The 70,535-nt window shown below is 41.2% G+C and overlaps 5 protein-coding genes across 19 annotated transcripts in view; 2 read left to right on the top strand and 3 right to left on the bottom strand.

Moving 5' to 3' along the window:
• The window catches only part of rc3h2 (ring finger and CCCH-type domains 2), a 38,591-nt gene extending 17,649 nt beyond the window's left edge, over window positions 1-20,942 (bottom strand). For 5 of the 9 annotated variants that reach the window (XM_061698100.1, XM_061698103.1, XM_061698104.1 and 2 more), the window contains exons 1-10: window positions 20,526-20,942; window positions 10,975-11,285; window positions 9,655-9,772; window positions 8,301-8,534; window positions 5,760-5,935; window positions 2,823-3,023; window positions 1,722-1,854; window positions 1,300-1,418; window positions 1,091-1,203; window positions 112-387 (exon numbers count right to left, since the gene is read on the bottom strand). In XM_061698100.1, the coding sequence (XP_061554084.1) occupies window positions 112-387; window positions 1,091-1,203; window positions 1,300-1,418; window positions 1,722-1,854; window positions 2,823-3,023; window positions 5,760-5,935; window positions 8,301-8,534; window positions 9,655-9,772; window positions 10,975-11,205 (1,601 nt within the window). In that variant the 5' untranslated portion in view covers window positions 11,206-11,285; window positions 20,526-20,942. Of the gene's footprint in view, window positions 1-111; window positions 388-1,090; window positions 1,204-1,299; window positions 1,419-1,721; window positions 1,855-2,822; window positions 3,024-5,759; window positions 5,936-8,300; window positions 8,551-8,647; window positions 8,708-9,654; window positions 9,773-10,974; window positions 11,286-13,137; window positions 17,639-20,525 lie in introns of those variants that run through there. The other 4 variants (XM_061698101.1, XM_061698105.1, XM_061698107.1 and 1 more) reach the window with 4 other exon arrangements.
• Window positions 20,943-24,653: 3,711 nt separating this feature from the next.
• jak2a (Janus kinase 2a) lies at window positions 24,654-51,342 on the top strand. 4 transcript variants are annotated; one of them, XM_061697528.1, is made up of 24 exons: window positions 24,654-24,923; window positions 32,989-33,249; window positions 36,605-36,728; window positions 36,812-36,932; window positions 38,701-38,846; window positions 38,970-39,261; window positions 39,446-39,565; window positions 40,392-40,549; window positions 40,627-40,738; window positions 41,132-41,318; window positions 41,449-41,642; window positions 41,820-41,954; window positions 42,050-42,137; window positions 43,133-43,260; window positions 43,442-43,580; window positions 43,674-43,825; window positions 44,107-44,257; window positions 45,117-45,250; window positions 45,324-45,513; window positions 45,711-45,835; window positions 47,866-48,038; window positions 48,113-48,230; window positions 48,365-48,478; window positions 49,641-51,342. In XM_061697528.1, exons 2-24 carry the CDS (start codon window positions 33,009-33,011, stop codon window positions 49,785-49,787), a joined length of 3,489 nt encoding a protein of 1,162 aa, XP_061553512.1. In that variant the 5' UTR covers window positions 24,654-24,923; window positions 32,989-33,008; the 3' UTR covers window positions 49,788-51,342. The 4 variants fall into 4 exon arrangements, with proteins under 4 accessions (XP_061553512.1, XP_061553513.1, XP_061553514.1 ...); XM_061697529.1 differs by having other exon boundaries at window positions 24,655-24,923; window positions 41,449-41,570; window positions 49,641-51,340; XM_061697530.1 differs by lacking the exon at window positions 32,989-33,249 and having other exon boundaries at window positions 24,655-24,923.
• A 146-nt stretch (window positions 51,343-51,488) lies between these two features.
• Window positions 51,489-53,773, bottom strand: rln1 (relaxin 1). The gene is made up of 2 exons (XM_061697532.1): window positions 53,051-53,773; window positions 51,489-52,178 (listed from the first exon to the last, which is right to left on the bottom strand). Exons 1-2 carry the CDS (start codon window positions 53,241-53,243, stop codon window positions 51,859-51,861), a joined length of 513 nt encoding a protein of 170 aa, XP_061553516.1. The 5' UTR covers window positions 53,244-53,773; the 3' UTR covers window positions 51,489-51,858.
• Window positions 53,774-53,916: 143 nt separating this feature from the next.
• On the bottom strand, window positions 53,917-62,398 carry plgrkt (plasminogen receptor, C-terminal lysine transmembrane protein). Of its 2 annotated transcripts, XM_061697534.1 has the most exons (6): window positions 62,292-62,398; window positions 62,035-62,106; window positions 61,810-61,910; window positions 57,169-57,299; window positions 56,782-56,891; window positions 53,917-55,576 (listed from the first exon to the last, which is right to left on the bottom strand). In XM_061697534.1, the coding sequence occupies exons 3-6, from the start codon at window positions 61,888-61,890 to the stop codon at window positions 55,449-55,451; spliced, it is 450 nt and encodes a 149-aa protein (XP_061553518.1). In that variant the 5' UTR covers window positions 61,891-61,910; window positions 62,035-62,106; window positions 62,292-62,398; the 3' UTR covers window positions 53,917-55,448. The 2 variants fall into 2 exon arrangements, with proteins under 2 accessions (XP_061553518.1, XP_061553517.1); XM_061697533.1 differs by lacking the exon at window positions 62,292-62,398 and having other exon boundaries at window positions 62,035-62,270.
• Window positions 62,399-62,519: 121 nt separating this feature from the next.
• On the top strand, window positions 62,520-70,051 carry LOC133414224 (programmed cell death 1 ligand 1-like). 3 transcript variants are annotated; one of them, XM_061699463.1, is made up of 8 exons: window positions 62,520-62,668; window positions 63,626-63,686; window positions 63,869-64,039; window positions 64,143-64,239; window positions 64,999-65,265; window positions 66,251-66,376; window positions 67,227-67,298; window positions 67,382-70,051. In XM_061699463.1, the coding sequence occupies exons 2-8, from the start codon at window positions 63,645-63,647 to the stop codon at window positions 67,390-67,392; spliced, it is 786 nt and encodes a 261-aa protein (XP_061555447.1). In that variant the 5' UTR covers window positions 62,520-62,668; window positions 63,626-63,644; the 3' UTR covers window positions 67,393-70,051. The 3 variants fall into 3 exon arrangements, with proteins under 3 accessions (XP_061555447.1, XP_061555446.1, XP_061555448.1); XM_061699462.1 differs by having other exon boundaries at window positions 63,777-64,039; XM_061699464.1 differs by lacking the exon at window positions 66,251-66,376 and having other exon boundaries at window positions 63,777-64,039.
• Window positions 70,052-70,535: the final 484 nt, after the last annotated feature.

Below are 70,535 nucleotides of genomic sequence, written 5' to 3'. Positions count from 1 at the left end.
CCCCCCCCCTTGTTTTTCCCAATGCAATTCTAATGGCCGTCAATTATCCGCAGATTTATACTATTCAAGTATGAGCAAAAGCTTGCCATATGCAATAGGAAATATGCTTACTGCTCAGCTGAGTCCAGTAAGGTCATACTGGTGTCACTCAGCCCGTTGTTCCCACTTGCGCAAATAGATTCACTGGACACAACCCTCTTTATGCCCTCCATGGTGTCAGCTCCTCTGGAAATGAGTTGTGGGTGAGGGCTGCCCTCTGTCAGGGTGTCCTCTCCAACTCCTGCAGACCCATCAGTCTGGATACTGTCCTCCACCGTGAAGGTTTTTCCCCCGGGTGAAGGGAATGCACGGCTAACACTGCCGCTCTTCTTGTTCCTCAGACGAAATCTGGAAAAACAAGGTAGGAAACGGTGGAAAAATGTCCAGGTTTATGTACCGCACACTGGGGAAGTTCTATACTGTGCTTCCCTTACGTGTCATTCGTCATTTGGCCTGCACTCTTTGTCATCGCTTCATGACACGATGCTGCATTACTGCAACGTCCGATTGCACTGACAATACAAGGAACCCCCGCCTATTCATATAGTTCATTATTTCCGAATTCATCGCTTTGTATTTTTTTAAATTAACGCCCTAAAATGCCACAAGATGGCACGAAAGTCCTGGGAAATAGGTAATTTGTTCAAATAGGTAATTTGAACAGAACAAACAGTCAAACACAAAATGAGAACATGAGCAAAGAGCGCACACTAAAACTCATGGCCCCTAACCCTAACGCTCAAAACGCAGACTAACTGCCATGTACTTGAGTTCACTCACTTGGCCACGCCCCTTAAAGGCACAGTACAACACTACAGTTTACAGCTAATCCTAACAAGCTTCCTCAGCAGAATGTCCGGGCTCTCCCTTAGAGATAAGGTGAGAAGCTCGGTCATCCAGGTGGGGCTCAGACTCGAGCCGCTGCTCCTCCGGCTCGGGCATCTTTTTAAGCATATTATTTTATATATATATATATATATATATATATATATATATATATATATATATATATATATGTGTGTGTGTGTGTGTGTGTGTGTCATTCACTCACTTCTCAAGTTCGTCCTGTGTGTGCGCAAATGTGCAGTTGCTTCCTCTTGGACATCCTCCTTGATGACGCAGATCTCTGCACATGCTGGTCTTATACTTGCTGTTCACCTGAGGCTGCAGACACCACAAACAAATATGTATTTCATCACTGTTTAAATGGGAACTCTGTTCAAAGACTAAAATCTGCATGTCGCATACTGAAATGACTACCTGTGGAGAGTCGTGGTTCTTCTTGCTGAAGCTTTGGATGAATTCTACAAGGCCATGAACCACCAACTTTATGGCCAACATGACATTTTCCAGCTCCTCCCATGGTGGTGATGCATCATCTACACATACAGTTCAAATCAATCCTCATGTTGCATTACCATAAAGTTTTTCTTCTTGAGATATTACTACCATAACCGGCTATGGCCGAGCATTTGTCTCTTTTAATGCTACACAGTGATGAGTCATAGCTGTTGACAGAGTTTCCTTTGTGTGCAATCTTTTTGTGTAGCTGTGTGAGGCATCTTCAGATATTTCAGCTAAAACTCAGATACAGAAAATCTGGCCTATGAGTTATCATCACTCTAGCCCATCACACAAATCTATCTTCTATTCCACATTTTAACCAAGTGACTGTACTCTACCGGTATTGTGGTCTATGTTGGCCAGCAGTTCGAGGTGAGCTCTGAGGCTCGTGAGGTTGGCAGGGTCTCCTGTCCTCTGCAGGACGATGGTCAGCTCCTGGATGCTCTTTGCAAATGACTCTGGAGACTGCAACTACACGATAATAAATGCTCATTGCAGTCTTTTTTTTTTTTAAATCAACATAAAAATGTACTTTCTCTCACAGCAGGGTTTCCCAAACTTTTTCTAAATGCATTAGCTATTGCCATAACATCGACATGCACTGTATTCATTCATGGTAGGAACTGTAAACCATTGTTTTTAAACTTTTTACACCAAGTACAAATAAAAATACTGAGCTCTCCAAGTTGCGGCATCATGGCCAACATTAATATAGAGTAGCATCGTAGAGCTAAGTATTCATCAAAAACTAGCAGAGGTTTTATTCCCAAAAAGTATGTTTAATATCATTATAAGCCACTGTAGTATTATGTACTGTTTTAACACGAATACTGCATTTAAATATAGGAAAATAGACAACTTTACAGAGCTTTACAGAGCTCACGGAATCAGTTACCGCGGTAACTGAGTCAGAATTCGTCTTCCCCAGCTCTTTGAAACACGTAATGACCAGGCTTTCCCTCATCTCAGGGTCAAGTTCCTCCGAGTTTACACATAACCTGCTTGCTGGAATACCCCCTTGCATTGTATGAGTGTTGCTTGGGCTCCATCTTACGGATTCTCCGTGCCAAGAAACTATGTTGAAATGAGTTAAGAAGTTCATGTTGTTCTTTGCTGCGATCTTGCTGTCATCTTGTGGTATCTATAGGCAATTATAAACCTTTTTAGGGAGCATCAATTACACGTTACAATTCCCATTATTTCTGTGGAAGTTGATACAAGTTAACACTAAAAAAAACAAAACAAAGCTCGTTTGGTATCAGGAGAACTAAAGGAAACCAAAACGAAGAGCAACATTTGTTTTGAATGTCATTTGTCATGGGGGGAAAATCGATTAAAAATCAGATTCTTGTGAGCAAAAACAAAAATCTGAAACTTTATTTTCACGCCATATTGCCCAGCCTTGCCCTGTTTTATAAGATGAGTCCTATGAATGAGACCTTGTCAATGATGGACTGCATGTGCGACTTGTGGACCAGGTCCCCGTACAGTAGAGAGGACCACTGCTCGGGGGAGATGCGGAGGCCGGCTTCCATGGCGATGTGCACAATCTGGGCGTCGTGTTCTCTCCTGAGAGCCTCGTACGTGCGGAACTCCTCCTTCAGCTGCATCAGCGAAGAATCTTCATCCCGCTTGGTCACCTGGATTATGAATCCAGGGGACCAAAATCACCCTCAAATTTGAACAATAATTGAAAAATAGTCCTAAAATATTAGCCGAGGAGGCCTCCTCCTTCGCCGGTAAAGTAGTTGTAAAGGGTGTCTTGATGTATCAACATGGAGTTAACTTATTTTTTAACTTGTATGAAAATTAACCATGTACACATTTTTTTTCCACCCTCCTATTATGTTTGTTTCGATACACCCAAAATGTTCACAGGTCATTGTGACCCACATCCATTTTCTGAGCCGCTTATCCTCACAAGGGTTGCGGGAGCGCCTCTCCCAGCTATCTTCGAGGAGGAGACGGGATACACCCTGAACTGGTTGCCAGCCAATCGCTGGGCACACATAAACAAACAACCATTCGCACTCACATTCACACCGACGGGGAATTTAGAGTCTTCAATTAACCTATCATGCATGTTTTTGGGATGTGGGAGGAAACCGGAGTGCCCGGAGAAAACCCACGCAGGCACGGGGAGAACATGCAAACTCCACACAGGCGGGGCCGGGATTTGAACCCCGGTCATCAGAACGGTGAGGCAGACGCTCTAACCAGTCGACCACCATGCCGCCCACTGCATATTAAAAAATATCATTAGAAGGAGAAAAGAACAGAAGCTCGAAGAATACAAAGTTTTATCCCTTGTTTTAACTTATTAAATTTTTATTTTTATTTTTAAACTATGCAGTGTCAATTAGACCTGTCATATAAAAGGACAGTTAAGTGATATAACTTGCTAGTCGCTGACTGGCTCGCTGCTATACACGTCAACATTTTATCTGTATTTAACAGTTTATAGAGTTTACAATATAAAGTGAAATTCACACCCTTATTTGACAATCAACAGTATTTATAGTGTTTATTTTTTTAATGTATTAATATTACAGTGGTTAACTTGGTTATAATGTTAAGACATTCCTTGACAGTTAATAAATGTTTTATGACGACGATTGTTTGATTCTGGAAAGGAGTCATTCAATTTTAATTGTATTTGTTGTGTGAAAAACTGTTTAAAAATCTAAACACACTGGTTCCTGTAATGGATTGTATTCCGTATTCCATTTTGAGAATTCCACAGTATACGACTCAGATAATACATTTATTAAATTGTGTATTATTAGGCGGTGTGATGAATCTTCAGACATGTCAACTCAAATTCAGATCAAGAAAAGGGAGTGTCCCTTTTTCAGAATCTGCCCTATGAGTAATCATCATTAGACCTCATCACACAAATCTGCTGAGTTCAGCATGAAAGAACGTCGTCATCATCTCACGTCTTTGCTGTGCAACCTTATTTTGACCTACTTGTGCATCCCTCGTCTGTCCTGCAAGCCAGGCCGTGACATGGTGCAAATATAGAATGCTGTTACATCACCGGGAAATATTTGACATTTGTGCCCTGCCAGCAATGTGCTTCATCGGCTAACAGGCACGGAGATACATGCGCATGTCCACAGAGGTCCGCATATTAGTTACTCGTACAAACCCTAAAGCCTGCAACTACAGGGCGTCATCGGTTTATGACGTTTCGAGGTGACGAAGGGCGTGTTATCAAACACGCATTTGTGTACCCTGTTGCTTTGAATTATTAACTTCAGATGCTGCAGTTTTATGCTTCCCACTTTGCCACAGTGGTCCGTTTTCTGGCTGCCCTGAGGCTCCACAATAGCTCAAAATTTGAAAATATAGAATTTTAGGATTGTGATAATTAGTTCCGTATATGTCCTGAAAGAGCTGAACAGTTTGCGAGGCAAGTGTATAAAATGTCTCCAATGATTGGGAAAATTTGGGATAACGAAAAATGTGGGAATTTGGAGATTGTGAAAACAAGTTCCCAATACGTCCGAAATTGAACAGTTTTAAGTTGGAATGGTTTGGAAAGGTTGAGTTGTGAAATATGAAAGGTAAATTTCTCCATTCATTTCAATGTGAAATTATTTACATGGAAAATGTGGAATTGTCAGAAAGTAAACTGTTTCACAGGATGTCCTGAGTGAAATGAGTATGTTAACACTGGGATGGTTTTAATTGGTGGAGAAATGTGTAAGGAGTTGATCAGGGTCATAATAATATAAATAAAGAATTTTGTTGCAAAATAACAAATGTGTGAAAGTTCTTCAAGCATATTTATGACTTTTATGACTGACTTTTTAGATTAGTCTACGGCACAGGTGTCAAACTCAAGGCCCAGAGGCCAGATCTGGCCAGTCACATCATTTTTTGTGGCCGGCGAAAGCAAATCATGTGCATCAACTGATTCTTGCTAAAATCTGTACAAACATTTCAAATTGATATATGTAATAATGTTAAAATATTGCAAGCATTTTTTTTTACCAATCGCCCTTGTTTGCATTAAATGAATAACCTATTAATCTTGACTTCTGATTTCAAAATTGGCTATCCATAAATTTAGTGTGTAATAGAAGGCGATTAACCATTCATACGGTTTCACAGTCATAATGGCCCTCTGACGGAAACGTGAACTACAATGTGGGCGGTGACATAAATGAGTTTGATACCCCTGGTCTACGGCACCTTCTAACATAACCATCAACAAAAAACGCAGAGAAACTGTTGAATAAAGCCTGATAATATTTAACCCACAAATGATCACCATATACAATAATAAACCTTTGTTCAGTTGTTACATAATATTAAAAAAATATATATATTTATGCCACTTGGAAGGCTTTCAAAAAGTTAAATTGTACCTTGAAGCAGGAGGCCCTATAGAGGAGCTGCACCACATGCCCTATGCTGGTTTTGGAGGCCTGAGGGAAGCGCCCTTCCAACTTCTGGACAACAAACAACACCAGCACCTTCCTGGACAGAGCAGATCCGTCCTCCAGAGCCAATAGCACCAGCTTTAGGGCATCCTCCTGCATGGCTGAAGGAGACAATTATTTACATTAATATTATTTAATAATTAATTAATTTTATTATTTATCATATGTAGCACACACAGCAGATTCTAGCCAGCGGGTAGATGTTTCCACTCATTTTGCTATCATGATGAGAAACCGGTTTCTCAGTCAGAATCTTCCCTGAGTAATCATCACAAGCCACCACCAGGTAGCATCAGTGATGTCTACTGGATGCAGCGTAATAAACAGAACCAGAGGAGAAAGAAAAAGAAGAACAGACAGAGAAGGTCCGACACTTTTTTTCCTTTTGTCTTGTCCCATCTACATCCATCAACCTTCTCTTTGGTCTTCCTCTAGCTCTCTTGCCTGGCAGCTACATCCTCATCATCCTTTTATCAATATACACACTCAATCTCCTCTGCACGTGTCCAAACCATCGAAGTCTGCTCTTTCTAACTTTGTCTCCAAAACATCTAACCTTGGCCGTCCCTCTGATGAGCTCATTTCTAATCCTATCCAACCAGGTCACTCCTAGAGACAACCCCAACATCTTCATTTCCGCCAGCTCTGCTTCCTTTTGTCTCTTCAGTGCCACAATCTCTAATCCGTACATCAAGGCTGGCCTCACCACTGTTTTATAAACTTTGCCCTTCATCCTAGCAGAGACTCTTCTGTCACATAACACACCTGACACCTTCCTCCACCCGTTCCAACCTGCTTGGACCCGTTTCTTCACTTCCTTACCACTCTCACCATTGCTCTGGACGGTTGACGTCAATTATTTGAAGTCCTCCACCCTTGCTGTCTCTTCTTCCTGTAGCCTCGCTCTTCCCCCTACACCCCCCTCATTCATGCACATATATTCTGTTTTACTTTGGCTAATCTTCATTCCTCTCCTTTCCAGTGCATGCCTCCATCTTTCTAACTGTTCTTCCAACTGCTCCCTGCTTTCACTGCAGATCACAATGTCAACTGCGAACATCATGGTCCACAGGGATTCCGTCTAACCTCATCTGTCAGCCTATCCATCACCACTGCAAACAGGAAGGGGCTCAGGGCTGACCCCTGATGCAGTCCCACCTCTACCATAAACTGCTCTGCCACACCTACAACACACCTCACTGATGTTCTGCTGCACTCATACATGTCCTAATATACTTCTCTGCCACTCCAGACTGCTGAATGCTGTACCACAGTTCCTCTCTTTGTACTCTGTCATACGATCCACAAAGACACGATGTAACTCCTTCTGACCTTCTCTATACTTTTCCATCAACATCCTCAAGGCAATTAATGCATCTGTGGGACTCTTTCTAGGCATGAAACCATAATGTTGCTCGGAAATACTCACTTCTGTCCTGAGTCTAGCCTCCACTACTCTTTCCCATAACTTAATTGTGTGGCTCATCAACTTTATTCCTCTACAGTTCCCACACCTCTGGACATCACCCTTGTTCTTAAAAATGGGCACCAGCACACTTTTCCTCCATTCCTCAGGCATCTTCTCACCTGCTAGAATTCTGTTGAATAAGCTGGTCAAAAACTCCACAGCCACCTCTCGTAGATGCTTCAATACCTCCACGGGAATGTCACCAGGACCAACTCCTTTTCCATTTTTCATCCTCTTTCGTGCTTTTCTAACTTTCCCCTGACTAATCATTGAGACTTCCTGGTCCACCACATTTGCCTCTTCTATTCTTCCTTCTCTTTCATTTTCCTCATGAATCAACTCCTCAAAGTATTCTTTCCATCTATCCAGCACACTGCTGGCACCAGTCAACACATTTCCATCTCTATCCTTAATCACCCAAACCTGCTGCACATCCTTCCCATCTCTATTCCTCGGTCTGGCCAAACTGTATTGATCTTGCTCTCCTTCTTTAGTGTCCAACCTGGCATACATGTCGTCATATGCCTCGTTTGGCCTTTGCCACCTCTACCTTCGCCCTATGTCGCATCTCAATGTATTCCTTTCTCCTCTCCTCAGTCCTCTGAATGTCCCACTTGTTCTTAGCCAACCACTTTCCTTGTATGGTTTCCTGTACTTTGAGGTTCCACCACCAAGTCTCTTTCTCTCCTGTCCTGCCAGAAGATACACCAAGTACTCTCCTGCCTGTCTCTCTGATCACCTTGGGTGGTGTGGTCCAGTCTTCTGGAAGTTCCTCCTGTCCACCAAGAGCCTGTCTGCCCTCATGGTTTTGATATGGCTCATTTTCACCTTTTACAGGTTTGTCAAGAACATATCCCCACAATAAACAGGGGATCACAACTTATTGTAAACACCGATAAAAAAATAAATAAAAAAAAGACTGATACAGTCGGGGCGTGAACGATGAACCGTGATATAGTGTGGGACACTGTATAGTTTAAATGCTGATGTACGCTCACCAGGCCCCAGGAATTGGCATCCCCGCGCCCTCACTGCAGCCCAGAGGTTGGCGGACAGCTGTTGGGGGTTCTGGTGCTGCAAGATGAGCTCGGTGACCGTCCGCTCGCCCAGCGACCGGCCCGCCCGCACAGCCCGCACTCTGCCTTCTTCTTCCACCAGCTGGCAGTTGACCAGCGTCACCAGCTTCCTCTGCATGGGTCGGCTGAGCGCGCCCGGACTCGGTGGCGCCACACCTGGAGGGGGCGTCAGCTTCGTGTTGACAAAGTGTGACGGCATCGTCAAGACCAGAACATGTGTGGTAGATATGAATTGCAAAAATAGGGACGTAAGATGAACCCATAAATACCTGATAACTGCTGTAGAATGCCATCCATTTTCTATACTGCACAACACCCCTGAGGTTTACAGCGGAGATTAAAGAGGAAGTGATGCCCTAAACATATTCAATTACATATTATACTATGGGAGATAGGGACCGAGCCCTGCCACGAATAGCAAAAAAAAAAAAACTTGAGCAATTGATGCCCCCCTTAAAGATTTTCATTATAGATAATACTAGAAGTTTAAACCACACATATACCACAAACTGTACTCACAAAACACTTTATCATTTCAAATTAATCTTATATTGTGTTTAAAAAATACGATGGTTTGCGTCAAACAAATAAATGCAGACGTGTGTGTGTGTAAATGCACGTGACTAAAACGCTGTGTAACTTCCACCAACAACCCAGACCAAATTGAACAAAACAATGCCATCCACACCCGTATTGGATGCCTGGTACTCTCTAAAGTTGAGTAACATAGACCAAATCCACTATATGAGGAAATAACTATCCATTTTCTATAGCGCTTGTCGTCATTAGGACTCCGGGTGAGCAGGAGCCTATCCTTGACTTTTCTATTGGTACTACAGCTTCCACCCTAAAAAAAAGTGCATATTAGGTTAATTAGAAAGTAAATTGTCTGTACTGTGGGTTTGAATGAGAATGAATAGTTGTGTGTCTGTATGTGTCCCGCATGGCGACCAGTCCAGGCTGTACACCAGTTCTTGCCCAAAGTCAGCTGGGATAGCCTCCAACCCACCTGTGACCCAGTTACTTAAAAAATGCTGGTACAGCTAAAAATGGGTATTATGATGACACTGAAAAACATTAGGTCAATTTCCATTATTTCCTACGGGAAAAATACACTCTCAATTTGATAATTGCATCCCGTAACAGATTGTGTACAATTTATGAGGTTCCGCTGTAATATGGATTCATGATGAAAGTGTTCTTCTATCTGCTAAACCTTTAAAAGATAATTTGGATTGAACATGAGAAACTGTTACTTTTGAAGCAATAGTCATACCTTTAGTGCAGCTAATTGGTTTCAGGTATAGAGCCAGCTCTTCCACACACACCCTGCAGGCCTCATAGTGTCCAACATCTGTCGCACTGCTCAGGCTGACTGGCTGCACGTCTGGAACCTAAACGACACAAAGACACAGTTGTTGTTGTACATCCAGCCCCTTTCTAGAGCGCTTGTCATCATTAGTCGCGGGTGAGCTAGAGTGGCCCATGGCAGAGCACACATTGACAAACAACTATTCAAACTCACACCTTTGGACAATTTAGAGGAGTGGTGGGCAAATATTTGGGCTACTGCATTTTTTGTTTTGTTTTTTAAATTCAAACTGACAGATGGACCAGTCCATTTGAAGATTAGATGTAATTTGTTTGTTTTTTGTTTTTTTTTTAACTAATAATTAATGTTTTATTTTATTTATCAATGATTTTTAACCCTGGTTGTTTTTTTCTTTGGTTCAACAAAAATTGTCATGGTTCAGTATGATCCACTGTATGTTTAATCATAAAAGAGCTTGCTTGGGGGGAAATCACATAAATTTTAAGTTGTATCATATTTGCAACAACAACAAAAAAAGTGTATACATTTGACATTTCTGCCCTACTTTTAGTCCATAGCGTCAGTCCTAGGTAAATACGTTAAATATACCATGTGAATTCAAAAATTCAAAAATAATTGGAATAAATATTTTAAGTATATATTTTTTTTCAGTTTGCAAATATTTGTTTTCTTTTTTTTTAAACTGGAATTTTAAAATTAAACAATTTCACCCACAGTGTGGATTGATTAATCAACAAAATTAATATAGGGGGAAAAAAATAAATGAATGCAACAAATATGTTATAGGACTCAGCGGTACGTTGGTTGGGTGGTTAGTGCATCTGCCTCACTGGTTGGGGGTTACAATCTGGCTTTCCTGTGTGGAGTTTGCATGTTCTCCGGGTACTCTTCCACATCCTGAAAACATGCATGTTAGGTTCAATGAAACTTAATTGTCTATAGGTCAGAATGTGAGAGTGAATTGTTGTTTGTCTCGACTGTACAGTATATGCCTTGTGATTGAGTAGCGGCCAGTCCAGAGTTTACCCAAAGTCAGCTGGGAGAGGATAAGCAGAATAGAAAGTGGATGATGGGAGTACAGGACTCTCGATCATGTAAATGCTCCAGATTAATGAATAAAACGGGCATACTTTGACCATCTGCAATTGAGAGTCTTCAATGAAGCTAACATGCATATTTTTGTGGGAGAAATAAACAAAGTTGTTGCCTGCCTATGATAATGTTACTATCCATTACATTTCAAAACAGGTAGTTTCTTTTTACCTGAGCTCCGACCAGCTGCAGCAGGGCACAGTTGACGGGCAGCAGGTCAATATCGGTGCTGATGGGCGTCTGGTCGAAGGGGCAGGCTTTGCGGTGCAGCTTGTGCAGGCAGGTGCGGCACACCGTGTGCGAGCAGCCCAAGCTGACGGGCTGGTGGCCGCTGCTGTTGAACTCGTTGTAGCAGATGGGACAGGACAGGAAGTCCGTCCATTGGGCGGCCTGCACCGGCATCCCGGCTCCAAGGCGGAGGCACCGGCGGGCTCAGGGGGAATACATCTCAACGAGCTGCGGCAGGCCAGTGCTGGAAAAGACTTGAGGAACAAGACATGCTGGTTTTAGTGCATACCAGGGTTTAAGAAGTCCACACACCACTGATCTTAAAGCAGACATGTAAAGAAAACAGTCACAAAGAGCATGAAAGGCTTTAAAACCAAAGAGTGTTTTCATCAACTTTGTCAATGCACATAAAGAAAGAAACATTTTACAAATTTCATAAATGTTGTTGATAGTTGTGGCACACACAGACCACAGGCCATTTTCTAGCAAGACGAGCTGGAATTGTGTGTGAAATTTCAAGCTCATCACCCTTAATTGAATAACAATATTTAAACCCTGTACCTACTGCTCTCTGTTTATCTTTGGCTTAAAAAAAATCACATGCCACTTTATCATTAAAGAATTTAATACGAGTTATTTTTAATCAATTTATTTATTTATTGTTATTCTTATCTTTTAAACACTGCTGTGTCTTGTGTGCTGTCGTAATGCCTGATTTTCCCGTATGAGAATCATTGAAGGATTATCTTATTTTATTTTAAACCCGTTTGAGTCAGATTCCCCCTTTCCAAGCGAAGTCAGCAAAGGCCCAATTATCGGATTTCTCCGAATTATTAATGATCCTGTTTTGTGGGGTGCCATAATAGTGATTTTACCTTCCCGATCTGCTCAGAAAAAGGTCAGGGCTGAGAATCGTAAATGTGAAACGGTTTAATGTCTAAGATTTTCCGGCTATCTGGATGCCCTGTGACACATTGCTCCCTCTCACAGGTCAGTCTTAGTACTCCAACAGACATGCGGTTAATCCATTGCATAATATTGCACTTTTTAAAATCATAAAGTAATGACATAATTATAAAGAATGCAAATAATTTAAAAAAAACTCTTTTTCTGCTACAATTTAATGTACATTGCACTGCTCCTGGTGTGCATGCCTATGCCACCAGAAGGCAGTATAATAAAGCTAGAGGAATGAGTAGCGCAAAACTTCTCAGGAAGTAATATTAAGTAATAAGTAATATTAGTCATTCTTCACAGAGAATAAAGAACACTTGTCAGTACTGGTTTTTATCCATCCATCAATTTTCTGTACCACTTATCCTCACAAGGGTCACTATCTTCGGGCGAGAGGCGTGGTACACGCTGAACTGGTTGCCAACCAATCGCAGGGCACATAAAACATGGAGATGCAAGATATTCCCCATCCAGTTAGTTAAGAGAACTGTTTCATGTTGCAGGCTCCAAGAGCCTGCAACAACTCGTGGCAAAGACGTTGTGTCTTGTGCCAGCCTAAAAACCACCGGTATCTTATGTTAAAAAAAATGTCTGATCTGAAACACACACACATATTATTGTATGTGTAATTTTTTTCAGTCGCTACCATTAGCTAATGTAGCAGAAACAAAGCTTTTAAAACCAAATTCTTATCAGTTCAGCTTGAATTAACCTATCACAATTTTCCTTGCAGCAAATCTGTGTCCAGAGATTTATTTTTCTTCTTAGTACAGGACAATGCAAGTTAGTAAAAGATAAACTACTTTGTGAGAAGTATGTACGACTGTTTTGTTGTTTTTCTTCATTTTGAAAAGGTATCAAAATGGGTATTGGTAATACATTTCAGAGTCTGTACTTATTTACTTTTACTTAAATAAAGGAGTTGAATCAGTACTTTTACCAGTGTTTTTTTTTTTACCAGTGTGAGTACTTTTGCCACCTCTGGTAATACATCATTTTAAACTGTGAGCACTAGGGTCGAGTAAGGCCGTAGACATGCTATGTTGCACATTACACATAGTAACTCTCTGAAAGCACTTAAAAGCTCTGGGGAAAAAAAAAAAAAAAAAAAAACATTTGTTGAATATCACATGATGCTTGATATTTACGCACCTTGCAAGGTCTCCGTGGCACGCCACTACGCCTGGCCAGTCTCAAGCCTTGTTCCCGCCTCATGTTTCGTTCCGTGTGGCACCCAAATTTAACCACCATCCCCTCGAAAACAGCACCGTCCAAGGAGGAGTTCGGTCATGCTCTTGTGGTGAAAGGAGTCCCGGGTGAGAGTTTAAGGAGGACAACAGTTGATGGGGGAGTGGTGGAACAAAGCCACTGGCGGGAAACATGACACTGCAGCCACCTGTTCCTGCTTTGAACAACTGTTATATCCTGTTTGTGTGTCTCGGCTTACACACTTCCCTCCAAGCGCAATCACTAACATCACCATGTACAGTCAATGGTGGGAAGCAACAAAGTACGAATACTTTCAGGTATCTCTACTTGAGTACTTATTTTTCTGGCAACGTTTTACTTTTACTCTCGACTTTTCTAAGCTTTTCTCTGTCCTTTTCACTCCTTACTTTGTGGAATAGGCTCATTACTTGTTTTCAACCTCTGCGGATGATAACATGAAATCATTTCAGTTTTCCTGATTTTTGGGACATGGCTAAAAAAGTGCCCAGTGACGTACTTTGGCGTCTGGCACGAGTCCTCCCTCACCCACTATATAAGAACTTCAGTGCCTTTGTTCGCATCGGTGGGTAACCTTTTTTCAGCGGTGCATGGTTTCACGCATTCGGTGTTTCAGATGAGAGACGACGGCTTGATTTTTCACCATTTTGAAGCCTCATTTTGGCGGATTTTTAATCATTCAAATTTGGCAGGGTCGCTAGCGCAATTCTCTCTGGAGTGTCAAATTTAATAGTATTTATTTTCACTTTTCAATTGTTTGATATCGGCTCCAAGATTGATTTGTGGCGACCGTGTTTGATATCGGCTCCATGATTGATTTGTGGCGACCGTGTTGTGGCTTGTGCCAGCCTTTTTTTTTTTTTCTACTTAGGTGTCGGCACGGTGGAGCATTTAGCTAACACTTCTACGTCATAGTCAAAGGTTCTGGATTAGAATCTCGGCTCGGTCGGTGGTGACTGCATGTACTGCCCTTGCTTTTGTGCGTTTTCTCTGGGTACTGCAGCTTCCTCGCACATTCCAAAAACATGTTAGGTTAATTGAAGACTCTAAATTGTCCTTAGACGTGAATGTGAGTGTGAATAGTTGTTTGTCTCTTTGTCCATCGTGATTAGCAGCTTGTCCAAAGTCAGTTTTTGTAGGCTTCAGGTCATCTGTGACCCTTATCTGGATAAGCAGTATAAAAATGGATGGATGGATTATTGTAAAAACTCACCTCCTGTCAGCTCCCATCGGCACCTTTCCCTACCTGTAGTCAAGTACAGCCCAGTCACATTATGAGGAAACACAGTACGTCTATCACAAGATTTATTAATTACTATGCTTCCTTTGTATGTGTGCCCTGAGTGATCCCTGAGTATTACTACTCAGTTCATCCATCCATCCATTTTCTGAGCCGCTTCCACTCACTAGGGTCGCGGGCGTTCTGGAGCCTATCCCAGCTATCATCGGGCAGGAGGCGGGGTACGCCCTGAACTGGCTGGCAACCAGTTCAGGGTGGCTGGCAACCTGTCTAGTGTGTACTCCACCTCTTGCCCAAAGTCAGTTGTGATAGACTCCAGCTCACCCACAACCGTAATATATCTATTCTATAGAAAATGGATGGATGGAATTTGGAGAAATACAATCTGGGCAGAACTATGGAGGCAAAGAACTCCCTGGAGGACAAATGTTCTATAGGCCTGCTGAACCCCCCACCAATGCCCAGCAAACACGATAAGTGCATGGTGTTTTTGCAGCCAACAGCTGCCAAAGCTGTCATCTGGCTAGGGACGACATGTCACATGTCCTCATCTATGTATGTGGGGGGCTGGGTTTTTGGAGTTTCCTCAGCGAGAGAAGAATAGAGAGCAACTGTTTTTGAGTGGACTGTTACATCACTCGAGGATCATTTTCACCACATCACACATTGGCTCACGTTATTTGCAGCATCTCTCATAAAACTTTGGTGGACATGTTTGGTGGTGCCATCAGAAGAAAACAAGTCGGTTTAAAATCGAGTTACTGTCCAGACACACCCGCGATCAATGAAAATGTGCAATATAGACTGTATTAAAAAAAATAAAAAATAAAAATAAAAAAAAATATATATATATATATATATATATATATATTGTTTTTCTCCTCCCACACGCTTTCAATCATTTTAAATGATTAAAAAACTTATTAAAACACACTTCAAGTAATCCTTAGTGCCTGTTCTCACTTTCTCACTCGCACATAAGAGGCAAACATTTGTCATTCCCAGTTACAGTTTACTGTAAAACTGATACATAAAACAAAAGAGGATTCAACATTGAATATTTTAACATCAAAATGTTTAATCAAACTATATAATTTCTTCTAACAAAATTCTTCTGGGTCAATGCTAACATATGATGTGAAATGCCAATTGACCAACAAATGGAAATCATCATCAATATTACGGAAATTATAAACCTTCACACAACGGCTAATTTAACATAGTGATTCTCAACGCGTGCGAGTCTCGAGTGGTACATGAAAGAATCAATGACTTCAAACTGTACAAATTGTTACAGTGGCTTACAGTCCAATAAAGTGCATTTAGTTAGTACAGTTCAGTTGTATTTAACTTTAAAGTATAATACATTTGCATTAAATCTTTAAGAGTTGTTTGTTTTGAAATGTTTATTGAGGAAAACATTTTATTTCACTTTATGTCTGATACATTTTAATTGAATAACTGTTTAAATATGTTTTTGTTTTCCTGTATTCAAGCGCAGTGTTAATGTTCAAACTGTGACTAATGTTACAGTGGCTTAGAAATAATTAAATTAAAACAGCCTGACATGTTTTTGATGAACCCCTGGGCCTACTATGACACTGTATTTTAATGTTGGTCATGATGGTACTTAGAAAGGCAAGTATTTTTGAGGTTGTACTTGGTGTAAAGTTTGAGAACTGCTTTTAAATACATCGGGCAACAACACATACAAACAGCATACAACATTACTGACAAGCATATATTCTCTCTGCTCGGTAATAGTTGGGGACCTTTTCAGCCTTTTCTTCTTGCAGTTTATTACGCTGCATCTTTTCCAGTTGACCCTACTGCTGCCCAGCAGGTTGCGGCACAACATGCTACTGCACTGAAGGCGTGTAGCTTTAAATTGGGACTAGCCTCTATACTGTAAAAATCCTTTAAAAACAATCACTTAAAAATCCACACTATAGCAGGGTGGTGTGGCAATATAGCTGGAGTTCACTGTACTTGGCTTACAGTATTAACTCAGTTAAACTCATAAACAGCTCCAAATGAAAGCATAAAAGAAGGAACAAGCAGGCGGCCTTTGAAATCACATCCAAGCAGAACACGCCTACATAAGTATACTGCATTAGATTAAGGTATTATTACAATCGCAGTGCATGTAGCCTGGTGCACAAACAACAGACCTTCAACATAGCCCTTTATGAGACAAGGGAATGTATTTAGAAACATGTTGAAATTGATGTCGCACTCCTCACTAAATAGCAGTATGTGATTGAAGGGTAGTGATAATGATGAAAAAGTGAATAATCTAATGCAATTAGAGGAAGTATATTATAGTTCTTTCCCAGCCATCTTCGGGCGAGAGGCGGGGTACACCCTGAACGAGTCGCCAGCCAATCCCAGGGCAAACAACCATTCACACTCAGATTCACACCTATAGGCAATTTAGTCTTCAATTAACCTACCATGCATGTTTTTGGGATGTGGGAGGAAACCGGAGCACCCGGAGAAAACCCACGCAGGCACGGGGAGAGCATGCAAACTCCACACTAGCTAGGCCAGATTTGAACCCCAGTCCTCAGAACTGTGAGGCAGATGTGCTTAACCAGTCGGCTCAAAATTTAATAATAGAAAAATTTAAAAACAAACATTTTTTTAAATGATTCCATTTTCTTTCAAAAAAAGATTATGACATTTTTTAAAATTGAAATGACTCAAAAAAAAGACTCAAATATGCTTTGAAAAACTACATAAAAAAAATAATAAAATATAAAAGACTCACATGAAAACTTAATGTTTAATCCTCCAGGGTCAATCCAATTGAGGAACAAGAAAAAGTCAAGTAATTTGAAGACTCCCTTCTACTTCTCACTGCCACAGTGAGCCCAGCACTAGAACATTGTGCGTGTATGTAGAACAATGTACAGCCAGTAAACGGTGAAGCACAAGTTAACATTTAACAGGAAGACATGATGTTGCTTGTCAAACACTCCAACAGGATACAAAATATAAACACATCCGTGGTCAGTAACATTTAAACCTACAGACATATTTTTCCTTAAGATGATTATCGTTGGACCATGTTTTGCATGAGTGCACAGCTGCGGAAGAGTGGCTGTGCGTGTGCGTGTTATTATATTGCTGTCGTTACAGTGTGCGGGGGTAGTGGCTCAGTGGGAGGCAGGGCAACCGTACCGCTCACATGCTGCTACACTACACAGAAAAGCAGAAGCTTGCAGAATATTTTTAATAAAGTTACATCTGTGGTAAAGGGATCAAACAGGAGTTGTGTAATCTTAATAAATGCTAAATATATATATATATATACATACACATATATATATACACACACATATATATATATATATATATATATATATATATACATATATATATATATATATATATATATATATATATATATATATATATATATATATATATATATACATATATATATATATACATCAGTCTTTATGAGAACTTTAATTTGTTTTAAAACTACAGTACAGTACTTCTTATTGTCGAACATGCTTTCTTTAAATAGCATTTTCTCCTCCAGCAGCAATGTTATAAATCGCAAAGAAAACAAAAGAAAACAAAAATAAAAAATATATTTTTTTTTGTTATGTGGTGACGTAGTCCTTAGTTGTCTGCCTCTCAGTTGTAAGATTCTGGGTTTGAATCTAATCTCACTTGGTTTCTCTCACATTCCAGAAACATGAATGTCGGGTTAATTGAAGACTCTAAATTGCCCATATGTGAACGCGTTAGTGTGAACGGTTTATGGGAGCGTTCGCTGTGTCGCCACCAAATGATCACGTGGTGTTTCGTTTGGCAGAAAGCCTGTGGACGTCAATAGCTGACCACGAGTTATCGGGTTATTCAGAATCAGAATCAGAATCATCTTTATTTGCCAAGTATGTCCAAAAAACACACAAGGAATTTGTCACGTTTATTTCCATTAATTAATCAATGGTAGTGTCGTGTAGCGTTATGGGCTGTACATACAGATTGTCAACGAAGGATTTTTGGAGCTTTTAGAACATCCTAAAGACACATGAAGCTCATTGAAAGCGTACGTGCAGGCACATTACGTGACACAACTGGAATCATACTGACCGACCATGTTTGCTGTCGGCACTTTATATAGTAACGGTAAGACACTTAACTTTGTAATACCTTTTTTTGCAATATAATATTATGATCATAGATATATTGTTCATATTTTATGAAACGTTTCGCTGTCTGAACATTTTCCAATCAACAATTGAATAACTGACATTAACTTCTATGCGTCAAGTGACTTTCATTAAATCATTTGTGTAGGCCGAAATTAAAAGTTGTCGATCAAATATATCCCCTCAATCAGGCCAGGTGAACAGATTTGGGACACATTTGTGTGTAACTTCGTATTTAAGGCAAATTCTGGTTGCTGCTGTTGTACAGAAGCTTTGCTACATAACTTTGCTTGCCATCAGCTGGCCCAAACTTGCATACTGCGATAAAATGCCACGAGAACAAGGTTTCTTAGGCAAAATCATATGGAGGTGAATGGGACTTCTACTAACCAATGTTAATGCGCATGCACCAGAATTACGTCACGTTGACGTTTTGCGAACGTTCCCATAGTTGCCTTGTAATTGGCTGGCGACCAATCAAGGGTGGACCCCGCCTCTCGCCAAAATCAGCGGGGAGAGGTTCCTGCTCACCCACAAGGACAAATGTTATCGAAATTGGATGGATGGTTACATCACACATTTGCACAACCACAATTCAAAGTGATTGATCACAATTGCCATTAAGGTCAATGGAAAAAATAGTATTGTCGTAGGCAATCAATGCCGTGTCCCTGGGCAGAGCATCAGTAGGTACAGGATTCAATGAGATTAGTTTCTTTATACACATTCATTTTGTATGTAAATCACCACTCTGTATTAAATATAAAATACATTTTTGGAAAGATGTCTTCCGCTGGATCTGGTGCAGCAGTGTCCTATAAACTCATGATAATTATGTCTATCGTGAAACATGGTAGTATTTATTCGTCAAAATATAGATTTACAGCCACCTTAAGTTTTTGCTACTTCAGGGAGGAAAAGGAGTCCTCTATTTGAGCTGAGGTGTCAGTAGGAACACTTGCTTTCAGTAGCAATCCATGGCATTGGTAGAGCTACAGTATGTTGCTTTCTTTTTATCTTTTCTTTTTCTTTTCTTTTTATCCAACTTGCATTTCCTTGTTGTCCTTAAGCTCCACTGTAAACTTCAGCTATGGAAATGCCATAGCTGCTGTGCAGGCCTGGTACTTTAGACACCGTAAGGCTTCTCACACCCACCTCTTTTATTGTTTCCTTCAGGGGGAAAAGGAGTCGTCGATTTGAGGTGAGGTATTTATTAATTGAAGTGCAGGTTTTTGTTTTCAGTGTCAATATTTATTTTCGATGCTAAAACTTACAACCAGTGTCCTGGCTTAATAATAATAATAAAAAAAAAAGGTCTATTTGTGGTTTGGCATTAATTTAATGAAGTGCATGTAGGAACTCTGACTTGAGAGCAATGTCATTGGACTTTTCCGAAATTTGCCACTTCCCAGTTTTGTCGGGTAAATGGTAAGTATTACACAACTTGACCAAGATGACTGAGGGTCCTCTGTAATACAGTATATATTCAGTTTTTGGGAAATATGTTATGTTTTACTAAGTTTGTTTACTGTAGTGACCTGCAGTGGACTGGTGACCGGGCCAGGGTATACCCCGCCTCTCACCCCAGAGTCATCCACTAATGATGACAAGAGCCACAGAGAATGGAAGTTTCTTATTTCTAATTTCTTGAGGTGGAAAAAGTTGGGACATCTTGCTGAGAATTCTGTTTCGTGTTTTGAGGAGCTTATGGAGCCAAACAACATCCACGCACCACCTGCCTCCTCCTGCTCCTCCTCCTCCTCTTCTTCTCTATTGCTTCCGCGCCAGTTGCCGACGTTTAGTGCTGAGCTGGCAGCAAACTCATTTCACACCGAACAAACAGCGCAATCAAAACAAGTTGAGGGCAAGCAAAGTTGAAGGAGAAGGAGGGGGTCACATCTTACCTCACGCACACCTCCACAGCCCAAACGTGCTCACATTCCTCCATCAAGATGGCAAAAATAAAAAGACTCAGAAGGAGGACTGGAGGTCGGTCTCGATGCAGGGAACACCACTTTGGTTCAGGTGGTACACTGGCTCCCCTCCCACGGCCAAGGCAGCGTTCGGAGGAGCGGATGGTGGCGTATCACTGCGCCGCTGATGGAACCTCTTCAGCCGGCCACGGTGCCTCGCAGGCGGCCTCGCTTGGCCCAAGACGCGGTCCTATCGCCGATAGTCGAACGTCAAAGGAAAACGACTGCGTGAGCCACAGAGGAGCGGCTGGCCACTATTTTAATGTGGCGAGCGAGCATAAAAAAGATGCAAGCCGGAACAAGCCGCTTTGTAGAGGCGTGGGCTGGCTGCTTTTAAAGGAACAGGACGTGAATATTTCTTGATATGTACTACACTACTGAATGTGCGCGCGTGTGCGTGTGGCGCAACAGTGAAACGCCCCCATACAAGTGCGTCTGTCACCATAGCACTGTATATACACTACGACCTTTTAACCCATTACAGGGCACTCGATCAAATACTGGGGAAATACAGTTTGGGATTCCCATGAGAGTATTCTTATTTTATTATTGTAATGGTATTCATAAAAACATGATAGTGACACAATGCACAGTCACCATTATTGGCAGCCCTTCAGTTTTTTTTTTTTTTTTGCATAACCTGTATAATAACTGGAAATGCACCAAACTTACATAATCGGGATCTTTTTATGGATATATTTTTATTTTTTTTCTTTCAACTTAGTTATTGCAATTTCAAAGAAAAAAAAATTAAAACAGAAATCAGCATGTGCAGCAATATTGGCACCCCTCCTGAATATTTGGTTGCACACCCTTTGGCAGCGATGACAGCCTCCATACGTTTCTTGTATCCATCTATATTGTATCCATCACGTTGTAACATGAAACTTCTCATGTTATAACGTGATACTGAAACGTTTGTATTTTCGGGTGGGGCAGCTATATGCTTCCGTAGTAGTGTAAGACCTCTTTACCATTTGATTCCAGTTTTCATATTTTATTTAGCGGTACCCCTCCTTGGGCCGTCACCTTATCGTGGTGGAGGGGTTTGTGTGTCCCAATGATCCTAGGAGCTAAGTTGTCTGGGGCTTTATGCCCCTGGCAGGGTCACCCATGGCAAACAGGTCCTAGGTGAGGGACCAGATAAAACACGGCTCAAAGACCCCTTATGATGACAACAAACAATGGACTCAGGTTTCCTTTGCCCAGACGCGGGTCACCGGGGCCCCCCTCTGGTGCCAGGGCTGGAGGTGGGGCTCGAAGGCGAGCGCCTGCACCCATGGCACAGCCCGAAAGGGTAACGTGGGTCTCCCTTCCCGTGGGTTCACCATCTGTGGGAGGGGCCGTAGGGGTCGGGTTCAGTGCGAGCTGGGCGGTGGGCGAAGGCGGGGACCTTGGCGATCCAATCCCCGGCTACAGAAGCTGGCTCTAGGGACGTGGAATGTCACCTCTCTGGCAGGGAAGGAGCCCGAGCTGGTGTGTGAGGTCGAGAAGTTCCGACTAGATATAGGCGGGCTCGCCTTCACACACAGCTTGGGCTCTGGTACCAGTCCTCTCGAGAGGGTTTGGACTCTCTTCCACTCTGGAGTTGCCCACGGTGAGAGGTGACGTGCAGGTGTGGCTATACTTACTGTCCCCTGGCTCGGCGCCTGTACGCTGGGGTTCACCCCGGTGGACGAGAGGGTAGCCTCCCTCCGCCTTCGGTTGGGGGGGACGGGTCCTGACTGTTGTTTGTGCCTATAGACCAAACAGCAGTTCAGAGTACCCACCTTTTTTGGAGTCCTTGGAAGGGGGGCTGGAGAGCGCTCCCGCTGGGGGCTCCATCATTCTGCTGGGGGACTTCAATGCTCACGTGGGCAATGACAGTGAGACCTGGAAGGGCGTGATTGGGAGGAACGGCCCCCTCGATCAGAACCCGAGCGGTGTTCTGTTATTGGACTTCTGTGCTCATCATCGATTGTCCAGAACAAACACCATGTTCAAGCATAGGGGTGTCCACACGTGCACTTGGCACCAGGACCCGACCTCGGATAAGCGGTAGAAAATGAATGGATGGATGGATCTTTAGCAGTATCATGTGCATTATGTGTAATACTTCCAAATTTAAATTCTCAGAAAATTATTATGTTAGCATAGTATCATATTTAATACTGATAATAGCACATTGATTAAAATCAATGCATTGTTGTTATTTCTGGGAGTATTGCACATACCGTACTGCACACTGGGTTGATATTCCAACAGTGATGAGACAGGTGGGGCTTAGGGTATCCTGTGGCCGAACAAAAGAGCTAGAGGCTTGGTGGAGCCAGGAGTTTCCTGTTCTATCCTGTCTTATCCTATAATGTCCTGTTCTTTCCTCACAAAGTGTAGCACTACTGTCCCGTACAAAACTTGAATCCAATGTGACATTGTAGTCTGCATATCATGCTTCTTTTTGTTTATTTTTCTTACAGCGTCCTATATCTTTCATTGTTTATTTTTTTTCTCCATGTCGTCTCGTTTTTTCTTTTCTTTCACTCCGACAAGGAGATTCATGGATGGATGGATGGATGCATACAAATACTATTGCTGACTGGCATAAGAGAGGGAGAAGAGATGGCGGGTTGGGGGGGTGGGGGGGGGGGGGGTGGGGGTTCATTATTTGGGAATAATGGGAGATGTCATTTATCATAAACATGGAGAGGAAAAGGTCAAAACAATCAGATGAGCAATTTTGACAGAAAAGGAAAGAAGAGGTGGGAAAATGAGCAGCTATATTTGAACTGTAATAACTATAATATGTTATTTTATGGGGGAGAGGTTCCAATTTGAAATGATCGACATTCATTACAACTGTGCCTCGACTGAGAATGTGGGTTTTTTAACACCCGCACTATTCCAAGCATATAAAATAAATAAATCCACACCCACACTTTTCATTGCACATGTGGGGGAGGCCGATCTTTCAACACCTACACTTTTCCTATTGAAAGGTTTCAGCACCCACAGTTTTCGCCCTGTTACTGCACAAGGAGCAACAAACTATTCAAAGGTGGGAGGCAACCAGAATACCCAGAGAAAACCCACGCAAGCACAGACAATATGCAAACTCCCAACAGGAATGCCGCAGCCAAGATTCAAAAACCAAACCTCAGTTGGCAACTGTGAGGCAGACACGCTATACCCCGGCTATTCTTTTTTTCCTTCTTTTCTTTTCTTTTCATAATTTTAAATGTATTTATATTGGTGTTGACTTAAAAGACACATGACAGTGGTTTGGGGCGCTGAATATAGAGTAGAATGTGAAATGTTTACTGCTGAATAGTTAATAGCATCAAAAGTGGATGAGAAGAAGTGGTCCCTTACACAAGGCGATTGCGTGCTGGTGTATGGGATGCCTACTGTTCATGACCAAGAACACAAACATCTCATTGTGGTAACGACAACAGCGAGGGACTAGGCCTTAGTAATTGACAAAGCAGTCTGATGTTGGCTCATGATGTTTTATTTCATTATTTGTATATTTGTACACAAGACACCCTCATTAAAAACTAAGTAACTTTTACTCTGAGTATATTTCAATATACTGTACACACTATATTTAGATCTATGAACCGGGCAACATATTAGAAAGCCCTTTCAGCTACAAACACAAATAAAGCTATTGAAACTGAGCATTATTATCCATCCATTCATCCCTCCATCCTTCCAGCCATCACTAAATTTATCAAACACATTTTCCCACGCGCTTTAAATGGTTGAGTTTGAATGTGACTGGCTAATTCTGAACACAGTCACAACGCAGTTATAAGATGGTGTGCATACTTGTGCCTCCACATCATCCCAGTTGTTGTTTATTACTTGCACTCTCAAAAATTATTAATATTATTATTTTTAATCCATTGAGTTGCACTGGTGCTGCCTCTGCGGTTTTTATATTTCAGAATAGAAACCGTATTCGAACTGCATTTCTGTTATGTTGTTGGATTGTTCCTTTTCCGGCCGGGCTGGTCAGCCTGCTATGAGACAAAAGTCCACCAGGGGTCGTCCTTGGCCGCACTCACAAACGTCTCCCGAGCTGTCGTCCACTCCGACGGAGTTGCTCGTAAGGGGGCAAGTCGAGGGGTGTTCCCGTGTTTCACTCGGAGCGAGAGGGTCCTGGGTCACTTATTGGCTCGCTTGACAGTTGACAGTTGGCCCGGACGAGAGCGCTGAAGGTGAACATTGAAATATGCGGCGCGGCTGTTTGGTGGTCGTGTGACAATATTAGCATATTAGCATCATCGACTTAACAGCGTTGCTCCGGTCCACCGAGCTGTTGTGTGGACAACTCGACAACAACAGACGGTAAGTGTTGTTTTAGTGTCTGTCTCTCCGTAGGAGCTCGGTATTTTTGATACAAAGTATTACTATGTTGACGAGATATGAAATAAGTATTGTGTTCGGTTGGCAGGTGTCCATGTACAAAAAAAAAAAAAATAATAATAATAATGTAGGGCGATAATGATGATGTAAAAGTCGTAAAAACAGCATTTGTTGGATGAAGTCCAACATGTTGAATGATGTGTCAGGCATAAAACATAATGACTTTGTTAGGACTTACTCACTCATTCCTTATGCTCCCTAATTACTACATAGGGACACATTTTTACTTCGTAGACAGTAGCTGCTGCATAATGTGTGCACACAGTAGACAGTTTTCCTATGACGTCTCGCACCTCTGGACACGGCTGCAGCCGCCATGGGGGAGGGCGAATTATTGTTTTGGTCTGGTGCTTATTGAGTGTTTGAATAAATACATTAGATGGCCAGCATCAGAAAATGGTGAATAACTCATTACCGCCACCGATTTAGAATCAGGGTGAGAAAAGAACATTTGTCAAGAAAGAGACTCAGGCCAACAAGTTACCAAGTCCATACAAGTCCATTTTTTCCGGAACACTTGAAAGTAAGCTTTAATACGTAGTAAAGTTAGAAAATGCATGTTAACTACGGTACATACAGTACCTCCAGTTTTAATTTTTACAACCCCAATTCAAGTTGGGACGTTGTGTTAAACATAAATAAAAACAGAATACAATGATTTGCAAATCCTGTTCAACCTATATTTAATTGAATACACTACAAAGACAGGATGTTTAATGTTCAAACTGATAAACTTGATTGTTTTTAGCTAATAATAATCATCCATCCATCCATTTTCTGAGCCGCTTCTCCTCAATAGGGTCGCGGGCGTGCTGGAGCCTATTCCAGCTATCATCGGGCAGGAGGCGGGGTACACCCTGAACTGGTTGCCAGCCAATCGCAGGGCACATACAAACAAACAACCATTCGCACTCACATTCACACCTACGGGCAATTTATAGTTGTCAATTAATCTACCATGCATGTTTTTGGGATGTGGGAGGAAACCGGAGTGCCCGGAGAAAACCCACGCTGGCACGGGGAGAACATGCAAACCCCACACAGACGGGGCCACAATCCCCGGTCCTCAGAACTGTGAGGCAGACGCTCTAACCAGTCGTTCACCGTGCCGCCAGCTAATAATCATTAACTTTGAATTTTATGGCTGCAACACGTTCCAAAAAAGCTGGGACAGGGTCATGTTTACCACTGTGTTACATCACCTTTTCCTTTAACAACATTCAATAAAAGTTTGGGAACTGAGGACACTGAATGAAGTTGGGACGTTGTGTTAAACATCTTCCATGTTCAAACTGTCTTTGTAGTGTATTCAATTAAATATAGGTTGAACATGATTTGCGAATCATTGAATTCAGTTTTTATTTATGTTTAACACAATATCCCAACTTCATTGGAATTGGGGTTGTACAAACAGCATTCCATCTTCGTTTCAAATAGTTTACCTCACGTAACATCTTTTCAACTGGCGCTTCACGCATTCAAGCTACTGCTGCAGAAAAAAAGACTTAAATCCTTATTCAAGCCATTCACCCAGTTTTCTCAATCTTTCTGCCTTGGTGAAATGACATGGAAGGGTTTGATTACTAGTAGTAGTACATACAGTATTACATAATGGGGAATGGTGTTATAGTTCATATATTACATATATAGTTCATTTATTAGTCAAATGAGAAATTGTTTTCGAATAATAATCAGGTGCGCCATTAATAACCTTATTCACTGAAAAACTCACCTGTTTTTGTGCTCAGGCCAAAGCCTTGGCTGATGTAAAACTATTGCTTTGATGGAATTTTGGTGCCAGGTGACTATGTTGAACTGAGGGGAGGAGATTTTTTTAGCCAGGCCTAATAGAAAAAAAAAGTGCTTTGCCGGAATCTTGTGGCATCTATAGGCAATTACAAACCTTTATGGGTGGGTGGTAATTAGTCACAGATTCCACGAATCTCCACGAATAGTGGCGGATCAGTGTATATTTATATTGTGACATTTTTGTCTGGTGGTGTGCCATGAGATTTTTCTCATGTAAAATATGTGCATTTGTACAATGATGGCTCTTTTACCTCATTGAAGATAAAAGGCTCCTCAAAAAAAAAAGGGAAGTGCACATAAAGCATTTTGTCTCTTGAGCCACCTTTTCTTTCAAGAATGGTCTTTAGGTATGATGAAAAAATTCCTCTGGATTCTTTTGCTGGTTTGCCTTACAATTAATTACATAGCAACCTTCTTGTGTCTTTAAGACTGCTGATTTGCTCAAATTTGCCAAGGATAGCAATATGGTCTTAAAAATATTTTATTTTAGATATTTTATCCCCTATTCCCCCCCCCCCTGCCACTTCATCCATCCATCCATTTTCTGAGCTGCTTATCCTCACTAGGGTCGCGGGCGCGCTGGAGCCTATCCCAGCTGTCATCGGGCAGGAGGCGGGGTACACCCTGAACTGGTTGCCAGCCAATCGCAGGGCAGACAACCATTCGCACTCACAGTCATGCCTACGGGCAATTTAGAGTCTCCAATTAATGCATGTTTTTGGGATGTGGGAGGAAACCGGGGTGCCCGGAGAAGGGGAAAGATTGTATAATCGTTTAAAATTTTCTCTCAGTTTTTACCCCTAATACTCAACTCACTGATTTTCCCCAATACTAATATGGCGGCTTATACGCTGCGCTTTGTGACATCATGCTGGCTTCTTACATTGGATTTTTGTGCCATGTTTGATGGTTAAATTATATATTTCTTAATACATTATATGTAAATTGTATGCTTTATTGAAGGATATCCAATGTCCATAGCCAACAATGTTTTACATTTTATACCAGAAAACTAGAGTAAATCAAATAAATAATAAAGTACAGTCTTTATATATATAAATTAAAAATGTCACCGCTGCAGCGTTATTAAAATAGGTACCTAGTACGTAGTGAAAGCCTGAATGTCCAGAGCCAGTCTTTGGTGTAGTAAATGTAAAAATGTGTTGTGAGTGATAACAGGGACCTACAGCAGCAAACCGAGGAGGCCCTGATAAGACATGAGTGCAGAACTTGCCTGTATGCTGTGTGATAAATGTTTTGGGTGTGTAAACATGGGGACACAACACAGGGGCAGTGTTTTCCCGTGTTCCTAAACATGTGCTCAACTTCCTCTGCAAGTTATATGTGAATCTTTGTCTCATCACAACTTCTTAGCAGTAACCTGTAGTGGTCTTGCAAGCCTTCACAATATTCAGCATTAATATAGAAAGGAATATCCTAAATGCTTGATCCTAAAGCAATAACATGATGAATGTGAAATATTTCCAAAAGCTTCACTGTATTTGTTTATTAATTCAACTGCAGATGGGGGAACTATCTATTTGACAGTATATGTCCAGCAAATTAAGATTCATTAATATATTTTGCTAGATTGGCCATTCTTTTCAATGTGGATGTTCTAATGCGAACATTGACGAAATTTTTTTAAGTGCACAGCAGCCTAACATTTGTAAAGTAAGTGACTTGACTCTTACTCTGAGTAATCAACATCCATCCATCCATTTTCTGAGCCGCTTCTCCTCACTAGGGTCGCGGGCGCGCTGGAGCCTATCCCAGCTATCATCGGTCAGCAGGCGGGGTACACCCTGAACTGGTTGCCAGCCAACCGCAGGGCACACATAAACAACCATTTGCACTCACATTTACACCTACGGGCAATTTAGAGTTGTCAATTAACCTAGCATGCATGTTTTTGGGATGTGGGAGGAAACCGGAGTGCCCGGAGAAAACCCACGCAGGCGCGGGGAGAACATGCAAACTCCACACAGGCGGGGCCGGGGATTGAACCCTGGTCCTCAGAACTGTGAGGCAGACGCTCTAACCAGTCATTCACCGTGCCGTAGCAACATATGTATGCAAAGTTTTTCCATTTCATCCAAAAGAAAAATCCAGGATGTGAGAAATGACCATTGCAGTCATGTGCTTTCATTGCAATCAAATAGTATAGTAGCTCTTTTTTCTTCTTGGTCACACTTTCCTTCGTCACAGTTGCCTCTTTGTAGTTCGAGCTGTGTCATAGGGACATAAATCATATTAAAAATTGATGATTTACACATCCATCCATCCATTTTCTGAGCCGCTTATCCTCAAAAGGGTCACGGGAATGCTGGAGCCTATCCCAGCGATCATCGGGCAGGAGGCAGGGTACACCCTGAACTGGTTGCAAGCCAAACGCAGGGCACATACTTACAACCAGGGTAAGCGGTGATTCACACATATTCCTTTTTTTTTTTTTTTTTTTTATCTGTTGTTTTAATTAGGGAAATGAATATTGTTTCCATCATCTATTTGGGCTCCCATATCCTTAATTTAAAGACACGATAAAGTGATTGTGTTCTGTAGTTTAGATTTTATGTACAGTGATTTGCGATGATGTGTGTCAGCAGTTCAGCAGAGAAACACGGGACCTTTATCCTGTTTAGTTTCTTGTTGTAGACTCGGACTTCATTGAACTGTTTATGATTGTTAGCTCATTGTTACCAGTCAAACAATGAAGTTCACTTAGACAACATTTAAAAATACTTCGGGGTTTCTAAAGTTCAACTTCACTCAAGATTTTTGGAAAAGATGCACTCACTTACAAATGTATTGGAACAGTGAACCCAATTCCTTTATTTTTACTGTAGATATTTGGGTTTAATGTCAAAAGGTGAATATTAAACCAATATTTCAGATTTTATTTCAAGGTATTTACATCTGGCATGGTGGAAGACTGGTTAGAGCGTCTGCCTCACAGTTTTGAGGTCTGGTGTTCAATCCCCGGCCCTGCCTGTGTGGAGTTTGCATGTTCTCCCCGTGCTTGCGTGGGTTTTCTCCGGACACTCTGGTTTCCGCCCACATCCCAAAAACATGCATGCTAGGTTAATTGACAACTCTAAATTGCCCGTAGGTGTGAATGTGAGTGCAAATGGTTGTTTGTTTATATGTGCCCTGCGATTGCCCTGCGATTGGCTGGCTAGTGAGGAGAAGCGGCTCAGAAAATGGATGGATGGATGGTATTTAGATCTGTATTTGATACTAAACTTAGAAGATATCATTATTTGTAAGGCCACATTTTTAGATAAGCAACCGTATTATAACAGACCTAAACGACATTAAAATAAATTAAATGCAAGGAAAGGTCCATGAAGATAAATGAGCCCGTCCCAGGGGAAGTTATGCAACTTTCACTAAATTTTATTTGAGTTTGATGTGCAGGTGGCACTGGTGGTGTAGTGGTACACTCGCCTGACTTTGTTGCGGGCAGCGTGAGTTCAGTTCCCACTCAATGACGGTGTTAATGTGAGTGCGAATGATTGTTTGTGTCTATATGTGCCCTGCGACTGACTGGCGACCAGTTCAGGGTGCAGTCCGCCTTTCGTCCTGAAGTCAGCTGTGATAGGCTCCAGCGCCCTGCGACCCTAACCAGGATAAGCGGTGTTGAAAATGGATGGATGGATGATGAGCTCTTCTGTCTGGGATCATTGGCAGATCACTTCTTTCTTGAAGCTTGAGAATTTCTGTTACTTAGGTGAATGTTAATATTTGTATCAGTCCACAAAAAAAGTCTCTGTACTCTTCTGATTCGTCTTGCTAATGACTGTTGTTTATCTGCTGATTTAGTGTCTGCGCTTTGTTCATGACGTCTTCTGTGAACACTTGATCGTGATTTACTTCCCTCCTGCCCTGTGGAGGTTCTTGCTAACTTTACTGACCGTTGTTTTAGGGGCTTTCTTTCTTTACAACTGCTGTGATTTTCCTCGAGCTACCTGTTCAATGTTCGCTACTTACTATACGGTTTTCTTCTCTTTCAGCCCATCACAAACGGTTGTATTGACTGTTGGGAATATTTGTGCAATGGCTCCGATTTTCTCTCAGTGACATAAGAGGACACAAAACACTTGATAGTCACACTACTTTGGCTCACATGAAAATTTGAGCCAAACAAATAGTGTTATCTTCCAAGTTGTGTATCTTAATCCACATATAAATGAATACATACCTGGAAATAGCAGCTGAAATGTTGATCTACTATTCATCTTTAGATGTCAAACCCAAATGTTTTCAGTCTACAGCAAAAAAAAGAAGTGGCCTCACTCTAACAATACTTTTGGAGGGGAGTTTATGTCTTAAGTCTTCATGGTGTCAGCATATCACTCGAGCAGACAGCACACCTCACTCAACTCATTTCAGCAGTCTGTGTGTTTTTGTGGCATTTTGGGACACATTTTTCCTGAAGGAAGGACTGAAGGCTATCTACCTCAAGTTACTGTGTAGTAAGCAGACTCATCAAAAGCATAAAGATTTTGCAGTGTTTATGCCACTGCCAAAGACTGTCATTATACCTGTAGTTAAAGATAATCGCCAGTAGTCAGGTGGATGACTGAGCAGAGTTGAGTGTTGCTTTTGTTAAGCCATGTTTAGCAATGTTACTGGTTTTATTTTGGTAGATTTCTACTTCCTGTTGGCTTGATAGGACACTAGTATTGTCAAGCTTCTTGTGAACAAAGGACTCTGATTTGAATATTCTGCTAAGTTAGCTTCTCACACCAGCCGTTAGCAAGCTAGTCACAGACTGTTGGTCTCAAATAATGAATGAAATAAGATTTTGCTTTCAAATTGACCAGTGTCATGGAAGTGCCCCAGGGCAGCTGGGGTTACACAAGTAGCTAACCCACACCATGGTGTGACTGTGCAGCGAATGAATAATGTGTCGAATTTTAAAGCGTCTTTGAGTATCATGAAAAGCGCTACGTAAGTGTAATGCATTATTATTATTTATTATTATTTCTATTGGTATTTAGGGCTGCAGCTATCCAATATTCGAGTATCCTACTAAAAATGTAATCGAAGAATTGAGTATTCGAATACATTATATGTTTGCTTGGTTAAATAACAATTATGAATACAGAAGAAAAAATAAGCCATTTCACTTAAAAATGAACGGCCAATTGTTTTTCTTTTTTTAGATAATCAACTGTTTTATTTCTTAAATTCACATTGAACAACAAACTGTATTTTGATGTCTAGAAATATTTTCAGTGAAGCAAGAAAACATTTGAACCCGGGTCCTCAGAATTGTGAGGCAGATGTGCTAACCAGTTGTCACCGTGTCGTTTTTAGTATTTTTTCGTAAATATAAAAAAATCAAAAGGCATTTATAAAAAAGGCATAAGGAGCATGTTGTGCAACTTCACTTGAGCAGCTAGCATTTTAGGATGTGACATCATAATACAATACGTTCGTGGCTGTGCGTTTATTATCTTAGACCAGACTAAATTAAAATGAAGATGAAAATAAAGACACCGTGATAAGAAACACAAATATTACCTTAATAAATTTTTTCACAAACTTTGACACTCGTAATCTTTTTTTTTTTTTCACCTACAGTACATGACTTGCAGATACGATGTAAGTACACTGGCCATAATGTACAACTACATTGTGATGACTATAACCTGATGTAACGTATTCAGGGTGCTTATTAAGCACTGTGAGATGTGTCTCAGCTTGACAACTCTTTCCTGCCATTAACAGGCAGCTACTGTATATACCAGTTGTAATGCCCTCAGAAGTGGTCAAGGACGAAGGGAGTCGCCAATGCACTTTCAGTCGCTTTATTGAACTCGTGGAAACACAAGAACATCACAAGCTTACGAGCTGATGTGGGCCACAACTCATGTCAACGGCGACTTAGCCCAGACTGACTTTTTCTTAGTCTTAAGTCACAATACTCACACCCGCTGCCCTCTTAAAGGCGTACACAAATAATTACAGATACAGTATCAAACACAATCAAACTTGGAGGGCTGGCAGTGAATGAGTTAAATAAGCAAATCCCCGAGGCAGAGAAAATTCCTAAAGCATTTTTTGTATTCGAAGCACTCGAAATATTAAAGTATTTGTTGCAGCCCTGTTATTATTATTATTATTATCATCATAGTAAACATTATTTTGCCCCATGTTTGTCCTCTGCCAGGTGGATGTTGGTGGTGGTAAATGGCCTGTATTCTGCTGAAAAACATGAACCCATCCACGACCAGAACCAAAGCACCTCATAATAGCCTCCCCCCTGACCACAAGGCACCGTCTGGACCTGATCCAAAGCAGAATAGCACATGCCTAAGTGTCCACCTTTACTACGTGGGTCAGGGTGGTGGAGGAGAGGAGTGCATACTCACATACCCGCCTGGCGAGTACGTAGCAGAGGAGCTTTGCATCCTCGCAGCCAAAACTTGTGGTGAGTCACAAAGAAAAAGTTGTACTGTTATGCTTTAGACTCCACAGTCCCCAGATGTCTATCTATCCATTTTCTACCACTCATCCTGTTCACGGTCATGGTTATGATCAAGCCTATCCCAGCTGACTTTAAGCCAGAAGCGGGAGGGCTAAGACATAGAAACACATTTAGTTTGAGAAAACATTTTTGCATGATAAAGTCCTGTGAAAAAATATTGGCCCCCTTCTCAAATTCTTATATTATTGCATAGTTTCCCCACTTTAATGTTTAAAATCATCGAAGATATCAGACAAATATAACCCAAGAGAACTTAAAATTCTGTTTTTAAATGGTGATTTCGTTTATTCAGGGGGAAAAAAACTAGTAAAGAAATTACTAGAAAAGTAATAAAAAGTGATGGTCTCAGGCTGCTTGCTCATTCAACTTTCTGTGATTGATGGAACCATGAATTCTGCTCTTTAACAGAAAATCCTGAAGGATAATGTTCGGCCATCATTTTGTGACCTCGCTGAAGCACACTTGCGTTCTGCAGCAGGATAACAATCCAAAACACACCAACAAGTCAACTTCTGAATGGCTTAAAAAACAAAATGAAGGTTTTGGAGTGGATTAGTCAAAGTCAAGACTTTAATCCGATTGAAATGCAGTGGCATGAACTTAAAAAGGCCGTTCATGTTCGAAAACCCTTGATTTTTGCTGAATTCAAACAATTCTGCAAGGAAGAGTGTGCAAAAATATCTCCACAGAGATGTGTAAGGCTCAATGCCAGTTATAGGAAACCCTTGATTTCAGTTGCTGCTGAAGATGGCCCAACCAGTTATTAGGTTTAAGGGGCCATCACTTTTTCACTTTTTATTTTTGATAAACTAATTGCAAGCAGACAATGCACATGAAAACTGCAAAAATTAGGAGCTTGCTGACAGGGTGGACATTTTTGGCTGCTGTTTGTCATTTAATGAGGACATGGTGAACCTTAACTTAGCAACATGATTCAATTAGCAAGCTAGCTGTGTACTGTTTAACAAATATATTGTGAACTTCTGAAAGGTTTTTATGTCAATTGATATTTCACTATTTCAGAGTGGGTATGTTAAACTTCACAATATCCAACTACACACATAATATAATGAAAACACAAGTGTAAATATTTATTCTGCAACTTGCCACTGTTTCAGCGCCCATTGAAGAAAGACTAAATGCCAGTCGCCATTTTAACTTACTGTACATAGTTTCTGTGCATGTACGCATTATAGCTCTACCACTAAATCCAGGTGTGAAAAACATTTCCAAAAAGACTCATGGTTGTATTTGCTCTAAAGGGTGCTTCTACTAAATACTGAGCAAAGGGTCTGAATACGTATGGCTGTGTGATATCTCAGTTTTTCTTTTTTAATAAATCTGCAAAAACGGCATCCGTTTTTTTCTGTCAATATGGGGTGCTGTGTGTACATTAATGAGGGGGGGAAAAAAAACTTAACTGTTTTTAGCAAATGGCTGCAATATAACAAAGAGTGAAAAGTTTAAGGGGGTCTGAATACTTACCGTACCCACTGTAAGTGAAATTGGTTTGACAATGTAGCAACATCTATAGTTGTACACAATCTGTTCAGTACTGCTGGGTGACTTCCATGTTGTTCTAATTTCGAAACAGTTTTCCATCATGTAAAGCAAATTAAATTATTTCAAGATCAATCTGTCACTACAATAAAACTACTCACCCCTTGAAGACGATGAGGTGCTGACTGAGCTGAAATCTCATGAAATTTGCTGACATAATTTAGTTTGGCATTTGAGAAATTTTTCCCCCTAAATTTTGGTTGAACTTCGGATTGGACAATTGATGGTGTGGTTTGCCTTTGTATGTATTTATGTATGCTGTTTGACCAATGTATTTATAAAAACTAAATACATTTTAAAAAAGGAATAATAAATCCTTGCTCTGGGTTTAAGAAAATCATACCCACATTTAATGCATTTTCAGGGTTGTCAAGTGCATGGCAAAGCAACAGGTGATGCTATATTGCCCAGCTGTGGATTAATGAATGTTGAAGAGAACTGTCACTTCCGCTTGTGGTTGAGTGTGCTTCCACCAAGGCAGCGTTCTCATCGTGAGGTTGTTGCTTCACTCTTGTGAGTGCTTCCTGTTGAAAAAGTCTTCTGTCTCCGAATTACCTGACTCTACAACTTCCTACATGTGGTGTATGTTACGCTGATGTTACAACGACAAACAAAAGACACATGCGACTTTTTGTGAATTTTCTGTTTATATTCAAATATGCACGTTACTTCATAAAAAATAAAAATAAAAAGATCATTGTTCAACACTATTTAAAGGCAAGTGTTATTTTATTATTCAGGTCTGGCTTTTTGATTGAAACCCCCATATAGGACTTTTAGTCATAAGTCCCTTTTACACTGCTTGTAAAACCAGAATATTTACTATTTATCCATGTCTCTGTTTTGTAAAAACAGCAATTGACACAGAATGGGGGACAAAGTCAAACCAGCAACTTTCCAGGTAGTATCTCAGTCATAAGAGAGATAACTCCTGAATGTGAGGACTTTGATTTGAATGGCGCCCTGTGCGAGACCCCCCCCCTTTCTTCCACTGTAGTAGTCGTGTATGTGTGTGTTTTACATTCTTCTCTTAGGTCATGTCGTCATTTTATTTGTACCGTGAGTAAGGTTGGCATTCTGTTTAGTGATCACCCGTTGTCACGGTTGGGTGCAAATGGGTGGTCACTAAACAGAATACCAACCTTACTCTGAATCGTCATAGCGAATAATTTGTACATAGAATGGGCATATGATTTTACATCAATACTGGGATTCGCCTTCATTCTGAACGTTCCTAATGTGCATCTCTCCAAATGCGCTTACAGGTGGCACCTCGACAAGGAGGCAAAAATTCCCCATATAAACACCAACAGATCATGCCTTAACGTGATATAAAACATTTTTAGGCGGGGTTGGGTTGGCACTCAATGGCACCCATCAATGATGCCCTGTGCGGATGCAAATGTTGAACATGCCAAGAACCGCCACTAATGTTGGGATAGGGGTGTGAAATTTCACACTTATCCTCCCTTGTTGTGTTGAAAGCTATTGTCGCTTTCCAACAAGTGTTTTTAGTCCAACTGTATCCCATTTCTGTGTGCTGGGTTCTATGTAACAAAAGGCACAGGCAGTTAAATTCCATACCTTGTATTATGTCTCTGTTGGTCAATTTTATATAATCTCTGTGTAAAGGGGGTGCACTCTGAAGTGCCAGAATAACAGTGTTTAAATTGTACAATAAGAAAGATCACAATACCTGCCCCATATCAACTCCTGACTTATAAAATGTTCCTTCCAGGTATTACACCATTGTATTTCAACTTGTTCAGCCTCATGAGGGAAAGTGACCAGATGTGGTTCCCAGCCAATCATGTCTTTAAACTGCACCAAGAGGCCAGTGAGAACCTACACTTCAGAATCAGGTAGACGTTCATTACGTTCTTTAGTGTTCATTCACTAGTACGCTTTCTCATAATGACTCTTTTCTACTCACACCTCCAACCAGGTACTACTTCCCTGGCTGGTACAACAGTAGTAGTTCCTCATATGCTCACCGCTGTGGGATTTCCAAGGCCATGGAGAGCCCTGTGATGGATGAGTGCGTTATGGCATATCAATTTTTCCAGGTTAGTTGTAAGTACATACGTCACACCGAAGTCACATTTTCCTTTGAGCTACCAAATAGCTGATATGACTGGGAGCTGTGGTTATCAGCAAATGGACGCAACAAAATATCTCCATCTTGGTTGTACTAAAATGTGATTAGAATTAGCCAACCATCCTAACATTTTTCTCTTGAAGTTGCACTCAAGGAATGGCATCGTAATGATGGTTTCACACCACGCAAACTGGGTAACAAAGTTTCGTCATTGTCTCGCTTTGCCGTCTTTGTGTGCATGTTGAGCCACGTTATTACAGCGGGGTGCAATTCAGTTCTGCTCACACACAAACACAGTAAATGAATTAGAATGTATTCTGACCAAATCTGATTACCGGTAGCTGGTAACATCACCAAAATCACTACTTTTCAGGAAATCAAAAGAACGCCATCTTGCTTGAGTTACCGAACACTGCCTCGGTCAAGTTCGTATCATACCTTATGTAACCTGCTATCATATAACGTTGTGCACTAGCACATCAACAACTAACAACTAACACCACCCCAAAATCCTGTTCAATTGCTAATTCAGTTAATGAAAAAAAATCACTAATTCATCACGCTGTCATTAATTAAAATGGAGGAATACGTCGCGGGTCGCCAGCCATCCATAGCAGTCTGTGCTCACGCCGAGCCCCTGACCACACAAAAAGTCTTTAATACTTAACAAAAGCAAATGACTGTGTTACAATGAAGCATTACAGCGATTGATTTGATTAAAACAGGCCTTTTCAACTGTATCTAACCTATTTTCGTGAGTAAAAACATCTAGACTTTCAATGTACAGTATACGCGATAGTTCTGCTGTACGGCTCTGCAGAGTGAGGGAAGCAGTGGAGTTTTACAACACTTTTCAGACAGTTGAGCGTTCAGGAGCATTAATAGATTTGTTCTCAAGCTATTCTCAACACTTTAAATTTGTTAATAATATGTAAAAATAACACATAAAACACATGGGCTCAGGCAAGTAGTAGTATTCCAGCCATCCATTTTCTGAGCCGCTTCTCCTCACTAGGGTCGCGGGCGTGCTGGAGCCTATCCCAGCTGTCATCGGGCAGGAGGCGGGGTACACCCTGAACTGGTTGCCAGCCAATCGCAGGGCACATAGAAACAAACAACCATTCGCACTCACAGTCATGCCTACGGGCAATTTAGAGTCTCCAATTAATGCATGTTTTTTGGTATGCGGGAGGAAACCGGAGTGCCCGGAGAAAACCCACGCAGGCACGGGGAGAACATGCAAACTCCACACAGGCGGGGACGGGGATTGAACCCCGCACCTCAGAACTGTGAGGCTGACGCTCTAACCAGTCGGCCACCGTGCCGCCAGTAGTAGTATTGATTTGTGAAAAAATATTAAATCGACCATATTTGGACATATGGAGTGTTGGATAAATATGTCATTGGATAGTGACTTGGGATGGCCATTGTAATGGCTATTGTTATTATAAATAATTTTTAAAGGATGGGAAAATCTTTGAATGTTCTGCACTCCTTTTTCATTACCAGTGTTGTATTGAAAGAATAATGCTGCCTATAGGAGGATGTAGCTCAACTTCCCATATCTGATGTCTTAGTTCTTTGGACAGCAAACTAGTTGGGAGTGTGATTTCACTCCATTTTGCTTCAATACATGATTAATCAACAAAATGTTGATCTCACTATCGATTATTATTTCCATATTTAATAGGGACGTTGGGTTTCTAAAGGGAAGTTTTTGATATTTTCCTTGGCAGTGGCGTCGTGACTTTCTTAATGGTAGGGTTGTCATTCCAATGAGTCACGAAGCCCAGGAGGAGTGTCTGGGCATGGCAGTACTAGACATGATGCGTTTGGCTAAAGAGAGTGGTCAGTCACCTGTGGCCATCTACAATGATACCAGGTAGGTTGTCTTTCCTGTGTTATTCACCCAATACAGTGTCAACTCTATGATAATGGCCACTGGTCATTGTGAATTTAGGCCAGTGTTTCCGACAGTAATGTTTCTTAAACTTTTGTGCTTCAGCTACAAATCTTTGCTGCCAAGCTGCATACGAAGTCGCATACAGGAATACAACATCTTGACTCGGAAGCGAATCCGCTTCCGGTTCAAGAGGTTCATCCAGCAGTTCAGCGAGTGCAAAGTCACGGTGTGTAAACTTCGCCTCAAGTATCTGATGAGCCTGGAGGTACTACTTCCATCGCTCTACTCGGAGCGCTTCCACGTCAAGGACCTGTCTGCACATGATGTTACCATCGTCGTCATGGGCAACAAGGGCATCCAGTGGTCAAAAGGGAAAATGGAGGGAGCAGAGGAGGTAAGGATGAGGAAAAGGAGATGGGTTTTGTGTTGCCATGGTAATGTGAAATATTTGCATAATGTTAAGTCACTTACTGTGTGTCACAGTCTCTCATGGGGCAGCAAATCGAGCTTTAGGAGATGGTCATTATGATTAATTTCCTAATAATACCCGTGTTCCTTGAATGACTTGTTTGTTTTAGGAGCTGCAGACATACTGTGATTTCCCAGAGGTGATAGACATCAGCATTAAGCAGTCCAATAAGGAAGGCTCAGTGGAGAGTCGCATAGTTACTCTCACAACACAAGATCACCAGATCCTGGTACAGTACACAGTTCATTCCTCCTTTATTACACTATTTTATTTTTAATTGTTCATGCATGTAGTAATGTGGAACATTGCAAAACACAATAAACGAATGTCTTCTCATTTAAAGGGCTTTACAGAAACTAGTACACACAGAAGAAACAATAATTTCCTATTGAAAAAAAATCTTTTTAATTAAATGATTATGTTTTTTTTCTGTTTGACCACTGAGGGAAAATATTTCCCCTGGGGGGTATTTAGAATGTATTCTGACCAAATCCGATTTCCGGTAGCTGGTATCGTTAATCTTTTGAATTGGTCTGGGGAACTACTGTAATTTCTTGTGTATAATGCGCATTTCCCCCCCCAAAAAATTGTCAAAAGTCAATAGTGCACATTATACATAGGTGTAGGGGAAAATGGCAAAAAACTTCCACATTTTTATAAATGTATGCCGCCGTCTAGTGGTTATGAAAAAGCTGTACACTTTCATTCCAAAATGTCAAATTATTATGTGTTCAAATAAAGTGCTTAACTTCAGAATAATTCTTTGGAAAAAAAAACTAACAAAATACAGATAATACTTCATGTTTTGATCATATCGGTAGAAGCAAAATCATGCATTGTAAAAATGCATTATACAGAGGTAGAAGGGTTTTCCAGAATTTTGAGGTCAACTTTGGGGGTGCGTATTATACATGGGTGCGCATTATACACGAGAAGTTATGGTAGGTTTTTTTTGTTTTCCAGTCTTTGGGTGCTGTTCCTAGAACTCCTACAGAGGGGCATTAAATTTAAGCACTTATGATTTAAAAATTCTGATATATTCCTTGTCAACTTAGGAGCTGGAGTTTCACTCTCTCTCGGAGGCTTTGTCGTTTGTATCATTAGTGGACGGATATTACAGACTTGTTGCAGATGCTCATCATTATCTTTGCAAAGAGGTGGCCCCTCCAAGGCTTCTGGAGGGCATTCAGAGCCACTGTCATGGCCCTGTGTCGTGAGTAGCACACACGCGCAACTAAAGATTTCACACACTCCCAAGTGCAATTACATAATGTGGATCTCTGGTCATAGGATGGAGTATACCATCGCTAAGTTGCGTCGCGCCGGCAACCGCCAAGGGTTGTACATGCTGCGCCGTAGCCCCAGAGCCTATGATAAGTTCTTTATGTCCTTTGTTGTGGGGGTAAGCACTAGATCCATGTCAATGTTAAGTTTTTGTCTCTCATGTGACTTGCTTAGTGACGGTCTGCTTAATTTTAGAGTATGTATGCACAAGAGATGATGATTGATTAAGCAAGGTTATTAGACACTGTTAAAAAATAATACATTAGATCTATAATTTTAAAGTATCAGTCTGTTCTGGTCAGGATGAAGGTGAAACTGCTGCTTCACAGCATAACGTGAAGTGCTTAATGCAAAGCAACTCAGGAAGCAAGGCATGCATGCATTGCGGAAATTATATGTGATAATTTCAATCATTAGAGAGAGCAAACAGTTTGGGTTTCACATGAAATAGATCTGGCATCAGCTTCCAGCAGACACATGTCAGCCAGTCTGTGTTCTCTTTGATGTTTAGTATGATGCTATGATGGACTACAAGCACTGTAAGATTGTGAGGAGCGAGTCAGGAGAGTACATTCTGAGCGGTGCCAAGAGAAGCTTCGACACGCTTGGGGAACTTCTCAGCTGCTACCAAAAGGAAGCGCTTCGCACAGACGGATACACATTTCAGCTAACCAAGTGCTGTCCGCCCACTCCCAAATGTCAGTACAAGTCACAGCTCAGTTTTTCAAAGTTGCCATTTAAATAAAGTATTGCATGTAGCTGTAGTGTTGGCTGTATATGTTGAAATGTGTGATGGAACCTCCCTAACGTGTCCCCACGCTTCTCCAGACAAATCCAATCTGCTGGTATGTCGTAATAACCAAGTGCCAGAGGTTCTTCTGTCTCCGTCGCTACAAAAAAGCATCAGCCAGATGGTTTTCCACAAGATCAGAAAAGAGGATCTCGTCATCGTAAGGCAGCCACCTTCGCTTTCTGGGACTCCTGTCGGGCAATTAACACAATATACTAACAAAACTACACGAGTAAGGACCAATTCCAATGCATGCCAGGGCTATTTTTCAGTTACTGACTGGTACTGATTAGATTCTTTCTGTGGTGCAGGCTAGGAAGGATGTACATTTATCAACATTAGCCATCATCTTAACTCGCCTCTTTGTCCTCTTGAAAATACTTGAACATAACTTTACTGAACATTTTAGAGTGAAAGTCTTGGCCAAGGTACGTTCACCAAGCTCTTCTCCGGCGTGAGGAAGGAGCTCGGAGACTACGGAGAGATTCATCAGATCGACGTGGTTATCAAAATCTTGGACAAAGCTCATCGCAGTTACTCAGAGGTCAGTTTTAGTTTTTACTCGCTGGCCGTTTGTCTTAATAAAGAAGCTATTGTTTCTCTTTTTCTCACCTTGGCTTGGTTTCTCTTGTCCCTCAGTCATTCTTTGAAGCAGCCAGCATGATGAGCCAGCTCTCCCACAAGCACTTGCTCCTCAACTATGGTGTATGTGTTTGTGGAGATGAGAGTAAGTTCAAATCATACACAGACATAATCATGACTCGATTGTTTCACTAAATCCAATAAAGTGGAACCATTTAAACACAATTTGCTCCATGATTGGCTTTCAATTTATTGATTATATTTGGAAAATTCTGTTCCAGAGTTCAAATAACGATAAACCGATGCAACCGGATATACCTTCGTAAAGGCCAGAGATACAACTGTATCGGTAGCAGACTAGACTATTGATACAAAATCCGCCATGAATCCTTGAATACATTGGTTGTAGGGCTGTGGACCGGATATCGCGAGGCTAGGAATAGGTTGCCTGAGGCTTTATGGTTTTCATCTCGTAAAACAAGTGCGAGAGGTGATGTATAGATGTATATATATATATATATATGTGTGTGTGTGTGTGTATACCTGGTGATTGAAAAGTAACGCCCTATTTTTAAGTACTTGTCATTTATTTCTGAACTATAATTCTTACAAGAAATAACATGAGAAGAAAGTGTATTGCATGGAGTTTTATTTAAAATTCGATATGCGCACCAGCATTAGCCACCAGTTTCTCAAGCTGCCTGGGAACCGCATTAACTGATTTCACAAGGAACTCCTGTGGGATGGAAGACACAACTTCTCGTATTCGCCCTTCAAGTTCTTCCAAAGTCATTGGTTTGGTAGAATAGGCTTGATCCTTTAATCATGCAACATAAACAAAAAAAATTGAGAAAAATATTACAACATATGAATAAATTATAAGTATTTTAAAATAGTGAGTTACTTTTCAATCATCCTGTATATGTGAATGTTAGTATGAATGGATATTCAGTCTAGTCCAAAATATACCCCGCCTTTTGCCCATGGTCAGCTGGTAGCTCCACGATCTTAATGACAAGTGATATAAAAAATTCTTTTAAAAATGGATGGATTGATGTTCATCTCCACAGGTTCCACTGCAGTAGAATTTCAAATTGACTGTCAGTGGTGTAAAATATCCCCCGATTGTCTTTGTTTCAGACATTATGGTTCAGGAATACGGTAAATTTGGCTCTCTCGACACTTATTTGAAAAAGAATAAAAGTAGCGTCAACATCACATGGAAGCTGGAGGTAGCCAAGCAGCTGGCCTGGGCCATGCACTACCTGGTAAGATGTATTATAATAAGAATCTATTATAATAAGAATATATATAATTATATGTATAATTTTATATATATATATATATATATAATAATATATATAATTATAATTAGAATAACTATTCTCAAGGCCGTAACCTTGACTGGGGCACAGGAGTGGTCAGTGTTCTTGCGTTTTGCACCCTCAGGAGGATAAGAATGTTGTCCACGGGAATGTTTGTGCCAAGAATGTTCTGGTGATCCGAAAGGAGGACCGGAAGACATGCAGTCTGCCTTTCATCAAGCTCAGCGACCCTGGCATCGGCACCACTGTTCTGCCCAAAGAAGGTCTTAAAAACATGACAACTTCACTTGCACGTGTGACAGATAAACATCAGCAAATGTTGTTCTCCACACTTATCTCTGCCTTTTGTCTCACAGTTCTGGTGGAGCGTATCCCGTGGGTGCCCCCAGAATGCATCGAAAACTCACAAAATCTGAGTTTGGCCACAGATAAGTGGGGCTTCGGCACCACCCTCTGGGAGATCTGCAGTGGTGGCGATAAACCACTCTGCACCCTTGACTGCTGCAAGGTGATAAAAACAAATAATGCCTTGGTTCGCTCAGTGACGAGGGCCAGTGCAACATTTTAGGAACCCACTTGTCATAACTGAAGAATGTGTGATGATTCCACACACGCCAGCCAGGTTCCCCCAAAAGTTCACATTTTCCAAAACATTTTATGTTAAGATCAAATACAATGATAATGGCCTTAATGATGAAATCTGGTAGAATTGTTTTTAAGCCTGTCACCCATGTCCCCACCTGTCAAATACTCTTGTAACTTGGGTAGTGTTTGTGTGGTCCGCTACAGAAGATTATGTTCTACGAAGACAGACACCAGCTGCCAGCTCCCAAATGGACCGAGCTGGCCAATCTGATTAACAGCTGTATGGACTACGAGTCGTCACACCGACCCTCTTTTAGGGCAGTCATTAGAGACCTAAACAGTCTCTTTACCCCAGGTAAGAACTGGCCTACTTCCTGCTCACATCACATCAATAAGTCATATGTTATCACTTACAACATTGTCATAAGTGATAAATATGACTTCTTCTTGTGACTGTCTCCAAGTCAGCCCTTTGACGTACATTTAAAAAATGTTAGCACAAGGAAAAAGCTCTCCCCACTGCGTCTCATTTTGCCTGCGCTACGCTGGGACCTGCCTTCCACATGCGGTATTTAAAGACGCAAAATCTTATTTGCATATACTCCTCCCAGAACGCGCAAAGTGAACTGTGCAGCAGATTAACAGGTTTGGCAAATGCAATCCTCGGTGTGGCTGGTTCGTATGTCAGCCTTCATATCTTTGTGCGTGAGCAATCAGGTTTGTGGCCATTTTTGCATGCGCAAAGCTTAAATAAATATGGCCCTAAATGTTCAGTCATTTTGCCAACTAAAACATCAGCACCTATTGCACTATATACACTGTTTTTTCACATTAATTAAAGCGTGGGGTCTTACCAAGTGTTGTAAACAGGTTCGCTATGTGCTGTCCAGTATTAAAGATGATCTTATGTGGAGACAGTGATTAGTGTTTCAATAGCATCATGTGATCGCGCCACAATGTTGTGTGTGTCCATGTTAATGTTCCTGGGTGCTTTGGGACTTTATTGTTCAAACCAGACATTCTTGCTTTTTGCTGTTTGGTTGCACTTTACCAAAGCAGTCCTTTTTATTATTTTTTTCACACCACTGGGAACACGGCAACTATTAAAATACCTCATCTGCAGCTGACTAAATAAACGCCACTAGCGACTATTTGCGGAAATGCGGTTCAGTATGTAATGGAGTTCTAAGAGTCTTCATCATCTTGTGGTGCAGACTACGAGCTTTTGGTGGAGAGCGACATGGTGCCTGCAAGGATGCGAGGCTTTGGCTTCCCGTGGGCTTCCGAGAGCCAGGAGCCTGCTCAGTTTGAGGAGCGACACCTCATCTTCCTCAAACAGCTGGGCAAAGTGAGACACGTGTGCACACACGCGCACTCACACGAAATGTCGACCTATCCTTCCGCCCTCTTTGTCGTTGCAGGGGAATTTTGGCAGCGTGGAGATGTGCCGGTACGATCCCCTGCAGGACAGCACAGGGGAGGTGGTGGCCGTTAAGAAACTCCAGCACAGCACGGCGGAGCACATCCGGGACTTTGAGCGCGAGATTGAGATCCTCAAGTCTCTCCATCACGAGAACATTGTCAAATATAAAGGAGTGTGCTATAGTGCAGGTATGAACGACCAGAAATCTTGAGCTATTGATTGAGTTTTTCTTTATAAGCACCTAGCAATAGATAATCTGCCATTAAGATAATAGAGAAAACAATTAAAAGAGAAAAGGCAGAAAGGCAAAAACAAAATATTAGATGACATGGCTAAAACATTATTTTTCTGACTGAGTATTTCATTTGAATGTTTCGTCCTTCAGGACGGAGAAACCTACGCCTGATTATGGAGTATCTTCCCTACGGCAGTTTGAGGGATTATCTTCTCAAAAACAAAGTCCACTTTGATTCCAAGAAGCTGCTTCTCTATGCGCTACAGATTTGCAAGGTGACATACTGTCCTGCAAAGCGCATACTAGAGAACTCATTCAGCGTGTGGCGGCATTGTTTTGTTTAAACCAGCCCATTTCTACAGATAGCAGCAGGGAGCATTTATTCACTCAGCTGTAGATGGGATAGGCTTCTATTTGTATTTTTGGACTATGTGATGCCCCCCCCCCCAACAATGTTTATAAATACCTATACTAATAGTTTGAATCATAAATATACCAAAAATTATGATCCTAACACATTTTAATAACTTTTCATACACATCTTACAGTATTAAAATAAAAAATAAATGGCTTACCGATTTTGAATAAATGCATGTGTGTACCACTATCGTAACTTCTTTCTAACTGGGCTAAACTTAATTCCTCCCCGATATACAAAACTTGTCTTTCAATAGTTCCTTTACACACAAATGAAATGCAGTGCTACTTTTCTATTACACTGAGCTTTGGCACCATCTTGTGCCATTTTAGGTCATTTCAGAAAGAGCACATAAACAGTGACTAGGCAAATAACAGAGGATAGGTCCCATAAAGAAATTGAGACTGCAACAAAATCAAACTACCAAAACTCCCATTTATTTCTACGAGTCTTAAACGCCATAAATGTTTCAAGAATCCAATAATTGCATCCACCTTAACAGCTTGGTGGCAAAGTTTAGAATCGACAGGATCTCAATTAGCTCCGAGTATGCTCTCCCCAATCTGGCATAATCCATCCATCCATCTTCTGAGCCGCTTCTCCTCACTATGGTTGCGGGCGTGCTGGAGCCTATCCCAGCTGTCATCGGGCAGGAGGCGGGGTACACCCTGAACTGGTTGCCAGCCAATCGCAGGGCACATACAAACAAACAACCATTTGCACTCACAGTCATGCCTACGGGCAATTTAGAGTCTCCAATGAATGCATGTCTTTGGGATGTGGGAGGAAACCGGAGTGCCCGGAGAAAACCCACGCAGGCACGGGGAGAACATGCAAACTCCACACAGTCGGGGCCGGGGATTGAACCCCGCACCTCAGAACTGTGAGGCTGACGCTCTAACCAGTCGCCACCGTGCCGCCGGCATAATCCAGATTTCAAAATTAATAATATACCCCTTAATTTTAGTACATGGGAACAACAGGGCGGTGGCCACTTCACTCATCCTGTTTACAATTAGTGCTTTGTCTTTTGTCTTTCTTTCTTTCTCACTTCGAGAAACTTTGTTCTGTCGGATTCTCAATAAACCTCAATTATAATACAACAGCTGAAGCTTAAAAACTCCACTGTGACACAGTAAAACTGTTTCGGCATAAAAGGGATGCAGATTTTCCATTCTGCTTGACCTAACAGCCAAACAGGACAAAAATAAAATAAAAAATTAAAAAAATAAAGAAAAAAAGAAATTCACAAAGAGTGAATTTGCAAGTAGCAAAGGACAAATAGGTGGGTAAACACTGTATATACAGAGCGGCGCTACGTGGTGGCCAGGCGTGGACACGGCCAACCCGAACCGAAGGCTGGCCACCCCGCTTCGTACACCCACTATCGTGTTTTGGTGAAGAGTCGCAATCACGAATGAGTCTAGTAGGAGGCTAGTCATTTTCAAACTCTCCGTATAGTGTGAAGGCCTACATGCCGATCATGCATTCAACGTGCTGCATGACTCTACAATTCATCTGTAGAGACAGTTTGCATGTGTTGCTGCCGTTTTGGTTCAAACAGGCTCGGCGGTTGAGTCCGAGGTTCATGTGTGAACAATTCCATCTATAAACTGAGGCAATTAAGGTTGCTACATTTTTTTTGTCCTCATGGGAAATGTTGTGGGGAGGGGCTTTATTTTTTCTTAAGAAAATACACCAAGTGACTAATGGTGATGGCTTCTAATGCATAAGGATGGACACTATTTGAGGAAATCCAGTATAATCAAGAAATGATCATACAAATAAATGGAACACTGTCTGTTTTTCTTTATGTAACAATAAAAAGTATTAAAATTGTTAGTAGTATTTTTCTCCCTGCATTTAAATGTGACACGATTGTTCCAGGGTATGGACTACCTGGCCACAATGCGTTACATCCACAGAGACCTGGCTACTAGAAATATTCTGGTAGAGAGCGACATGAGGGTGAAGATTGGTGACTTCGGTCTGACCAAGGTGCTGCCCCAGGACAAAGAGTACTACACTGTGAGGGAGCCCGGAGAAAGCCCCATCTTTTGGTAAGATGGACCCTATCGTGTCTCACAAAGACTACAACATATTTGACCAATGTGGTGATATTTTTTTCCCCCAGGTATTCTCCAGAGTCACTTACAGAAAGCAAGTTTTCGGTGGCTTCAGATGTTTGGAGTTTTGGTGTGGTCCTCTATGAACTTTTTACTTACTGTGACAAAGGCAACAGCCCACCTGCGGTATTGCACTTCTCACACTACTTTACCCAAAGCTATGAATCACTTCTATTTGACTGAACACTCCTTAAAAAGATGAATTTGGTTGCTGTGATTCTGGAAGTGGGTCTTACTTATCATGACTACTTTTGTTCCAGGTGTTTATGGAGCAGATGGGAAATGAAAAACAAGGACAGATGATCGTTTATCATTTGATCGACCTGCTGAAACAAGGCTATCGCTTGCCTGTGCCGGATAATTGTCCGAAGGAGGTCAGCACTAACAGTTTTCTTTTGTCTAAAACTGGGGTGGGCAACCACGCTACTTGCACCCCCAGAATCTGGGTGCTGCAGGTACAGGGCTCAATGCAAACAGAAAAAGCCTACTAGAACATCAAGACTTTATTTGGGGTTAATCAGAGGCACCTTAAGTGGTTTGCAGGTGTGGGCTAACTCCCAATTAACATTATTTGGTTAATTCTGAACCTAGCCAGATCCCCAGGTTTGTGTGTGTGTGTGTGCACACTAGTGCAACCACAGTTGTTTTGTTTTTACGTCCCCTCTCCAAAAGATAAATTTTATTTCAGTTGAGCTTTACGGTTTACAGGTCACACTGATGGTGGAATAAGTTTTGAAAGGATTTATCTTGGTCTGATTTTTATATCACAAAAATGTGGCATTTGAACGAGGTGTGGAGACTTTTTACGTCCACTGAAGAGAGTTTAGAGGAAATGGGAGCATCACAAGCACCATTATTGATTGCGTTTACGCCAGGCAGCCTCCAGATTTCTTCAAGCCAATGACTTAGTCATAAACCTAGAACTGGCTGTTCCTGGTTTAAATTAGGTAACAATTCAAATCTCAGTTCATTCAAGTTCATCTTTTAAGAACACCTTGAAATAACCCTGAAATGGCCGTTTCAGACATCTGTGTCTTTTCAGGAATGGCCATGTGAGAGAATGGAATGGAGACTGACCAATAAGTATCAATTTGTGAAAGAAAAAATGAAATTGAGCAAATTTGAACATACAGGGTTTCTGCCCAACAGTGATGATATGAACAATAATTCACACTCGCAGTGAATACCCTGAGAAATGCCAGGCAAGCACGCAGGGAACATGCCATGGAACATGTGAAGGAGACACGCCAAAGACTAGCTGCCCCCATCACAAATATAAAGCCCTCAAAATGACAAAGAAGACGAGGCAATTCCTAGATGGTTTTTATCGTGAACGCTCCTAATACATAATAAATAAGAAACACTTGTCACATGATATATTTGGATATATTTAGTATGGCGCTTGGAGAACTTATCCCTGAAAATTGGAAATGGCTCCTGAGAGGAAAAAGGTTCCCCAACTTTCCTCTAATACATGTTTGGAAAGTGATGCAGAGTGTAACTGTCAGTGAGTCAAGGCCACTTTCACTTTCTCAGATGCACCAGATGATGACCGAGTGCTGGAGCGGTGACCCGGGACACAGGCCCACTTTCCAAATGCTGATCCGCAGAGTGGAGATGGCACGAGACAACATGGGCACGCGAGGCGCGTTCACCGGGGAAGTCTCGATGTTGTCGCGATGATGCAAACAAACTATTCCGATCACACCAGGCTGATATCCACTTACTTGTCACGGTGTCGCCACAAGTGATGTGAGGACTTCATAAACACTACACCTTGACTCCAAAGAACATTCCCGACTGCCTTTAAATATTCTTTTTATACATGTTATTCTACATGGGAATTTTTTTTTAAAGATGGTCATTTCTTTTGTAAAATATGGTTATATTGTACTTGTGTATGATGTGTAATGTTTGCATCCTTCCTTGGCTTTTATGTTGTCCTTTTTTTTTTTTTTTTACTTTTTTGTAACAAACATCCCACCTGATGAAAGCAAAACCTTGGCAAAGGCAAAATTGTACAGTAAATCCAGAATGTATTTAAGTGCTTCCCTTTTTCTTGATGTTACAGCCTTATTCCAAAATACTTATGTACATGTGAGATTTTTGTTACATATTTTTAATACACATCTTAAAAAAACAAAAACAACAACAACAAAAAAACCTTAGGAACTGCAAAGAGCAAACGTGTGCCAAGCTCATAGCATATTCAAAAAGATTTGTGGCTGTAATTGCCATCTGTGATTTCTTACGTTTGGTGTGCGTGTGTATACATTCCAAAAATGAATTTAACTTGTTTTTGAACAAGGCAAAAACAACGAAAAGTGAAACAAGTGAAGCAGAGTGTTTCCAGATGCACTTTAAGTCTAAAAGGTTACTGGTCCAATTAAAATAATGCTGTCTGTTAAAGTTGGTCATTAATTGCCTTAACTGCTCACACATGCTCTCATATGAAATTACAAAATTAGTATAATTTGAAAGCATGCTTCAAAGAAACATGCTCTGGGACTGCCGATATTACCTCCAATTTCATTAAGGGGATGTATATATTATATATTAGTTCAGGAAGACGTAATTATAGAAGTCATGTTGCAGTCTGTCGAGTATATATTTTGAATACATTTGTATAAAAGAGCATGGGAGGCATTTCAAAGCAGCCATCTTGGTGAGTCCGCAACACAGATGTACGTTTTACTGTTACTACATTGTTGCCATTGTGTGCCCAAGCAATGAAAAAAAACATTGTTAAAAATATTTTACTATTCAAATTGGATAAAAGTCATTCCTGATCTTTTACAACATGTTTGGCCATTTTTTTAGGTCCACCTAGGTACAACTGACGCAGCCTTGCAATAAATTATTTTCATGGAGAAGAACATTTTAGATTCACTCAACTTTAAGTGATTTCCCATAAGTACTTTTTTTTTTTTTTTCCAGTGCTTTCAAACAAAATATTGGGATAAATGTCACTCTCAAGAGTCACTGTTCTGGTCCGACGCCCTCCTCGAAATAAGCCAAGCGTTTTGAGAATAGAAAACGCTAAACTGGGATGTGTTTTTATAGAGCAGGGCAGCTTTAGCCAACAGCTCCAATCCCATCACATTGATTGGACTGTAGGTTGAATGACTCCTGATACCCATTAGTTCACATACTCCGCCGCTATTGATTTAAGCAGATTTATTGTTGTGACTTTGACTTTCAGATCACAATTATAATATTAATATATACATATATTTAAAAAAAAAAAACAAAAAAAAAACATTTGTTTCTTATGTAGTATTCTAATTTTTTGAGACAGTGAATTCAGGAATTTGTTAGTTGAAAGCTATAATGAGTTAAGTTTAAAAATCACAAAATATTTAATTCTGTGTAGTGAATCGATACAATGTACAAGTATTACTTTTTTTTCATAGAACTGTAGTCCTGAAATAAATTAAGTTTTCCACCACACTCTAATTTATTGAAAAACTGTTGTCTATTGTAGTATTGTGATGATAAACATCAAATCCTTGAGTCACTTTTCTAGTTGGACTCCCTCTTTTAAGTACATGTATCCATTCATCCACATCTTTGTTGTAAAGGCAGGCTTGGCTGTGGACATGAATTCAACAGTGTTGTTACATATGATAGATTTTATTTGATTGTGTATAAAGTGAAAGATGTTGGGGTTTTTTTGGGTTTTTTTTTTCCCCAAAGAAAATGCAGACAATTTGTTAGGAGATATTTACATGATGACACTGCTTCGCTGGGCACCTCAACACAAGCGTCCTATATCATTCTTAGTGCAGCCTTGGCTGCAGCAAATGCCTGCGACACCCTGAGAAAAGTGCCTCCTCGTCCTGCTGCTGCTGCTGCTGTTTCTAGGCCACACTACTTTAGCCAGCACACCTAAATCATTGAATGAATCGGGCTTGTCACTCTTGCTCGGAGCTGCGTGACGGGTCAAAACGTCCGCCGGGGATTTGGAAGAAAAGTAGGTGGAGGAGGTACGCTGGGAAAGAAGGTTGCGAGTGTGGAAGGTGGCCTGCTTGCTCTTTGTTGTGACGTCACTGTGGGGCTTCCACTCGAAGGCTTCTGGAGAAAGACCACACAGTCCATATAATTTCACGCATTTTACTGGCAGGCCAATGGGATAAAAGTACCAAGCTTTAGAGGGAACTGTGGATGGTGCTAAATTAGGAATTATAACATTGAGTGTATATTACAGTACTGTAACAGCTCTGACATTTGGAATTCTGCAAATAAATACTCAAAATCAAAATGTTTGTATTTGGAATTTGGGGGTTTTGTTTATAGAATTTTAAATATATATATTTTACTCAAATATACCTTCTTGTTTTCTGGTATGTTAAAAAAAATTATTAAAGCAATTGTTATTAGGCTAACAAAATAGCAAAATCAAATAAACTGCTCATTTTGCAGTTTTCTCTTAATTTTATTCCAGAGCTGTATATTTTACGGACTTGTAAGAGACACCCACTTGTTGTTTTTTTTTAATATGTACACATTATCCAACATCAATAGCGCCACACTTATCAGTAGAAAAATACTTATCAGCCTGCAAAATACTGTAAAAGCTGTGATAATTTGCTGCATGCTTTGAATCACAAAAAAAAATAGCGGCATCTGCTGGACAAATTTGAAAAAAAAAAAAAAAAAAAAGAATACGAGCGGCACGGTAGATTGTCTGAGGACAGGGGTTCAATCCCCGGCCCCGCCTGTGTGGGGTTTGCATGTTCTCCCCATGATGTATATAGTTATTACATTTATCGGACACCGTGGCCATCCAGCTTCATGAAGTGCTTTAATGCGGACTCTTTCGTTTTCAGTGAGCTAGTTAAATAACGCAAAGTGCTGTTGAAAAGAATCCAATCATAAAAGTCACTTTTGAAGGCATCTTTCGCAATCACAGTCAAATGAGCAGGATGACCAAAGGTTCCACTCACCGAAGTCTGCGTCGTCGAGCCGCTTCCAGCGGGAGCCTCCGCAGGTGAAAATGACGGCTCGTACAAACTCCCTCCCGCACAGCTTGACTCCGTAGTCCCTGAGCAAGAGTGCGCCGCTGACGGCTTGAGCCTGCAAGCCGCCGCACGCGGCCAGCGCCAACACCAGCACGCACGCCGTGGCTCTCCCAAGCATGCTTCTCAACGCCTTCGCACTTCACCACTTGACGGAGCCAATCCGCTTCCTTTAAGGTCTTCTCGCCTAATGGAGCTTGATTGGCTCTCTCGTTGAGCGGACCTCATCTTTTATAGTTCACTCGTCGACCTATGGAGTCGCCCTCGGCCATCCCTCTCGCTCACTCTCAAAAACGTGCGGCATTTTGATGGATGACAATAAGCGCTGAGGTTTCTTTCTCCGTGCTGGCGATATTATTACAGGCGTGCGTTGTGTAACACGCGTAACCGTCGTGTCCAACGGTTACGCGTGTTAACGCGTCTCCGCGTCACCGCTGAAGTCACACGGAGACCAGGGAGGGCCACTTGGCAATGTTGCTTTTTACTGAATTAGCGCAGCTGCACTGCAAACATTGCCGGCACAGTCTCATGCGGTGCCATCCTAACTTTTTCTTCCAAGGACAGCGTACAGTAAAACCGAAGGATGCAAGGGTCCACGTTGACATATTTCACCTTTATTAATGTGAATGCCGAACCGCAAATTGCCAGGCTGTCGTTTGGACCTCACGAGAAACTCAGTTTAGTGACTTTTGACCTGAGCTACGTGCTTAAAAAAGCGCAAACACTGGTCAACGACAAATGTATTGCTCAAGATTTATTAGCTGATCCAGAACAATTTTGATGTGTTGAATGCAAATATCACATTAGTTTTGCTCAATCGGGTTAACTTCTTCGACCGTGGCCACGTTTTTGTTTAATAGGAACAGATATTTGCGCTTTAGTAGTTCAAATAAACGGAGATGCTTGCCCTGAATTTTGAGCAATGGTGACGTAACATTCAATTTACAGGTACTTACTTTTATCAGTGTCTACTATTCAATTTAAAGTAAGCAGAGTTTGTAACATTGAAAACCTGACCTCAACAACAGAAACGGATGTCATTTTCAGATTCAACGATGCAAAATCAGTTGAGAAAACGGACAACTCACCCAAAAAAAATGATTCCAGTGCAATTGAAATGTTGTCGAAAATGTTCACAGTTTGTAGTTTAAACACTGTTTCACGGTTTATTTTTAATACGTTTTGTTTACACCCGTCAGCCCTTTTGGGAATTGCATCATTTTGGATGCCCGTCAGAAGCAGAGAGAGCGCCTCCTTTCCTCTGATTGGTTGCCACCGTGTAGAGGACCCAAGTCTCACTACTTGTGAGAGCACACGTTTGTTATGTTGACAGCGCTGGCTCGGGAGCGGAAAGGGAAGGGGGGAGATCTTCGCTAGGGACGTAGATAAGCTTGAGAAATTCAAATGACCCGACTTCAGGCCTCTCAGCAGAAAAGGAACGCGTGGACGATTTCATTTCACAGTTCACGTGTTTACAGAAGCACCATAGAGACAATACTCCATCCCAAATATGACAAACAGATGGTTTGGTAAAATACGGGAAATCTGATTTTTGAGAACAGAAATCTGAAACTTCATTGTTGGGCCATATTGCCCAGCCCCGGTCACATGTATTATTATTATTACAGCAGTTAACATATTTTTTAACTTGTATGTTGAGTTGAGAATGCCTGTTTGGTTATAAAGTTAGAACAGTTATTGGACTGACAGTTTTGACTCCAAAAAAAGCGTACCTAATGTTGTGGCCGGTGAGTGGAGTGTGTTGAATCGAGGTTCACCTCAATTAATTGGAATATGGTGCAAAAGCTGATTTAGAACAGTCGTCCAATTTAAAAGGTGAAAGTCATGTACTATTAAACACACTAAAGGCCAATTTATTTTGATTGTTCGTTAGCAGCTGCTTCAGTATATTTTCTTTTAACTGAACTACTGAAACACATTTTGTTTTTCACCATATTCTAATTTATTGAGATGCACCCGTGTATACAAAAAATAGCAGTCTTATGAATATGACAACAAACCTTTCATCAAGTCGATCAGCACCAAGCGGGTTTAAAGTTGCTAAAGTTCAGCACATGATGAACGTTCAATACAGGATAAGTTTTGCACTCAAGCTATTTCCTGCAAATCTCATTTTCTTTCAGGTATACTGTATTTTGATTTAGCCATTGAATTATACCGCTACTTACAAAAAGTAACAATGTACATCATATGACCCGAAAGCATCAAATGGCCTTTTTGTGTTCTGCCCCCAACCCCCACCAGCAGCAGCAGGTAAAAGTATGAATGGACGGTTTTAGCGTTGTTTTTGTGGTGGACAAAGTCATTATCTCTCCAAGAAGGAGGCAAGGCTGCTTTTCGCACGTCGGGCCTTCTCTATGCTATCGAAGGTTGGAGTTCCGTGAGGCAAGTCCAGACGGTGGTTTTCAGACGCCATGATACACTCAGCCTCCCCTAAAAGGCAACGGGAGAGCAGAATGTAAGTTTTTTTTTTTTTATTTATTTATTTATTTTTTTAAAGCTATGGAAGGTGACTTTCTTGTCCAGCTCTTCAAAATCAATCAGTCAGGGTTGAGGGTAAACCATTGATGCTGCAGTGGGGCCACTGGTGTGTCCACTTTTGCATGTACATTTCCCCTTCACAAATCCTTTAAGCAGCCACCTTGATTTGGCGCTAAAGACAACTTTCCAAAAAAACAACTGTAAAATATTCGATCCTGTATTAATATATGGTATGTTTCATTCAAATGAGTTGCGCTCTAAAAACTACATGCTACCGGCATAAAATATGAAATCTATACATGAAATACATTTTTTAACCCATTGCTGCACAGTTTTTTTGAATAAAGGAAAAAAAGTCATTTCCATAAAATACACTTCCAGGAATATCTGAATCTCATTAAGGTGGCAGCACATATTTTGCGCAGTCTTGACATGTAATTGAATTGTATTGACATGTAAAACTTCTCAGGTTGTCAGAAATAGTGACGTAAAATGTCTCATTTGAAAGAACTATGAATCCATCCATCCATTTTTTTAAACTACAGTGTTTGTCCTCATTAGGGTGAGCGAGAGCTTATGCCATCATACTTTGGGTGAGAGGCGGGGTACACCCTGGACTGGTTGCCAGCCAATCACAGGGCACAGACAAATAACCATTCACACTCACATTCACACCAACAGACAATTTAGTCTTCAATGAACGTGGGAAGAAACCCGACTTCCTGGGCTAAACTCACATAAGCGCAGGAAGTAAACTGTTTCTACGGCGATTCAAAACCTGATTTAACCACTTTTGTATGTGTAGACCTGTTTTTAAAGGCTTTTTTCTTCTTCCAATTTTTTCAATAAGATTACTCGATGTGATTATTAAAGGTGGCTCGTAACTTTAAAAAGAAAATGTGGGCCCCTAGGTGGCGTCGCTTGAGAACCCTTGTTCTTAACACGTTATTCCGCCTTAATTCTTTATCTTACCAAAACATTTGGGACTATTCCACACTTCAATTTTTTTGTTCCTCAGTGCACAAAGCAAACTCCATAAATTCATACTTCGCTGGATTTGGGTGAGGAAGCACTAACTTTACAAAACATTTTTCAACCCAAAAAAAAAATCTGATGTTACAGTATAACAGGGGGCTCATTTACTTGACTTTACTTACCTCGAACTCGATGAATAAGTGTCCCATAGGCACCGTCCATCTGATAGGCAAATATGAAGCTGAGGGGCAAGATAGGCGCCAACAGGGCTGGTTTCTTTCTTTTTAGGGCACTGGATAAAAATAAATAAATGCATTTGATTACTTTAATAATAAAGCAATATTACTTTATCTTGGTTTAAGAAAGAAACGTGCATTCGGGGACCGGAAACACTTTGTGGCTCGCCAGACTGACAGCTGTTATTGGTGAGAAAAGCTAGCGAGTCGTAAATGTGACATTTTGGGACTGTGTGATCGCCGGAGCAGCAAAAGGCCACCGGACAAAATGTGAAGCTGACAAAATACATGAGCACACTGGCATTTTTTTGAGTCCGTGTGTGTGAAACTCACCCAACGGTGAGGCCGGTGAATGCCACAGCGAAGAATGTGCCGAAGTACTTGATGAACTCTCTGGACCTGGCAATCTGCATCGCCATCTGTCGCTCCCTCATCTGGTTCTGCATCATCATCTGACGCTCCAGCTGGACAAACACACACGTCACAATGCCTGTTGCTGGGCATCTGGATTCCATATGCGAGCAAAGAGTAGTTGTGCTACCTTGTGGCAGAGTCAGTGAATTGCAGTACAGTTAACGCCCGACAAATCGCAATTAACCACATTTTCTGTGGAACCTACGACTTCAAAAAACTATTCGCTCAATCACTAATATATTTGCACCTATCCTCATATTTTTGTGCTCTTTCTGCCCCCCACCCCCCTTTCATTTCAGGTATAATTTGCTGTGTAAGACGTGAGAGCATCAGCATTGAATCGCTTGGAAGTTTTTGTAAGCATATCATTCCCTTGCCCGTGGCTTGCCAGCTGACATTGGAGCAGTGTTGCAAAATTGCCGCCTGGCAAGATGTCTTTCAGTCCCCACTTGAAGTTTACGACAATCATACTGCTCCAATGTGTCGTACAATTGACACTATCCATAGCAAGTCCCTCGAAACAGAATCTGTTCTTGAACCTGCTACTAGCACCGGTGATGAAAACACAGAACTCTTAGAGCAGGCGTTCACGCAAAGCCAAGTAAACTCTTCACTGGAACTCGGCATCAACCGAAGCTTGATTCAGCGGATGCTTCGAAGAGCGATAAAAGCATTACTTCAGGTTGTTCAAAGGCTGCAAGTGGAAGATTATGACGCTTGTGTGGAAATGTGTTCATCAATCCTCCACCATTACCAAAGCGACTCTCAGCTCTTGGAAAAGTTTCAGTTCAGCGACAGCGAGTCTAAATAGACACACACGTCAAAATTGGAAAATCAAACCTAGCAGAAGTCTTGTGCATGAACAAGATTCAGCGAAACTGGTGGTTTGGTGTGCCTTGTCTCGCAAATTAGACCACTGAAACTTTATGGAACACTTCTCAAACAGAAGTCGGACGGAGAAAAACGTCTTGCCAGGTGGGAATTTCGCAACGCTGCTCTGATGTCAATTAGCGAGCCATGGGCCAAGGGAATGATGCGCTTAGAAAAACTAGAAAGCCCAAGTTGCCGCATGCTGATGGCCTCACGTCTGTCTGAATGATACCTGAAACGAAAAAGAACTGTACAGTGGATTTTGGGACACCCTATATATACTTTTCAAGTGAGACTATAAATCACAGCGTCAAAAACGTAATCAGATGTCTAAGTGGAATGAAATAATTGGGAAAATCAAACCATCACGTATTGCTTTCAATTTCAAGGAGTTTCCAACGACCGTGTTTGGAAAAATCATAGTTTAACGTATATTTACAGTAGTTTAAATTATTGATATAATCAATGAAAGAAACATTTTAAGGGATGTCCCAACTGTTTGAAAATTGTTACTCTCTGTGTCTGGGCTTGGTCTCCTACCCCCGCGAATAACGAGGGTTTACTGTATAACATCGTGAACAACGGTGACTCTAATTTAGGTGCCGTGGAGGGCAGATCCCCTCAAGGACCAAGAAACTGGAGGCATTTTTCCAGTGTTTACTACAGTAATATAGAAACTATCCTTAATGGTTCTACATCACATTGCAATCTTTTTTTAAAAATAAATAAATAAATAAATAAATACTTGCTGTAGCACACAAGGCAGCAGCAGAACTATACATATGCTAATAAATTGCAATAAAGCTTACAATTCACTATAGAAAACCCATACCGCATAAACACGGTTCATGTCAGCAGTCAAATATGGTAATGTGGTCCAAACACTGGCCTCCTATTGTTGACCCCATGCGGACTACCATGGCTTGTCCACACTCTGCAGTAGGCTTGAAAACAATCGCCCTAAATCAGAACCCTTTAGCTGCAATTAACTGGCCGAAACGTCAAAGGTGCGTTTATACAGTATAAAACACACTTGAGATAATAACACAATCAAGGCTGAGGCATTTCTTTTAAACCATTGCCAAGAAGCATGCTGTTCGGACTGCTTGTGGAGTTGAGCAGCAAAAGTTCAATTAATCACCAATTATTCATGTGTGTCAAGTTGTTTTGACTTTGCCACTTTTGTCGGAATTCTGTGCTGATTGCGGTTTGTTGGGTGGCTTGCAATTAGCAGAAGTAAAGCTTGGATATACCGGGTACCGTACGCCAAATAAAAGGTAGCGGAGATAAATTATGGTTTGCTAGGCTGGGTGACCCATGACAGTAATTACTACAGACGGGCAATTGAAAAGAATTGAGCGATTCCGATTCCCTTATCAAGCCAATTCCTTATTGATTCGCTGATTGATTCTGGGTAAGGGAAGGAAAATACTAATTATACACGATCTCATTGATGTCCTTATTATTATATACCTCATTATATGATGATGATGATGATGATAATACAAAAAATGTTTCTGCATACTGTTGTACAATATGGACAAACTGTTATATCCCAATATATATATATATATATATATATATATACACACACACACACACACATACACACACACACACACACACACACATACATATAACTAACTACATAAACACACACACACAGTATATGGTCACTACCGAATAAATAAATAAATTAACAGATTGTACCTCATGTGACATTTGATGACATCAGTGACAAGAGAAGCAAAAAAAAAGCATAAAGAAATGACGCACAAACAAGCTTTCAAGGTGTCAATGTGCAAGCAGAGCTGGAAAAGGAGCAGAAGAACCACTGACATTTCTTTAAGGGCTGGAAGTAGATGTCACACTCTACACTTGAACAACTGATCATGACACAATACACGAAACGTAACTAACTGTTAGGCAGCTGGGTATACAAAGCAGAAAGTTGTTGACTGGCTGGCTCTTTAACTGTTGACATTTTTAAAATTATTTTTATTTACTTATTTGACAAAAAAGAATGGACGACGGGACAGTGGAAATGATGTGGTGGCCCTCGGCTCTTTAGCTTGACACAAGGTCACAATCTAAAAAAACTAATAACTTTCATTACGTCATATCATATTCATTTGGCGAAAGCGAGTCACTCGTCGATGATGTAGTGAAACAGCAACGTCAGATACTACATTCCTTGCAAACTTCAATTATTAACAATTAACCAACACATTCATCTGGAGCCAGCTGCTCTACAGCAGGGGGGCCGCTACGCCCACCCCTCTGTGCCCCACCGCAGATCCATGGTACAGCCGAGGAATTAAACAATCCACTACAATATAAAGCATATAAACATCAGATATGAATCCTAATGGCCGCGGGTTCACCATTCCGTCACCCCCCCCCCCCCCCAAAAAAAAAGGGATTATCTACCACGTGTACAGCTGGGCCCAGGGGAGGAAATGAAGGTGCAAAAAACACAATCTGTTTTAGTGCACATATGTCACTGTGTTATGGAATTTACACCTGCGCTGTAGCTTGCAGCCATCAATAATCACTGTAAAAGGCACCTCAATATTAGAAAAAACGAAATGGTTTGATCTAAAAAAAAAAAACAATAATAAAAAAAAGAAAAAGTCATTAATAACGTAATCATAAAATGAAGGCATATCTGTAAATGGACTAATGAATGGCTAAAATCAAAATACATCGTTACTTCTGAGAAGGGACATAACCAAAAAAAATAATAAGAAAAGAATAATAACAGTAATAATAAATGAAAGAAACATAAATACTATTAACTGTGCAAGGAATGTCTTCAGTAACATTTTAACATTATTAACTGTGATACTAGTGTAAAATAAAAACAAACAAACGTGAAAACAAAACACTATAAACTTGCTACAATGTGTTACGATTGACAAATCTCCATTCGTTCCAAGCCCAATTATCTAAAAATACCGTAGCTTTAATAACTTTCAGCACGTCATCATGATTGAGCAAAATCCACACACAATGGCTATGACCTAAAAATAACTTGAATCGTTTCCGTCACCATTACGTAGCAAAAGGGATTTCCTCCTTGATGATGTAGTCCCAAAGTTATTCATGTACTAGAAACATCTCATTCACCTACCTTAGAGTATCTATTCCAGTGACGTACATGAACAGGTCGAACAATCCAATGCTTTTGCAAACGGCTGAAGATACAATTACAGTGACTTGACACCCGACAGCAAAATAGTGGACTTCTGGTAAAAATCTAATTCACACTTCCCTAAAAGTGATAATAATAAAACCATGAATATACCATAAACTATGACCCAAAACCACTTTAATAGCATTTCAAACTTGGGATGCACCGAGAATTCTGTTACCTAAAACATTGGGCCGAAAATTGATCAAAAAATAATTTTTGAAAAGGCAAAACTGTTTGACAGAAATAGTGCCAGGACAAAGAACATTCCACAAAAAATAGAGAAATAAATCAAATATTTTTGCTGCATCCAAATCAGTACTTTTTCAATCTTTTTTATCTTGTCTTATTTGTTATTCTATTTATATTTCACAAGTCTTTAGACATATTGGGTTAGACATAAGGTTTCTAACTTGATTGACTGGGACAACAAGTTTACACTGCAGCGCACTGCAACGTTTGTCATCTTTTGAAATGGCCATAGCAAATGGACTCACCTGTAGTCTTGAGTTGTGCAGCATAAACTCCTGCTGCTTTTTCAAGTTTGCATCCATGGACTTGGAGAGAAGAAATCCCATGGTGGTGATTTTAGCACAACCTAAATGGACAAACACTTGGTTACAGCCTCATTTTCTGCACTGTTCTCAGAACACGCGGCTATCGTGCACATATTGCTAACATTTCGCGACGTTGGAACGGAATATTTGTGAAAAGATACGTACCGGATCAGAGGAGATGATGAAATGAATGACTTTCAAGGTGACTCGTGCACGACTTTCAAGGACTTCCAAATACTGCACGTGATTACGAGGACATTTTATTGTGAGAAGGAAAAGACAGCACACTTCCCGGGTTAGCCTGTCAAATCGTGGCGTGAACCAACACTGCTTTTCCGCTCGCTCTTTCAAAATAAAACGACATTTGCCACAGTTCCTCAATACCGCAATCCCGACTTTCATTTAGTGGCCGCACATCTCACCTACGCCGCCGCCTTCTTGATTCATTTTGCAATATAATGAATTAAACGCATCATCTGGTCATCAAGGTCCATTTGATCTCGCAGGCACTGTTCCCCGGTCGCCATTGTTTTTACTTTTTTCCTTGTTCCGGAAAGACGGCTACCGGAATTGGCCATAAATGCAGTGGAAACTCCACCCTCCTCTCGTCAACCCGCAGATGACGCTCTCTACCCACGCGGGGAGTTTCCTTGGGAACCAGATGGAGCTGTGATTGTCTTCGGCGTGCGTGAGAAACGTCACGAACCACGAGAAACGTCACGAACCACAGAGAAGTACAATAAATTGTAAAAATGGAAAACGCAGTCCTTCATTAAAGGGAAGTGAAGTTCTCACCAAGGTAAGACTATGATTCATTGTTGGAGAGAATCGTATTTCATTTTTTTTTTAAATAATATAGCTTGATTCATGTATTCATGTTGATTTAATATGCAACACATGAAAATACTCAATCTATAGAATATGTTAGATTTTTTAAATAATATATTTTTGAATTCATTACATCTTCATACTGTTATATAATGAAAGCTGTACCCCAGATTTTAAATTGTCTTTCAATGTCTCTACTTTTATGTACACCAAACAATGAATGTAGCTGTTTTTTTTAATTTGGATATCAAATTGACAAATGACAAAAACCCACTAGAAAATCACGTTTGTTGTCTTGTTGGAAGCAACTCAATTTTCACATCATCACTGGTCATCAAAAAGTAAAGTCAAGTAAGTTCGTTTTTGGCATGTCCTATGGAAAGCATTAACCTCTAAAAATTTACAAGATTTTACATTTTTCAAAATTTTGTTCTGTTCCAATCAAATAATGTGAAAGGTTTGTTGTTTGAATTTTCACATCGCGACTTTCCAACGAAATGCATAGTGTCTTGTTTCGTATTTTCAATTTTTAATGTCATTTTTTGTTTTTGTGTAATAAATAAATGAATGACTAAATAAATAAGAATGAACAAATAATTAGCTACATGCTTTTGAGTGGACAATTTTTGGGGGGAAAATCAAATTAACAATTTTTTGGGGTTTCCAACGTAGAAATAAAACGTAATGAAAACTCAATTGTGTTGAATGTTTTTTATTGGAATAAAATAAACAATTTGGGGGAAATACAAATGTAGAATGTACATATGAAAACAAAGTGCTTATCATTGTGCACCCCCCCCCCCCCCACCCACACACACACACACACACACACACAAAGTATCTGTCTTCTAGATTTGTTTTTGTAATGACAGTTTGTCTGTAGTTTATCTGACTATGTCTCTCATACTTTCTCCTCTTTGCGCCTCAGATCCAAATGAAGTGGTCCAATGTCTTTATTTTGCAAGTCATGTTCCAGCCATGTCTTCAAGGTATTTGCAGTGGAAAGACGGCACTTTTAGGAACACTTTGATTTCATATCAGGCCTTTTAAATCTTGGCTTTCTCCTGCTTTCCATCAAGTCTCGTTAACCACCGACGCGGAGCGGACCTCATATAAGACCGAGTTGGGAGGAGACGTGGTAATGGGCTGCCGGTTCTTCCCTTTGTCTCAGCATCCCTACGAGGACTTGACGGTGTCCTGGCACTGGATCTCGCCGGCTCGGTCTCGGGAAGTGTACCGTATGGATCGCGGGCAGGAGCAAGCCTCCTTCCGGCATCCGGACTTCCGGGGTCGCGCCAGGCTTCTCACCGAGCAGATTAAAGATGGCTGGGCCAAGTTGCAGGTCAGGTTATGTCTCCCCCCTGCCTCCAAATTCCCCTTGTCTTCCTTTGGGTCCAAGAATACATTTGTGCAAGAAAAATACTGAAACTGTACTACTGTTGCAGGTGTCCAGGCTGCGCATCAATGACACGGGAACCTACCAGTGTATAATAGGGACAACAAACGGGGCTGACTATAAGGAGATTAAGTTATCTGTTACTGGTAAGCAGCGCTTCTTGACACGTGGCTTTCGCACCAATACGGCAGGGGCGCATATCATACGGGCCAAGTCAAGTCCGCAAGAGCATTTGAGCCGACCTGTCACGCAATTCGAAAAACACAAAACCTCAGAGGAGCTGTTATAAAAACCCACAAATACTCATAACATATAGCGATACACATTTGTTTTGAATGAAAAGTCTACTTTTGGCGTTGCTCGAATTAATTAGCCTGCTCGAAAGGGCGGCTCTCATTACGCCCCACATACTGCTGGGCCAATCGCGAGTAGGATTTTGTTCCCATGACGACCGGGGTTGTAGCTCGGGGATTGAACTGGCAAGCGTCAGTTTTGCCACACGCAGAGTGTGGCAAAAAAAAAGCAAGCGCCCATCAAGACAATAAAAGTATTTTCACTTGAGGAGGCAGCACTTCACGTACTACGCTGTGTGTATGTGGCACTGTGTGTACCCAAGCTTTGATAGGCTCTGGCTCACCCGAGACCTGAATGAGGATAAACGCCTGGAGTGCTTGCCCTCATATTAATGCTCTTTTTGCATTTGTAAATATACACATTTTAAAAAATGGGCAGAAAAAAGATTATTTGGTTGTTTAATTTCACACTTAGTGGACAGGCACTCTAGAGACCCAACTATTTGTATACAAGCCATTGAAAAGTAAATTTCCCATAATACTGGATGACCACTTTAAACAGCTAGATCATATCAGACACCAAATGCTTTGTGCTTTATCTCATTCTTGCAGCACCTTTTAAAACGGTCACCAAAAACATTTCCAAATCAGCAAGAGGAGGCGAGCTCGTGCTAAGCTGCCAGTCCGAGGGCTACCCGCTGTCCACGGTGACCTGGGAGGACGCTCACCGGCGAGATCTCAACGCCAGCGCCGCCGTTGTGTTGACAGAGGACCGCCTTTTCAGAATCACCACTCAGATACGAGTGGCATCATCGCAGAGAAACAACTACACGTGTAGCTTTGACAGTAGCGGCTCCTCTTCAACTTTTCTCATTCCAGGTGTGCATGAGTTTCTATACTTTCAAACGTGGCGTTAAATGCTTCCCGTTATGTTGTTTTTCCATTGGGTGGGTTTAGATCAGGGGGTGGTGTCACTCTTTAACTGTGGCCCTGTGAAGCCTTCTAAACTTGACTTTCCTAGCAAAGTACATTAAATGCCAAAGCATTTAATGTACTTTGCATTTTTATCGTGTGGGACGTTTTCCACTGAGAGTCGTACGACGCCCACCTGTAGGTTGACTCCGTTCAGGTCTGTGCGGGAGGTGAGGCTCTTCACAAAAACTTGTAATTCTTTTAGATCAGAGGTGGACAAAACTTTTATGCTCAAGGTCCCCGTTTGACAGATGGTCCAGATCATTTGGAGATGATTTAAAAAATAAAAATAAAAATAAAATAAAAAAGTTACAAATGTTCAAGAAAAAATACTTTATTTGAATCATGAAATTATGTTTTGTTTTCATTGTATTGATAATATAACTTAATTATAATTATTAACCAATTGTTTGATAAGATAATACAATTATGTGTTTCACAATGTTTTTAATTTCCTAACAATAAATTCATGAACAAGTTTTAGATAAAAGAATAAAAACATTAACCAAAAAATAATAACACATTGATTTTAATTAGCCTGTGACCCTAGTGAGTATAAGCAGTTCAGAGAATGGATGGATGGCTTTTAATTAACAAATACTACGAAAAAAACCCAGATAAAATAATGCAAGAAATATTTCAGGACTTTTGATAATGTACAGTAAATGCTCGAGGATAGAAGTGTAGTTTTTCAGGAAATTCTGCTGTATTCTGCTGTATTTCCAAAGGTCCCTTTAGTCATGAAGCATTGTTTTGAAACCTACATGGGGAAGTACGAACTATGACAAAGTATTAACAGCATGTTTGATTATTTCCATTGTGGCCAATCACGCGAAAATGATCATGTGACAAATCACCCACAATTCTTTGTTTTTCACAATTCTTTTTATAGATGACACACAGCTACAGGTGGAAAACAAGTACAATGTAGTTGTAATCGGTGCAGCAGTCGGCACATGTATTGGAATTGCACTGATTGGCTTCATTGTAGTGGTGCTAATTTATCTGCACCAAAAAGGTAATGGAAACAAATGTCTGTCCGTCTTTTCCATCTGTCTGACTTGAGATGACTTTTTTTTTGACTTGACACATGCTCAGGTGAGAATGTCCTGCTTGCTCATTCATGTGTTTTGCAAAAAAAAAAAAAACCCGGCAATTTAAAGCCATTTCCAAATGCAACTGATTTTTTTTTCCCCCTCGGTGTTTGAATATGAGTTGAATATGACTGGTTAGCACATCTGCCTCACAGTTCTGAGGACCCGGGTTCACCTGTGTTGAGTTTGCATGCTCTCCCCGTGCCTGCATGGGGATACGCCGGTTTCTTCCCACATCCCAAAAAACATGCATCATAGGTTAATTGAAGACTTTAAATTGCCCGTAAGTGTGAATGTGGGTGCGAATGGTTATTTGTTTATATTTGCCCTGCGATTGGCTGGCGACCAGTTCAGGGTGTACCCCATCTCTCACCCAGAGTCAGATGGGATAGGCTCCATCAACGCCCGCAACCCTAGTGAGGAAAAGCGGCTCAGAAAATGGGTGGATGGATGTTTGAATAAGGTCGGGACGACAATGATCTAACATTTGTATTTAGGACTTACTAGAGAAATGAGCGGGTCGGGGTCAGTCTCCATACACAGCATATTCCTCTCATTATTTTTGTATTTCCGGAGGGAAAAAAAGTAAGCATTGATTTTAATGGATAGTAAACAAAAATGCAAAGAGCTCATTCTATAATTCATGTTTTACTAACTCAAGACAGTTGTGTGGAACAGGTTAACAAGAGAGCGCTATGCACGGAAGTCATTTTCATTATTTTTAGTGTAGGAAGTGTCACTCAAAATAATATGTTGCATATTAATCTCTTTCAGGCCTTTGCAGAAAAGAGCAAAATACGCCAACCAAGAAAGCAGAGGAAGAAAAAATATTTATTTTTACTGAAGGTAACTGGTTTAATTTACGTTATGTAGTAGGAACAGTAGTGATGGTCATATTTAGAAAATGTGTTTTTTTTTTTTTTTTTCAGGTTTAGAGTAAAGTTCACAATGCTGGAAAATGTATCATCCGCTTGTTTCCAGTGTGCATCCGTTTGATGCTTTCCAGGCTTCACTGCCAGACATCGGAGGAACAGCTTTCCTCCAAGGAAAGCCGGGTCGTGCAAAGACGAGCGTCCTTCGGTCTCGCAAGACGACAAAAAGGTCTTGGGACATTTTAGCAAAGAGTTCAAGGTTTAAAAAGGCGATATTGGTCGCATAGACTGATGTAATTATTGATTTAGTTTTTACAATTCATATAGCGGAACCTCCCAAGTTGAATACCTCACAACTGATCAAAATATGAAGGTGAACACATTTTGACAATCGCATGCAACTGAGAGCGTAGTGGTTTAATGACGAGCACACAAAAAAAAGTTATTTCGTTCAGGCGTCTTCAAAGTGTCACCTTATCATGTTTTAATACATTAGTTAGTTAGTAAGTTGATTTAGTTTTGTTATACAGTACAGTGTGTAGCTTCTCCCTATACTTGGAGAGAAGTTAGGAATGTTCAAATATGAATTAAGCCAGCGCCTGTCCAGTTATCTAAGGTTTTATGATGCAACTGTTTGAGCCTAGAACAAATTAATTACCTATACATGACTTCCAATGGGGAAAATACGTTTTGGAAGGCAACTGACGTCACATGATGGATTATGTTCAACTTCGAGGTTCCACTGTACACTGTGTGTACTCATCAACATCCTTTTTTTTTTTTTCTGTGTTTCCCAAAGAATTATGTGGCCGGCCACTCAAAACAAATGTACAGAAATTAGCTGCGGTGTACATCAGGGTTTGATTCTAGGCTCGATCTTTTTCTTTTGTTTTTGTCAGTTCCTGAACTTCCAATAGCCTAATGTCACAACATACACACCTCATAATACTTATTACAAAATTCATGTGAAATGCACTGCAAGACCATTGATAAACCCAAAAATATGTATGAACCATCAATCCTGCACAAGCTGTTGAAGACAAAGAACTGTATTAAGAAGTGATACATCGTATCATGCATATTTTTTTTAAAGATAGTTTAATGCGTCCACTTTCAGTTTGCTAAAGGAAAGTACTGTATTCAGTATACATCTTTATGCTGTTGCATGAACCCTGAAAGCCCTGAAGGTTCAACATGAATCACACATTAAACAGTGAGATGTTCTCTGTTTCATTCTGAATCGGTGCAAACGAAACTGATTGATTTATTGCTTGTCGTTGTTCCTCATTTGAATTACAGTCAGTGTACAGCAGTTTTTACGAGAAGAAAGAAGTGTCCCTTAGCCTGTTCTCAGCAAGACATTTCGATTCTCATTTGAGTGTTATCTATAGTACAAAAGAAGCCTGGAACTTTATCCATTTGTGTATAACAAGCTGATTTTGTCATGATCTGTGTTTTGGTTTGGGTTGTGTTTAGTTTTGTTCCATGTTTTCCTGTGTTCCATGTTTGTCGTGTGCTCATTAAGTTGTTGTGTCCACCTGTTCTCGTCTGCTTTGTGTCAACCAATCAGCTCTCTCCAGCCACTCATGTCTTGTCCAGGTGTTCCTCGTTGTCTCGTCTATCTGTTTGTATTTAGTTCCCTGGTTTCTTTCAGTTCTTGTCGGTTCATTGTCGTTGTCACATGTCTCTGCCATGTCATAGTCGTCAGTTGTCTTTGTCATTGTGGTATGTCATTGTCAGGTGTCATTTTCCGTTTCTATTCCACGTCTTACTCACAGGTCATAGTTTGTTTCCAGTTTTAGATATTCGAGTGTTTCTTTGCTACTTTGATTTGAGTGGTATCTGTTGTGGGACTTTGTTCAGTTTTCCCTTTTCTAAGATTAAATATTATTTTGAGACTCCCGCACTCCTGCCTTGCCTCCCTGCTTCCCTGCAATTGGGTCCACCATGTTCTCACCTTGCGTTACTCGCCCTCGCCTTAACCACGTACGTGACAGAATGAACCGACCAGAACAGGACCCAGCGGGAAGAAGATGGCGTCACCCTGGACACCACCAAACTGCCTCCCACCGTCCTCAGCCTGCCATCCATACCTACCCTCCTCCAGTAAGCCCAATCGTTCAGTCTTTTCTGTCCTTTTCATCGGGTCCCCCCACTTGTCCTAGTTATTCACCATGCCCTACTATTTTACATCCACATGTTTCTTTAGATTCTGATTTTTCTGATTGTGAAGATGGCCCCGATTTAGTTAACCTTCTGTCTGATTCTGACTCTGACACAGACTTAGATTTTTCTGGTTCCTTCCCTAGTTTATCCCGTCCTCGTCAGTTTTTGTCACGTCTCCCCATTTCCAACCCCAGTGAGTCCAAAACCTTTCCCTCGGACCTTTTCTTGGGCACCCGTTTGGCCATCTACCCGGGACCGCCGCGTGGTGGCCAACGGAGGCGCCCAAGTAAAGGTCAAATTTTGCCCCCTCGTTTTTTCCCTGTTCACAAGTCACTTAATTTTTCACCTGTTCCCACACGTTGTTCCACGGCTCCACTTAAGTCACGTCCAGTCAAACCTGCCCCCAAGCCACCATGTTCTGTACCAGCCATTTTTCCTAGTTCACCTTCCCGAGACCTTGTGCACTCTTCCACTCCCGTACCCTCTACTCCCAAACCTCAATGGCGGCAGGCTGAGGAAGCGACTGCAGGCCCCGTTCCTGCTCCTCGGCAGCTGCGGCAGGCTCCCGTTCCTGCTCCTCGGCAGCTGCGGCAGGCTCCCGTTCCTGCTCCTCGGCAGCTGCGGCAGGCTCCCGTTCCTGCTCCTCGGCAGCTGCGGCAGGCTCCCGTTCCTGCTCCTCGGCAGCTGCGGCAGGCTCCCGTTCCTGCTCCTCGGCAGCTGCGGCAGGCTCCCGTTCCTGCTCCTCGGCAGCTGCGGCAGGCTCCCGTTCCTGCTCCTCGGCAGCTGCGGCAGGCTCCCGTTCCTGCTCCTCGGCAGCTGCGGCAGGCTCCCGTTCCTGCTCCTCGGCAGCTGCGGCAGGCTCCCGTTCCTGCTCCTCGGCAGCTGCGGCAGGCTCCCGTTCCTGCTCCTCGGCAGCTGCGGCAGGCTCCCGCTCCTGCTCCTCGGCAGCTGCGCCAGGTTCCCGCTCCGGCGGCGCTCGTCCAGCGGCCGCCACCCGTCCCCGCTCCGGCGGCGCTCGTCCAGCGGCCGCCACCCGTCCCCGCTC

Source organism: Phycodurus eques, chromosome 15 (assembly GCF_024500275.1).
Source record: "Phycodurus eques isolate BA_2022a chromosome 15, UOR_Pequ_1.1, whole genome shotgun sequence".
Classification (NCBI taxonomy): Eukaryota; Metazoa; Chordata; class Actinopteri; order Syngnathiformes; family Syngnathidae; genus Phycodurus; species Phycodurus eques.
This window is presented reverse-complemented; position numbering and strand designations above follow the sequence as displayed.

Coding starts and splice junctions, on each gene's coding strand:
- jak2a (XM_061697528.1), top strand. CDS start 33,009: ATGGCCTGTATTCTGCTGAAAAACATGAACCCATCCACGACCAGAACC. Junction 33,250..36,604: donor CCTCGCAGCCAAAACTTGTG/GTGAGTCACAAA, acceptor TGTTCCTTCCAG/GTATTACACCATTGTATTTC. Junction 42,138..43,132: donor ATGTGTTTGTGGAGATGAGA/GTAAGTTCAAAT, acceptor TCTTTGTTTCAG/ACATTATGGTTCAGGAATAC.
- rln1 (XM_061697532.1), bottom strand. CDS start 53,243: ATGCTTGGGAGAGCCACGGCGTGCGTGCTGGTGTTGGCGCTGGCCGCG. Junction 52,179..53,050: donor GCTCGACGACGCAGACTTCG/GTGAGTGGAACC, acceptor GTCTTTCTCCAG/AAGCCTTCGAGTGGAAGCCC.
- plgrkt (XM_061697534.1), bottom strand. CDS start 61,890: ATGGGATTTCTTCTCTCCAAGTCCATGGATGCAAACTTGAAAAAGCAG. Junction 57,300..61,809: donor TGCACAACTCAAGACTACAG/GTGAGTCCATTT, acceptor GTGTTTGTCCAG/CTGGAGCGTCAGATGATGAT. Junction 55,577..56,781: donor ACTTATTCATCGAGTTCGAG/GTAAGTAAAGTC, acceptor GTTGCCTTTTAG/GGGAGGCTGAGTGTATCATG.
- LOC133414224 (XM_061699462.1), top strand. CDS start 63,632: ATGAAGTGGTCCAATGTCTTTATTTTGCAAGTCATGTTCCAGCCATGT. Junction 64,240..64,998: donor GATTAAGTTATCTGTTACTG/GTAAGCAGCGCT, acceptor TCATTCTTGCAG/CACCTTTTAAAACGGTCACC. Junction 66,377..67,226: donor AATTTATCTGCACCAAAAAG/GTAATGGAAACA, acceptor AATCTCTTTCAG/GCCTTTGCAGAAAAGAGCAA.